The sequence below is a fragment of the Trichosurus vulpecula genome, chromosome 8 (genome assembly GCF_011100635.1).
Source record: "Trichosurus vulpecula isolate mTriVul1 chromosome 8, mTriVul1.pri, whole genome shotgun sequence".
NCBI lineage: Eukaryota > Metazoa > Chordata > Mammalia > Diprotodontia > Phalangeridae > Trichosurus > Trichosurus vulpecula.
The window spans coordinates 120,470,403-120,531,452 of NC_050580.1; the positions used below are offsets into that span (position 1 = coordinate 120,470,403).

Below are 61,050 nucleotides of genomic sequence, written 5' to 3' on the forward strand. Positions count from 1 at the left end.
CAAAAGGCTTTAACTGGTACCCCCTGCCCCCTAGCTGCTGGTGACTTACCCTCTGAGATTATCTTTCATCTACTCTGTATATATCCTATGTGTATCTAGTTAAGTTTTTTTGAAAGCAAGAAAAGTGTATTTGCTTGAGAACGAAGTGTCTTTCCTCCTCTTCTGAGATCAATATACTCAGAATATAAGCTGCCATTGATCCAGGCGTATTTCTGATTTTCAGAGAATTTAATTCAGCAAGTATTTATTAAGTACCAACTATCTGCTTATGAAACCAAATGGGATTAAATGGCAATTTGGTGAGAAAGATATAGAGCTATGTCCCCCAGTTTATACCTTGCTTAGGTTAAGAGTTAATCAGAGTACTCAATACCCTAAAAAGTACCTGTTTTTAAAGGGAACTTCCAAAATTAATAAAATCCTTTTAAGGAACCAACTACTTATAAGTGTTTGAGCCGAAAAAGTTAACAGGAAAATTGAAAACTATAAAATATATAAATGGCAAATGACTATATGATTTATTAAGTTTGTTAAGAAAAATGAAAAGAAAATAAAGGAATAAAATGTTTTTAATATTAATAACTCATGAACACAAGGTGTTATGGCCTGATGCTCACCTCTGAGCATATCTTCATTATGGATAAGGGATTGGCAGTAATTCATCCGATACAATTCAGATAGCTCTAGACTGGATGTGGCCGCAGAACCATAATCTACTCCTGCAATTGTGTGCCATGTCTGGATCCTAGGGGAGCATGAGTCATGCCCTGGGGCTACCAAAGCTCCCCCCAAATACCAACTCCCACTACCTACTCACAATGCAGACACAAAAAAGGAAAGATCTAGGCACTAACAGGACGGGTGCTACAGCTGAACTGCTCATGTCACTCCCTCTCAGAACACATTCTGCTTAATAATATACATGGGCTGTTTGATCCCTATTTGCATCATCTGGCTCCCGTAACCACCCAGCAGAAGTATCAGTGTAATGCTTGTGTTCCATTCAGTGGCTCCCCACAGCAGGGTAGTTGTACTCTGGGAGAGGAAATCTACTGTGTGCTGAGCAAGGCACCACAAGTATCCTCTTCTGCCTCAACATTTGGCAGTAAAATTTTCTTTTTATTACGCTCATACCAGGTTTTCAAGTACAAGGATGAATTATGGTAAAGCAAAGGTGCCACTGTATTTAAATGATGGCTTGAAACTTGGATACATAAAGAATAGTTCTTTTTTTTTAGATAGTGGTTAATAAAAGTAAAACCAATTACACCATTGGAAGATAGACTGGAATTCTTTTTATTTCATCTTTAGGTCAGATGTGAAACTTTTATAACACCAGAGATGCTGGGAGTACCTTTCCAGTGCACTGGCCAAATCCAACCCTGTAACCATTACCGAGGCAGTATCCTACAAAAGAAAAACAGAAAAGGCTCATTAATGAGACAACTAAATTTGCTATTGCAATCAACCACAAAGAAAGCTAGGAAGTAGTGAATAAGTAAACCAGAAGATGCAATCTGTGCAAAAGAGTGATAATTTATTTGAAACTGAGCATTTGAAGGAAATGGTAGAAAGAATACTGAACTAGAATTTGAGAGATTTGGGCAGAGTCCTGAATCCATCATAAACTGTATGACCTTAGGCTGAGTAACTTAGTATCCCAATACCAGTTTCCATCTGTTAAATGAAAAACTAAATTATTTGATCTGAGGGAGCTAAGGATCCTATGAACTCTTCAGATGAAAACTATTATTTAGATGCACAATGTATAACAAATATCATACAGCCGAAACTTGGGAGATGTTGAAAGAATATGAAGTAGTTTTCTGCCTTCTAAGTTCCCATAGTACTTACCACAAGCTTACTACAAGCTAACTGTTATTAGGGTTCTATAGTTTGTCCATGTCCTATCTCCTTCACTCAAATGGAATCTCTCTGAGAGAAGGGACTATGTTTTCTTCATCTTTGTATTTCTCCAGTATTTAATATAGTTCCTTATACATAGAAAGTGTTCAGTAAATGTTAATATATTGACCACTAACAGGAAGCCTTGCTTGTACACAATGAGTCTAACTCAGATGAGCTTCTGGGGCAGGAGTAGGAAACCTATGGCCTCAAGGCCACATGTGGCCCTCTAGGTCCTCAAGTACAGACCTTTGACTGAATCTAAACTTCACAGAACAAATCCCCTTAATAAAAGGATTTGTTCTGTAAAACTTGGACTCAGTCAAAAGGCCACATGTGGAACTCAAGGCCACAGATTTCCGACCCCTGCTACGATTTTAGAAAGGTGGGGATTTGTGGGAAGCTTCCTAACCAAGGTAGGTATTTCTATGTGGTTATCTCTGGATATATTAACCCTTGGGAAGGCAGCTGGAGGATCCATCTGAGTGTTTGCCTTTCTCTTGGGTATACTGTGGGCTATAACTATACTTGGTACCTCCTGTTGGGTAGGGGTTAGCCTTCCAGCATAGGTGAAAATCTGATGATAAGGCCTTCCTAACACAAGACTGCTTTTTGATCCTGTGATACGGCAACTTTCTGCAATTGGCTCTTTCAAGCCCAGAATGTTAGCAAGCCCCAGACCTAACACAAGGACAGGACAGTGGTATCAAGAACTGAAGTAAATGTTAGATACATATTCCACCCTCGCAATTTATAATCTAGTAGGAGAGTTAAGACCAATACACAAACAATTATACATGAAATAGGATGTGATGTGTCATAAGAGAAGAATTCATTGTGATGGGATTTAAGGGGAAGGAACTGTTTTTGGCTGGGGATGATGTGGGAATTAAGAAAGGCTCTTTGGAGGAATGGTAGCATTTGAGTGGAGCCACCGAGTGGTTGGGATATTCACAGAATCACAGAATTTCATAATTGTAAGAAACCTCTATACCTGCCATCTAGTCTGAGCCATGCCCTAATGGAAAAAGGTATCACCATACTTTTTCAGGTAAAGGGAAAAACTTGAAGGGAGAGGAAGTAGACTTAGGTTTCAAAGACTTAGACAGGATCATGCTAAATGAGCTCTTATAAACTCGGATCCTTTTTTCACAATTGACAGGAAGAGAAACAGTGACCTATAGTGGCTCACAGTGGAAATGGGCTGGTAGAATTGTTTTTTTCCATATCATTACAACCTTGAAGCTTGCTGTTAATTGAGTCCCACAACACTTACGTAAAATATTGCAAGTCAATTTCGGGAAGGTAGGAAAAAAATGAAAGTTTAAGAATAGTTGAGAACAAATCTGGAGGTAAAATAGAACAATAGGACTTGGAACTGGAACCTACTCCAGAGGCTAGGAAGTCCAGCCCTTTTATTTCACAGATAAGGAAATCACAGCATAGAGAAGTTAAGCAAATGGCCCAAAGCCACACAGTTAATAAGTAGGAGAATTAAGACTCAAATAAAGATTCTTGGACTCCAAATCCTGTGCTTTTTCCCATTCAAATCAGTCTAACATTCCAAAATGAGTCATCCAAGATAGACCTAAAGAGCTATCTTTTCTTCCTTCCTTTCTTTCTTCCTCTTTCTTTCTTCCTTTCCTTCCTTCTTTCTTTGTTTCTAAAAATAGTTACAAAAGAAACACAAAACCAGAGGCACAGAAGATCAGCCACTTGCTCATAATTTATCAGTTACCACTAAATTGGAAAAACTCCCTGAATGACCATCATTTGATCAGGCAGTGCGTTAAAAAAATAACAAATCACTTTTATGAAAATGAATTCTATACTCTCGCCTTTAAGTTATTTTTAAAGACATACTTTACCAGTAATATAAGAAGAATGCATCTAGGGTTAATTGGTGTAAACATTTTGGAAAGGAATATGGAATTATGCAAATAAAGTGACTAAAATGTCCATACCTTTTGACTCAGAGATTTTGCTGCTGGGCATATATCCCAAAGAGGTCACTGATAAAAAGAAAGTCCCTGCATACACCAAAATATTTATAGCACCACTTTTTATGGAGGCAAAGAACTGGAAATAAACTAGGTGCCACTGATCGGGGAATGGCCAAACAAATTGTGGTTCGTGGTTATAATGTAATATTACTGTGCTGTAAAAAAATAACAAATGATGAATATAGGAAAGTTCTACATGAACATACGCAAACTGAAGTAAACAAAGTCAGAAAAACCATGACCACAACAATGGAAATAGAAAGAACGACCACCAAAAAAATTGCTGAAACCTAATTTTGTAACATTAGCAAAACAAAACAAAACCAAAAAGATTGGCGCTAATAAAGAGATAAGAAAATGCTTCTTCCCCTCCCCATTGTCTCACCATGCTCCATGATGGTCCATGAGTGCGGAACACTACATATAACATCATATTTATTCAATGTGTTGATTGGTTTTACTGAAATTTTTTCTCTCTTCCTTCTTAAGAAAATGTCATAAGGGATAGGTCTATAGGACCAAGAAGCAGAAGGATACAAGCAGGAATGTAGGAGAGTTTAGAAACAAAAGATACCAGTAAAAATCTATTTTTAAAAGAATGCATGTAGCCCAGTGCTGAGGGCACACGGCTTTTAGGGTTTCCTGAACAAACCAGAAAGAGTAAGATAAAGAGATAAGGGGAGAGACAGCAAATGCCACTCAAGAGACCCAAGAAGTTTGAGGACCTAGGAATATATAATAGGATATATAATATATAATAAATAAACCTAGGATATATAATAGAATCACAAATACCAGAATCAAACATTTGGAAGGAGGCTCAGAAGTCATGTAGTCCAACTCCTAACTGACATACAAAACTCTACCACAACATTCCAGATAATTGGTGAACTAATTTCTGCTTGAATTCTTCCAATAATGAGGAATTCATCACCTAATGAGGCAGTCCATTTCGTTTTCAGACAGCTCTAATTTTTACAAAGTACTTTCTTATATTAAATCACAATCTTCTGCAATATAATTTATACACACTAGTCCTCTTCTTCTCTCTGAGGCTGAGTACAATAAGTCTTATATCCCTCTTCCGTGTGACAGTCCTTCAAATATTTGAGAATAGCTATTATATTTGTACCTTTTGCCCATCAAAGTCATCTTTTCTCTCATACATCCTCCACTTTTTCCAACCGTTCCTTGTATGGATACAGACCTTTTTACTATCCTAAATAATTCTCTCTGGATACCAATGAATGAACCAATTTAAAAGAATAAGAAGCATTTATGAAGCACTTACTATATACTAATCACTGGGGATATAAATACAAGGGCAAAACAGACCCTGTCCTCAAGGAGCATACATTCTAATGGAGGAGGAAGTAAGGATTAAGCACCAACTATGTGCCAGGTAGTTAGGTGGTGCAGTGGACAGAGTGCCGAGCCTGACGTCAGCAAGACTCTTCTTCCTGTCTGGTCTCAGACATCTACTAGCTGGGTAACGCAGCGCAGATCACTTTACCCTGCGTGCCTCAGTTTCCTTATCTGTAAAATGAGAAGAAAATGGCAAACAAATCCAGTATCTGCCAAGAAAATCCTAAATGGGGCCATGAAGAGTCGGACACTACTGACCAGTGACAACATGTGCCAGGTGCTATGCCAAATATTTCACAAATATTATCTCATTGGATCCTTATAACAATCCCATTATGTAAGTGCTGTTTTGCAGATGAGGAAACTGAGATAGGCAGAGGTTAAGTGACTTGCCTAGGATCACACAGTTAGAGAGCTTCGGAGGCAGATTTGAATTCAAGTCTTCCTGACTCTGGGCTCAGTGTTCTATTCACTGTGCCACCTGGCTGCCTCTAAGGAGGCAACACACATGAGGGTTAGGTAGCCAGGGAAGGGAGCTAAGCTGCAATTTAGCAAGTTCCCTCTTGTCACTCCCCAAATCAAATATAATATTCTAAATGAGATCTGACCAATACATAGTATAAGGGGACTGACTCTTCCTTTCCCCAGTTCCAGGTATTATATTCCTGTGAATGCACTCTAAATTTATACTAGTCTTGTTACCACATACTGTTTGTTGGCTCGTACTGTTTTTAGTCAAGTAATGCCTTAAAGTCTTTTGCAGAAAGTCCTCATGTATGTTTGACCCAAACCATCAACCTACCAAAAGGACCAACAGCATGATGTAATGTGAAAAGCACTGAACTTGAAGTCAGATGACCCGGACTTGACAACTTTTCTAGGCCTCAATTTCCCCATCTGAAATCCAGCACTAAACAATCTATGATCCTATGACTTTGAGCAAATAACCACTATACTCAAATAAAATTGGTAATTGGAAAGACTGCTTTTGGGCAACTTATTTTATCAAATAAACTATATAATAATATAAGTGGTATGACTGGAAAACCAATTAGAGAAAAATACATTAACTGCAATGTTTCTTTTTTAAAATATATTTTTATTTATTTCATTGAATATTTCCCAATTATATGTAAAAAATTTTAACATTCTTTTTTTTTCAGATTTCGAGTTCTAAATTCTCTCTCTCCCTTTCACCCCTCCCTCCTCTATGAGAAGGCAAGCAATTAGATATTAATTATACATGAATCACAATATCTCTTAATCACTAATGAGGTCCTGACACACTAGCTCAAATCAGAAGAAAATAATAAATCCTTTAAAGTTAGGAGAAATTCTACCCCAAGTTTAACAGTTCTCTGGGCTTTTTGAAGATGGGAACAGTATTGAGTAAACCAAGCTGGACAACATATCCTAGAATGATTTTCTTAAAAGACTATAATAGTCCACACCAGTGACTCTAATGCCTGGGCTCTATATCCCGGCCTATGGCAGTTTGCTACAACCAATGCAAACTGGACCGTTCGAGAGCCGTCTCTAAAACATACATTTTCTGTCACCAAAAACATTCATCTCCCTTTCAAAATCAATATCTCATCCTGATTCTCTATCTTCCCAGATCCTTCTTCGTTTCAGCCTGACACCAAGTTCTGGCATCTATCACTCTGGTTTAAATCAAATGCACCAAGACAACAGTTGTCAAGAGACAAAGTTCTTTCTTGTTCTCTTGTTCAGTTTCATTATTTTTATGTCAGTCATCTGTTGAATTACACTGCTCAGAAGACCCATTCCAGGGAAAATTCTATCAAGTAAAAGAGTTTTTTTGGTTTGTTTGAAACACATTAATAATCTATCAAAATTACTAACTCAGGACAGCAGTTTTTTCTGAGATAGGGAAGAATCCATAGCACATAAGAAAAACTTTTCTTTCAACACTTTATAAATCCTCCTGTAGGACAGGTAACTCCTGGACTGCTGAAATGGGTGTTTTGAGAACACACCGACCCCTTCAGATCATTAAGGCACTAGGAAGAAAATCATTAAACTGTGAAATACACAGATTGGAAAGATAACCCTACTTTTTGCAGGAGGACATGGAACACAGTGACAATAAAGTATATTTATCTTGAGTTTACTTAGAAAGTCAGCTGCAAGGCCAAATCTGTTGTCTCTTAATGACGTAGGAAAGGAGATAACAACCACACTGCTTCAGTGAGCTCGGCTCTTTTAACCAGCCAGCTGGCATAGCAGACAGAGTGCAGGAAGTAAAGACCTGAGCCCAAATCCCATATCAGGCTCTCACTTAACCTCTCTCAGCCTCCATTTCTCTATCTATAAAATGGGGATCATAACGTCACCCTACGTCCCGGGGTTGTTGGGAGGATTAAATGAGAACATATGTAAAATGATTCACAAAACTGACGTTTAAAACACCATACGAATGTTGTTGTTCGGTCATTTCAGTCATGCCCAATTCTCTGGGACCCCATTTGGGGTTTTCTTGCCAAAGATACTGGAGTAGTTTGCCATTTCCTTCTCCAGCTCATTTTACAGATGTGGAAACTGAGGCAAACAGTTCTAAGTGACTTGCCCAGGGTCTCACAGCTAGTTAGTATCGGAGGCTGGATTTGAACTCAGGAAGATACGAATATTAGCTATTACTATTATTATAAAAATAAAACTTAAAACTTCACTCTCTTGTTCTGGAATGCAATCACTTCTCCTCTGGCCAGGGGAAAAATGTTGATAGAGTCATTGACATAGATATTTGAAAAATTAAAAGAAACAACATCCATAAAACTTTTTTTTTTTTAAAGAAGACTATAGGGCTGCAAAGAACCTTGGAAATCATTTAATCCCACCCGTTCATTCTATAGGTGGGGAAACAGAGATTTCGAGGTTTAAGTTAGCTTGATGTCACACAGCTAGTTAGTTGCAGAGTTAAGACAAGAATGTGTTCTTGTGTAGTGTTTTGGGTTTTTCGGGGAGGGGAGGGGAAGGGGGAAATTGTTTTTTTTCCGTTATTATTCAAACAGCGCCATGACTCAGAAGCATGAAGTCTTCATGAAAAGGCATGGAAAGTCCCTTAAAAATAATAGGGCCAGCCTAGCCATTAAGGAGAAAAGTCCAAAGTTCATCTCTCTATATGGCCCCAGAGGCTGTATTCTCACCACTTGTTTCCTTGAGAAAGAATGTAAACTCGAGGGCAGTGACCATTTCCTCTTTTGTCTTTGTATTCCCAAGGCACAGTACAAAGTAGATACTTATTGAATAAGCCTGTCACAGCTTGGCTTACAAACAAATGAATCCCACTCAGCCTGGCAAAGGGGAGAAGCACTGAGCTGAGATTTGAGAGATGTGAGTTTTGATTTTGCCAGTGACATTAATTAGTTGTATGACCTTGAGTCAGTCACCTAGGAGGGTTTCAGTATCTGTAAAAGAAACGCCCTGAAATGAAATCTTTTCAAAGGTTACTTCTGGCTCGAATAAGCTACAAGGCAACAAACTAGTAATAAGATTGATATGTCACTGCTGTTAGTTCCCAGCCCACTCCTTCAGAGAGCTAATGAGTGGTGAAAGGCCCAAAGGCAGGCAACAAAGGGGAAAAACAAAATTAAAGGAAATGGAAAATCCCCGAACTGGATAATAAACTTCTGAATAGCCAAAGTTGATGGTAGTTATTTTGTAGAATCATAGAAACGCAGAGTTGGAGGGGACATAAACTATAATAAACATGTCAGAAACAAAAACACCATAATGCTGCTATGACATAGAAAAGAGAATTATAAAACTAATAGGATTTTAGACGCGCAAGAGGCATAAATTCATGCAGTTGAAGCTTCCTTTGAGGCCCTAAAATTTTGTGCTTTTGTGGTTCTGTCCTCTGTGTCAGACAATAAAATGAGCTCTTTATTTTTAGCCCACTAATTAGTTACTCTTACCTTGTCTACAAGTGAACCTCTTCCTGTGGGGACAGAAATGCTACAACATTGACAAACTACAGCAAAATTCCATTTTTTTTAAGAAAATCCCCTTTTAATAGAAATACTGGTTTTACAAAATGAAAAGGAATAGACAAGAGGGGTGCGATAAGCCAAAATCCCCTCCCTTCCACAACATGTTGGGTTAGTTTTCCCCTAAATGGTGATAAAGCTGTCCACAGGACTTGATTAACCAAGCCTCAAGTTGTATCTGTCTCAACACAGGTTTGTGGTAGCCTCTGTCCATAGCAATATGTGTTCTAAGGGAATAAAAAGGCCACCCATGCGGGGTCAAAGCCCTTTAGATTTGGCAAATGCCCCCCAAGATGGAATAAATCACTACACCCTGCCCTGCTAACCAGATTTCTTTCCATATAGAAATGAGGGGGCTGAGTCTACCAGAGCTAAGTGCTGGAGTATCCTTGTTGAATATCTTTCCTATGCTATGGCTAAGTAAATCTCCTTTCGTTCACTGCTGAATAACCTATGAGTGCTTCACGTCATTCTAACATCCATCTTGAACTAAGCGGGTACCAGCCCGAGACAAGGCCCACCCATAATGAGGGGCCTAATGAAAATCACAGGCCTCTTAGGTCATTAGTTCTGAATTTCTGGATAGTCTTATTATTAATAATGAAAAAGGAGAGAAACAGAAATTCTCAATACTTCAATTATTAAAATAGAATTGTTTAAGTAAAATTCTTAGTGTTATTTAGAAATAGTGTGATTCAGTAGATTAATAGCCTTGAACTCTAATCAACTGGCCACCTTAACCTTATCCCCTAAGAACCTTATCTTCCTTTTTAATATTCCATTAATTCATCTAAAGCCCTCTAAATTTAAGTTCTATGGGTTTATTTTCACTTACATATCATTTTGACAGAAAGGAATTAAAAGGGACCTTAGAGTAAAGGTCAGCAAACTACAGCCTGTGGGTCAAATCCAGCCTGCAGACTGTTCTTTTAAGAATGGTTTTGACCTTTTTACTTTAGAATATAATTTTTAATTCAATTTAAATGTAGTTTGCCAATCTCTGAATTAGAGATCATCTGATCTAACTCCCTCATGGAGCAAACGGATGAGGAAAATGAGACCTAGCAAAGAAAAGTTACTCGCATAAGGTCACAGTAAGTTAATGACAGAACAAAGACAGGGACCCAGGTCTCCTGATAGTGGGGTCAGCCGTCTTTCCATATTATGGCACACTGTGCTCTATATGAAAAACCAAGTGGGAAGGGACATTTCCAAACCATTCAAAACTGCTTATAAACATGAGGCAAATAATAGAAGGCATCCCTTTCCCACTCAAATGTTACTGCAGATGTTGTATCATTGTTATGATTATTTAAAAAACACTTTGTTCCTCAAGCACAGATAGCGTGGGAAAAAACCAAGTCTGCAAATCTACCTGCCTAGAAGAATAATGAATATTGGGTGGAGAACGGGAAAGGGTAGAACCTCTGCAGTGGTAAGAACGACTGTAATGGCATTAAAAGACACTTGTTGACTTGACTCGGCAACATGCGGAGGGATCAGGGTGTTCTCACCTGTTATGATGACTTCATCTCCATCGTGCAGAAATTTTCGGGTCTGTCCATTCCCAAGATCAATGACTTTAGTTCCCTGCCATGATAATTCCAACATGGACCCAAAGTTTTCAGGATTCTTAACAATGGAAATTGGAAAAATAGGAACAGAAACACCATTTATTAGGCAGAGTGACTTACACATAGAAAGGGTTTAATAAATACTGATAGAATTGAGCCCTTCTTTATTAATCATAATAGGTATGGTTCACACTCATGAGTCACTGGATTTCCTACCAATTGAAGTTGCTGATTTGCCCTAGAAGGGGTGCCCCACCTCAAGATGTCACAGAGAGTCAAAGACCCGACCACCGGCATTTTGTGTCAACTCATTCCTTAGGGATGGAGAAGTCAGTGCTCACACTGGGTGTTCTCTTATTTTTAGGAGACCTGCACATCACTAGCCAGTTTTCTCATAGGGCTGCTGAATAGAGTTCATGAAATAATGGACCTGGGAGCGCACTGGAACCTGAAAAGCATTATCTGGACCTTTCTTGCTCTTCTTCTTTGAAGTGGGACCCACAGAAGAAAAAGTCCAATTCTTTGAACTCAATCACAAGTAAGATCAACACTAATAAGAACTAACACTGACACAGCACTTAGTATGCTAATTACAATCATCATCTCATTTGACCTTCACAATAACTCTGGGAGGTCACGTGACTACTAAGTTTCTGAGGGCGAATTTGAACTCAGGTCTTCCTGAATACAGGACCAGTGCTCTATCCACTGTGCCCCCTCCATGCCCCGCATAAAAGCATTATAACCCCCATTTTACAGATGAGAAAACTGAGGCTGAGAAGTAAAGCAACTTGTCCAAGGAAGCAGGTAGCAAAGCTGGGATTAGAGCTAATGTGCTCCAGTTCCTAGTCTGGTATTTTTTCCTATTGTAGCATACCCTCTCCCATTACACTCCAGAGGCTGCAGTTAACCAAATACTTTCTGTTTAACACCCTCAACTTGCAACATGCCAGAGCGAATGCAGAAGACAGTGTGGCACAGGGTAGAGAGTCCCAAATTTGGAGTTGGAAGATCTGGATGCTATTCTCCTTTCTCCCCTGTGTGACCCTGTGATCTGAATAAGGACAAGTCACTCAAACTCTTTGAGCCTCAATTTCCTTATCTGTAAAATTAAAGTGTTGAATGAGATGACTTCTAAAATCTTTTTCAGTTCTAAATATATAACCTTTTATCAGTTAACCTTGTTAAACTTCTGTTTCTGCATTTGCCATGTGGTATCAGACAAGAAGGAAGGAAGGAAGGAAGAAGGAAAGGAAGAGAGAGAGAGAGAGAGAGAGAAAGAGAGAGAGAGAGAAAGAGAGAGAGTGACAAAGAGAGAGAAAGAAAGAGAGGAAGAAAGAGAGGAAGAAAGAGGAAGGAAGGAAGGAAGGAAGGAAGGAAGGAAGGAAGGAAGGAAGGAAGGAAGGAAGGAAGGAAGGAAGAAAAGAAAGAGCAGTTAGATGGCACAATGGATAGAATGCTAGGCCTGGAGTTGCAGAAACTCATCTTTTTGAGTTCAAATCTGGCCTCAGACACTGACTAGCAGTGTGACCCTTACTAAGTCACTTAACCCTGTTTGCGTCAGTTTCCTCATCTGTAAAATGATCTGGAGAAGGAAATGGCAAACCATTCCAGTATCTCTGCCAGGAAAACCCCAAATGGGGACATGGAGAGTCAGACACAACTGAAAACAACATTATACAAAAAGATTGCTAAGGTCACTTCTCGGTCTAATTTATATAATCCTGTTCAATAAAAGGATCTCATCTTGATGGGAGTGTACCCAAATACATGTGACATCAGATGCTAGCATTTTTAAGAGCCTGTGACTCTTTAGGTGGTTCAAAATTGGACCTACCAATGCATCCCTAATGATCCAGGGTTGTGTGATTTGTTAATGTCATCTTGTGTCATCCAACCTGTTGATGCAGGACTATTGGGCCCTTCCATTTACTTGGTATTTGGACCACCCTGTAAGTGCTACCTCCCCCAGTTAGAATGTGATCTCCTTGAAGGCAGAGGTTATCTTGCTTTTCTATTTGTATCTACATGGCTTGGCGCAATGTAAACTCCTAAATATGCTTTTCCATTTATTCACTCAAAGAGGCACATAGATAGAGAAGGAAGAAGGTCCATGGCAAGGATAGCATGGCATTCTTGCTCTGTTCCTTCCTACCTCATTTGGTGCAACCTGGGAGACAGTGGGACAAGAACATCACAGTAAAGATTCTATCATTGCCTTATGATACCTTTCCCCTGAACCACTAAATCCATCTTAAATCATCATGCAACCTTTTATTTTCCTTGTCATTTGGATATGCAACCATACCCTAGACTCAGAGGCGCACTGAAGCCAGTTCACATTGGCTCTAAGAGCCTATTGTTAAACTTTCAGTGTAAGCATTTACTCTCAGAAATCAGCCAATAATACAAATCAGGGCTTGATTTATTGTTTTGCTTATTGTCTAGATTTAAGAAGGGGATAGGGAAAATGTAAATGATGCAGAATATGCTTAAAAATGTGTCAGGCATACATTTCTTTTTCTGGAGAGCTAGTTGTTAAGTATTTACCAGTACATCTCTGCCTAGACTCCAAGTGTTTAACACACTTATTTATACTTGGGAATCCTTTGTATGTACATAATACTAGAACAAATATTAGAGCTAATAAAGCATAGAACCTTAGAGCTGGAAAGGATCTGAGAGGTTAAGTCACTTAATATCCTCATTGTTCAAATGAGAAAGCAGGAACCTAGAGAGGTTAAGAAGCCTCACACAGCTAGGAACAGGGCCAAGACTAGAACCCAGGTCCCAACTCCAGCTTAAGGCCTCTTTCCACTATCACTCTTGTTTACAGACCATGAGAAAGGAGGACTTAAGTAATCTGTAAAATGAGGGGACTGAACTAAATGACTCCCAAAGTCCTGTGCAGTTCTCCTCTATGATCCTGTGATTGGTGCATTGATCAGGTTTGAAATACAGGCTGCACTGCCCTAGTACGATGGAGAGGAGCCATCCATTTTAGGCATTATTGAGGTTCCACCACTCAATAAATACCCAGAGTGAGGGGCTCACGGAAGAGGGGAAAGGGGACCAATAAATCATGAAGCACACTGCAAGAGGGCAGTTGTTCATTATTAAGTACAGGTAAGCTAGACTCCAAGTAGTATAGAATAGGAACTCTCAATTTTATCTAAAATGAAAAGCAGGACTTAAGCCCTGGAATAATTCTATGAGCGTACAGATAAGTAGGCAAACCATTACAAATGGAATTGTTAGCCCAAAGTAATAGAGAGGCATCATGTACTTCTTGGACAAGATGGTGGATACGATTGAGAAGGAACTAAAACACACCCTGGATTCTGAGATTATAAAATCAAAGTAACTTTTCAGAGCACTCAGTCCCCACAAGAAAAGACTGTGCTTTGGGTCAAGGCTATCAAGATATGAACAACTGTCCAATGAAAATCTTCAAAAGAGTTCACAAAGATTAAAAGGTTGCATAATTTACTCTTCAAATCTCTGTTTACAAAGAGCAAATACAAAACATGACGAGTTTCCTCTAACTGGTCTGAATCCTTGGACTAACTAAGGGTCTGGCATCTTTACAGCAAACAGGGAAAAATGAACTATGTCAACATTCTTAAACACCCACTGGTGCCGTAAGGTCTCCTCCACCTCTAAGGCTGATGGACACAGGAGGCATGATCAACACTAAAGATAGCCTTATAAAGAACCAGCAAATATGTTCTCTAAATAAGCATGTTAGTGGCTCATCTCAGAATAACAACATTGGCATGACTCAACATTCTTTTCTTCTTGCCCGTCATCATCTAACAATCATCCCTCACATCTGCATAGCCTTTCATAATTTTCAAAGTATTCCAATACATATCATCTCATTTGGTCTTCACAATACTCTGTGACAGGAATATTAACTGCCCCCATTGCAAAGATGAAGAAACTTGGGCTCAAAGACATTAAGGAGTGCCCAGCAGAGCTGCCCATGGTACTCAGACTGCCCGACTTTTAATTCTATATTATACACTATCACTGATTTAAAGATGATGCCTAGGAACTGTTTCTTCTTCGCGGATTGTTTTAAAATTTTTATTATTTTATTATTGTCTTATTTAAGGTACAAAAAAAGAAAATTTTGTCGAGTTTGGTTTTTTCTTCCAATTTTCATATCAAATAGAATTCCATACTTATACCAGAAACAGAATAGAGATCACCAAGTCATGTACACTCCAAGGTTATTCAGGCCACAGAGGGAGAGAATCAAATGCAATAATAGATGTAAAGATAATGGATATAAAAAGATAAAAGCTTTGAAAACTTCAAAACCCTCTATGAATGTTAACTGTTATTATTATTAGATTTGAATCTAGAAGAAAACTGAAGAGAACCAATAACAAGGATCTGTAAGGAGATAAGGAACAGTAAAGGGTATAGAAGCATCATTTTGAGGATGAGTCCAAGACTAGCCAAATCTCTCAGGTGGACTTGATGGACAGCTGCCACAGCCACCTAATACTCACAGGCCCACTGATGGTCCCAGATGCCAAGAGATCCCCAGGTTGGAGGTTGCAGCCATTGACAGTGTGGTGAGCAAGCTGCTGCTTCATTGTCCAGTACATGTGCTGAAATGAAGAGGAAAGATGTGTAAGTCGGGAAGGGAACGCTCTTAAGACCGTGCTCTTCATCCAACATTTTCCTCAACAACACAAGCTTGATAAAGCTAAGCTGACCTGACCCGATCACGAGCTTTCAGAGTCTACGAGCAGTATGGTGGGGATAAAAACCGCAGTACAATCCAGGGGGCAAAGGGACACAAGCAGGAGGTAGTCCCCCAGTGGGTAATTCCCCAATCTGAGGCTTCATAGGCTTGTTTCTATTCAAACAGCCTCCTTTTTACAACTTCTCCAAGAAACTGACTGCCCACCCCATAATCTTATATACATCTTACTCACTCCCCTATCTGTGCCTTTGCAGATCCTAGTTCCCTCATTTAATCTGGAGCAGCTTTCCCAACAGGACCGCTACCAATTCAGATTGATCCTGTCCTTCAAAACATCACTCACAACTCACCTCCTGGAAGTTTTCAGGATTAACCTAGATGGGATAATGACAAAACTATAACAGGGAATTTTTGCACTGGGGACCAGCAGATGCTGGAAGTGCTAGATCACCTCCAGGATCAAATATATAACCTTGGTTTGGCATTCAAGGACCCCCACAACAACAACACCACCACACACCCACACGTACGTGCGCACGCACACGCACAAACACACATACACACACACACACACACACACACACACCCCTCTACTGTTCCCTGAAAAAGATACTTCATCTCCAGAGTGGGCATTTACTCTGCTGGCTGGTCTCCATTCCTAGAACACCCTTCATTCTCACTTCTGTCTCCTGGATTCTCCGGCATCCTTCAATTCGCAGCTTTAGCATCTAGGAGTGCCACTGGCCTCTTTTATCAAAATGCTAGCTTTTTTAACAAAATAACTAATTACCCAGGAATTATGTCTCTGAAGCTTTTTAAAGTCACACCATAATGCTTCCTGTTACTTCAAAGGAATGGGACACTGAAAGATGGGGAGGGCTTCGGTGAGACCGGACCAAAAACCACATGCCCAAGAAGACAAACTGATAAGAAGAAACCTTTCAGAGATGCACCACAAAAGGAACCCCATGCCAGGAACATAGGGCAGCACCCAACCAGAAGGAAAAGAGATAGAAAATGTGTTGGTTCCCTAGAGAGGAACAATGTCAGAACACTGCCCCTTCCCAAAGACAGTATCACTCCTTGAGATGGCAGTGATAATCCAGGCTTTAAATGAAATACCTAACCAGGGATTCACAACCTGGAGTCTGTGAGCTTTTTAAAGTATTTTGGTAACTCTTTCAGTGGAATTGGTTTTCTTTCGGATCCGATGTATTTTATTCTTTATATTTAAAATTATTTTGAGAAGGGTTCCATATGCATCACCAGGCTGCCAGAGGGACCCATAACACAAAAAAGGTTAAACAACCCTGCCCTGAGGGTGCACTCTCTGGAGGAAAGATGTAATATATTCCAGAGTCCTACAGTCATTGAGTATGATTTACACTAACCATTTACTTTCCTTGGGAAAAAAAAATCAATGAAACTATATTCATGCAATACACACTCCTCCAGCAGCAGCAAAAAGAGAAAAGTCACTTTAAGAGCTGGAGGGCAAGTCAGCCCTTTCTGTGAAGAGCCTAGGGCAGAGTCTAAGCATGAAACAGAGGCAGGTCTACACACACCTAGACACTCCAGCTCTAACACATTTGCCTGAAGGGTTTGTGGATCTAATTCAGATGCCGACACAACTTTTGGGCTGCTTTTAGGCGGGAAAGCAAAAGCCTCTTCTTCCGGCGGATGCCGGTAAACCATAACCCCAGTCCACAACTTAGTGCCTCTATCTTTTCAGCCTTTTGAGGTTATCTCATGATTCCCTTCCTGACATATGACTGAGTTACATGCCATGCATGCTTTCTGCTTTCCTGGCCTTCCCTCACATCGTTCCCTCTTCTCCTTGACCCCTACAACTCCTTCCCCATAACCTCTGTGTATCAAAATGCTGCCCATCTTTAAATACCCAGGTCACATGCCACCTTCTCCAGGAAGTCTTTCTTGTTCTCCTAGTCAGAATTGATCTCCTCCCCCTTCTGTATCATAAAGCATTTTGAAACTATCTTGGCCTCTTGCTATATACCATTCCATAATATAGTTATTGTTTAGTTTTTACTAAATCGTGTATTTGTCTGTTGTTAGATTTCATGTAAGATGAGGGCAGGGAATGTTTTCTAATTGCTTCTGTATCCCACTCAGGGCTTAAAGACCCATTGCTTTGCACAGTCTTAATAACTGCTATTGCTTTGCATAGTTTTTTATAAATATCTATTGATGGAATGAGTCGACAACATAGAAACAGGGTATGATCCAAAACCTTACCTTAAAATTAGATCTGCATATTGTAGCTGGTTGGTTCATTCCTTCCCCTATTTAAAAGAACAAAAGAATATCATTGGCACACTATCATACTGCACATAGCTCTGGTCCTGGAGTTAGGAAGACTCATCTTCCTGAGTTCAAATCTGGCCTCAGACATTCACTAGCAGGGTGATCCTGGGCAAGCCATTTAAACCTGTATACCTGAGTTTCCTCATGTGTAAAAATGAATTGGAGAAGGAAATGGCAAATCGCTCCACTATCTTTGTCAAGAAAACCCCAAATGGGGTCATGAAGGGTTGGATACAACTGAACATACATGGTAAGAAATTGGTTTGCTTTCACAAACAGTGGTTGTGGTGTGTGTATATATATTTCATTCACCATATCACTGGTCCTCTTAGAACAAAGCATCCTTTTTGGATCAATGGAAAATCTTAGGCAAGCTGATTAACCTTTCAGAGAGAGCATCATGGCACAGCAGAAAGAATACTGGTTTTGGAAGCAATGGCCCTGAAATTTAAACCCTAATTCTGACACTCTTTGAGTGTCCTTGGACTGAATCTCTACAGACTTCAGTTTTCTCATTCTTAAAATGAGAGGTTAGGACTAGATGCCCTCTAAGGTGCCTTCTGGCTCTGAAGCTATGATCACTTTCCTCAACTTTAAAGTGAGCTGATTGGACTAGAAGGTTTCTGTGGACCCTTGTCTCCCTTCTCCATCCCATCTTCCATAAAGCTGCCAGAGTGATAATCTTAAAGCATAGGTCTGATCATGATATTCCCCTGCTCAATTAACTCCACTGGTTCCCTACTACCTTTAGAATCAAATACAAACTTCTCTGTTTGGCATTTGAAGCTCTTCACAACCTAATTTTCTAGTTATATATGCAGATACAGATATATAGATAGATGTATATATATATATATGTATATAGATTATATATTAATATATACATATTATACCCTTTCACATGCTCTTTAGCCAAAGCTAACTGGCCTTCTCGCTGTTCCTCACATAGGACATTCCATCTTGGCTCTATGCCTTTGCGCAGAGAGGCTGCCTTTCTCTCTCATCTTTGCCTCTCTGAATCTCTACTTTCCTTAAAAGTGCAATTCAAGCACCATCTCCTACACGAGCTCCTTCCTGGTGGTGCCTCCCCTCCAAAGGACCTTGTGCTTATTTTGCATATAATTACCTGTGTACAGGTTGTCTGCCTTGATAGAATTCAAACTCCCTGAGGACAGGAATTCTTTCACTTTTTGTCTCTGTATCCCCAATGCCTAGCACAGAGTCTAACACATAAAAGATGCTTGATAAATGGTTCCTGATTGATTTTCTCTCTAAAAATAAGTGGCTGATTAAATAACATTCTTCCAGCCGACAACGCAACATGGTATGGAGGAAAGTCTGCTACTGAAATGATCATGCAGTGTTCTGATGGTAAAATTCAATTACTTCATGTGTAAAAATTAGAATTACATGAGTTCAGGAAAGTGGGGGTGGAGTGTTAGCAAAGGGATGGTGCGACGAGCAGGATGCAGCTGCAAATGACAGTAGGTTCAATAGTTGGTCCTGATTCTGCTATAGTGACCTATTATAGAAGGGCTAAGGACTGCCAGTAAGCCACTGAGCTGATCCTAGCACAGTGCCACACACTGAGACACTTTTTAATATATACATTGAGCTGAATTTAATTGAATCCATGGGCAATTTTAATTTCAGAGGGAGGCCAGAGCAGTAATTCCATATTCAAATGACCTCCCAAAGTTAGCTTTTCACTGTGGAGTTGAATCAGCTACCCCTTACTTGGTTTAATGGGCATATCTGGGGGCATCTTCTCCTACCAACAGCTTTGTACTTGGGAAGAGGCCAATACCTTTGAACTGAGAACCACAAGGGACAAAAGGAGGTGGGAAAGAACAAAAATACAGGCAGTGTGCAAAGTACAAAAGACAGGGTAGCCAGGAAAACAAGGTAATGATGCAAGAGAGAGGAGAAAATGAGAGAGGAAGGAATGCCGACTTGGCATTGAAAATGGCAGTAGACTTTTTATTTATAGGCTCTCTACTAAACAAACACCTTAAATTTAAGCAGCAGGAAGCTCTAAGCTGCACTGCCTCCCCTGGCCCAATCCCAAAGCATTCCCAGTGGAGAAGAAGAGAGAAAGCACAAGGCACAGCAGAAAAAGCACTAAACTTCAAACCACAAGACCTGAGTTCAAATCTCAGATCTTCAACTTACTATCTATATGACCCCGGACAAGTCCATTAACTTCTCTGGGCCTCAGTTTCCCCATTTATTAAATAAAGGGGTTATAGAATAAGATAAACTCAGCTCTAGATCTATGATAGGAGAATACATGGGTCACACATTATAATAGGTAGGGTAAAGGGGCGGAGACTGTCTATACTTTAAATTTCTGTCTATTATAGATTAGCTGGGCCACGTCCCTCTGTCACTGCCACAGCTTCCACCATTTGGGGGCAGACAACTTAACTCTCCCTGCCATACTTCGTCCCATTGGTGGAAGCAGCCTGTGAGCAGGCGGCTTGTCCCATCTCCTCTGTGCCACAGAGGAGATCAACACTCCCATGACTTGGCTTCCAACCCAGCACAAGTACACGCAGTACCTTTCAAGGCAACAAAGAGGTTGATGTCAAAGGTATAGGGCTCTTCATGACAGAGGTAAGGCAGAGGCTTAGGATCCTGGAAGGGAAGAAAACATGTAATGTAAGTTTTAGGTCATGACAAATGTCTCATTCCCATCATCATCATGGCTAGCATTCACGCAGCGCTTGAAGGTTCGCAAAGCACTTTACAAATATTATCTTAACTCACTTTATCCTCACATGTCCCCTGGAAAGTAAGTGCTACGATCACCCCCATTTTTTATAGATGAGGAAATGAGGCAGAGGTGAAATGGCTGGCTCAAGGCGACACAACTAGGAAGTGTCTCAAGGCAGATTTGAACTCAAGTCTTATGACTCCAGGTCCAGCATTCTATCCCCTGAGTTGCCTCTAATTCAATCATTAAGTGTCCATACTGTATACAAGGCACAGGGCCAGGAACTGAGGATATAAAGACAAAAATCGAGATGGTCCCTGCCCTCAAACAGCTTACATTCTACAAAGATTACAACTTTCCCCAAGATCATGCCTGGGGACATCCTTAGCCCTAGAAAATTATCAGGAAACGATCATCAGTAACAAACACTTATCCAGGATTTGTGGCACCCAGGACATGGGGCTAGGTACTGAGAAGACGAAGAAATAAAATAAGGCAAGTTCTCCACTCTCTGAGGATTTACAATACAGCACATCCCAAAAGTCTTAGTGTGGTTTTAAGCCTTCACAGCTTTAAACTGCACTAAGACTTTTGGGACATGCTGTAGAGTTCAATAAATATTTATTTAAAACCTTACATATACAAAGCACTATACTAGGTGTACTCACTACAGGAGATAAAAGGTAAAGATGAGACACCATCTCTGTGCTCATTACTTTGAAATCTGCTATAGGGAAGGGACACATCCAAAGATAATGACAGAAAGCTCCACTATGTATACATGAGGGGTGTTATGCAAGGTCCTGGGAGTTGGTGGGGACAGAAATAGTTTGCTATTATTTGGGTGGAGGGAAAAGGGAGAAGATCAGAGTGGGATTCATGGAAGAGGAAATATTTTAGTTATGGCCTAAATCAGTGCTTCTTAAACTGTGAAAAATTTGGCAACAGTAAGAGGTTTCTGAGCACTCAACCACCAAAAATTAATTTAAAATCAAATGTGTAATGAATCCTAGGTGTTTCTGGAAGCACTTGCCCGTATTGCATTGAGCATCTTCACTGGAGCCTTGGTTCGAAACACAAAGCATGTGCATTTTGCACTGAGCATGCCCGTCATTCCCACACAGTGCCAACTAATGCTGCCGAAACTTAAAAAGGGATCAAGAGTGGAAAAAGCTAAAGAAGGCTTGCTCTAAATGATGGACGTCTATAGATGATGGATGATGCTCTAAATAAATGGATCAGAATTTAAGAATGGGAAGTTATTGTAGAAATTTGGTATAGCCCAAGAAAAGAAACAGAGATGATAAAGCACAAAGTGCGTGTGGCATATGTGTATGTGCATGTGTGTATGTATATAATAGGATAAGGCATTCTCCCTGAAGCACAGTGTACATGGCAGAGAGTTGTATGAAACAAGGCTGAAAAGGTAGGCTGGTATCAGACTGTAGAGAGACTTGAATGCAAGGTTAAGAAAGCCTGAACTTTACACAGAAGGCAATAGGGAATCAGTGTTATATGGTGTAGAAGACCTAGGTTCAAATCCCTGCTCTAACACTTACAGTAATCCCTCAGTCTCAGTTTTTCCATCCATAAAATAGGGATGATAATCAATTTCCTATCTCACCAGGTTGCTGTGGGAAAAGCAGTCTGTAAACCTACATACTACATAAAAGCGAGCTATTATGGTTATGGAGAAGAAGCACTGTATAGCGAATAGAAGACTGAGGTTGTAATCCCACCTCTCACACGTAGTAGCTGTGTGACTCTAGGTAAGTCACTTAACTTCTCAGTGACCCCAGAGAAGGTGCCAATCTGCACTAATAGAGGAAGTGTGTTACCAGAAGCTCCCTACCTCAATAAATTAATACAGGTCCAGTGTTTAAAGAAAAAAGGGGAAAAAAGGAAGAGAGGCGTTACTAGCGATATGCATGTGGAAGATTAGTCTGACAGCAGTATGAAGGACAGATTAGAGGGTGGAGAAGAGAGGAGGCTGAAAGACCCCTTAGGAAGGTGTTGCAATAGTCCAAATGGATGTTAATGAGGGCTCTTAGCAGGATGGTGGTAGGAACTGGGGAAAATGTCGATGGGGATGAGAGTGTCTCTCAATGATGTCAGATGCTACAGACAAGTCAAGATAAATGAGGAGGAGGTCATTTGTGATTTTTAAGAGAATAATTTTAGTAAACTGGTAGGGACAAAAACAAGATTATAAGGTGGCTGAGTAGGTGGTTAAGAAGGGGAAGTCAATGGGGTAGAATACTCTGGGACTGGGAACAGGAAGCTGCCTTCTCTAATAATAGCCAGAGTGGGATTTTTCCTCTCATAATTCTAGAGGATGACTAAGTTTCCACTTACAAATGACTGTTTTGTTTTGTTCTCTCTAGGAGGTTCTCCAGTTATTAATTGAAACTACAGGACAAAACAACACTTGTCCACAGTGAGATAACCAGTGGACCAAGCTAACAAATGCTTTTCAAAAAATTATTCAGAAAATCATAGATTCCAGCTGCCTGTGGATTCAGTGCTTCCTCTAGAAATGTTATTGAAATGAAGATGGCCTTAGATTTGTTTCCCTTTCTTTGCTTCCCAGCCCTTAAAGAGGGACCAAATTGCTGCTATCGCCACACAAGTTTCTGAGTTGCTTAAACTGCTGAGTGTGTCCTGCGTTTGGGACAGCAGTAAGATCTGCCAGACAAAGCTAAGCCCATAGAGCAAGGCTTATCAAAGGCAAAGAATTTAATTCTCAACTTCTGTGGAGAGGCAAAACTCTCGTTAAGAGGTCTCAGCATTTTGCCTGGCTCTGTCTAGGGTCACTGAGTGGTGCAATGGCTAGAGAGCTGGGAAAGACCCGAGTTCAAATTCAGCCTCCTCGGACACACGCTAGTTAAGGGATTCTGAGCAAGTCACTAAACTTCTATTTGCTCCCCATTGTAAAAGGGGGATAATAATAGCATCTACCTCCCAGGGTTGTTGTAAGGACCAAGTGAGATAATATCTGTAAAATTCTTAGCACAATGCCCACCACACAGTAGGTGCTATACAAATGGTGTCACTATTATTACTGTTATTATGACTTGTGGCAATGTTGTGAGGATCAAACATGTTAATATATGTCAAGTGCTTATCACAGTGCCTAGCACATAGTAGGTGGTATTATTTATTATTGTTATTATGACTTGTGGCAATGACGTGAGAGTCAAACGTGTTAATATTTGTCAAGTGCTTAGCACAGTGCCTAGCACATAGTAGGTGCTGTATAAATGGTATTATTATTTACTATTGTTATTATGACTTGGGGCAATGTCATGAGGACCAAACATGTTAATATTTGTCAAGTGCTTATCACAGTGCCTAGCGCATAGTAGGTGCTATATAAATGGTATTATTATTTATTATTGTTATTATGACTTGTGGCAATGTTGTGAGGACCAAACATGTTAATATTTGTCAAGTGCTTAGCACAGTGCCTAGCGCATAGTAGGTGCTATATAAATGGTATTACTATTTATTATTGTTATTATGACTTGGGGCAATGTCGTGAGGACCAAACGTGTTAATATTTGTCAAGTGCTTAGCACAGTGCCTAGCACATAGTAGAGGCTTAATAAATGCCAATTACCTTCATTTCACATAAGTAAGTCAAGAAGAATTTTCAAGATCTCACTATGTGTGAGGGATTATGCTATTTATTCAGTAAAATATTTATTGAGTATTTATCTACTGAGTAGATGGATTACTGGTGATAAGTTACTCTGAAACCCACAACCCAACTGAATAGAGAAGTTGAAAAAGCACTTTGTAAGCCTTAACGATCTACATAAATGGGAGCTATTCTTGTTATTTGGAGGGAGTATGAATCAAATGCTGTTCTGAAAGTCTAGCAGACCTGGGTTCAAGTCTTACCACTGAAGCATACTAGCGGCATGACCCAAGGCAAGTCACTCAACTGCTTGGTTCCAAGGCAAACTCTCTAAGACTCTAATAGCAGAAAAGGCCAGTCTCTTACATTTATCTTCTCCTTAACTCACAGGAGTAAAATGCTCCCCCACCTCTTTATCCAGTTTTCTTTTACTGTGGACCTGGGCTACAACTCTTTTCCCCATAGCCAAAGTTAAGATCTATAAATGTGGGGTTCATTCCTCCCTCAAGTCTTCCTCTGATACCTTGCTGTGGCGTACAGGTGACTCCCAGTTTTTGAAGGTTGTGTCAGGAAAACTCAGGCTTTGGCAGATCCTACCAAGCTATAAAGGATTCGTGTACATCTCCTGTGATGACCTATGTGCCTACCTAGCTAAATTCTGAAAAGTCCATCACCCAATTTGGGGATGAATTTTTCAGCCATGGCAATAAGAAAATTTGCCTTCTAAGGCAAAGAAGGGTTGCAATCCACATTAATGGAGAGGATGCCCACACTGACGAAATATGGAAATATAAGTGAAATTTATTAGACTTTATAGTATCTTTACTGAGAGGTAGCAGGGATGTAGTGACTAGAGAACCAACCTTGGCATCAAGAAAAGATGGGTTCAAATCCCACCTCTGACACATACTAACTGATCCTGGGAAAATCCTTCACACTCTCAGTGCTTTTAGGCAACTCTCTAAGATTAAATAGTTGTCAACCTGCATCAGTAGAGGAAGTTCATTCTGGGAATTTCCCACACCACTGAAACCAAGACCCAGGTCCAAAATAAAAAAAGTTCGTACCGAATAAACACTTAGGAGGCTCCAGATACATGCATTCTTGGAGGGAGGAAAAAGGGAAGAGGCAAGCTGATGAGTAAAAAGAAGCTTTTAGAGAAATTGGATATGACAGCAAGATAGTTTCACATTCAAAGGGGCTTCTGGCACTAAAAAGGCTAGAATACAAAAGAGAAAATGGAGCAGTGCCCAGGTGCTAGCCACAGGCTGTGTGCCCGGGAAAGAATTAGAAGAGGTCAGAGAGATGTGTGTGCGTGTGTGTGCGTGTGTGTGTGTGTGTGTGTGTGTGTGTGAGAGAGAGAGAGAGAGAGAGAGAGAGAAGGAAAGTATTATAATTTAGAATGCCAATGGGTTGGAGTTTTATCTAGGTTGAATTTGAAGGTAGAAAGAACCTTGTTTCTTCAGTGTCAGAAAAAGATCAGACAAAGGTCAACAGGATCTATTAGGAGTAAGGGCTTAACATTCCACCCCAGTCCCCCCTCTGCCTCTTTCCCCCTCCCCTCCATGCACACACAGAAAGGACAAAGGAAGAGACCTACAGAGTAAAAGTGGAAATGACTCCTTAAACCTACCTGATGTGTTAACCTGTGTTCAACCTTTAATACACTGTTTGGGGCCAAAGAACACTGGAATGTCAGAAAAGGGTGTTCCCCTCAGAAAAAGGATCCCTACTGTTTTGTCATTGATCGCTTTCTGCAGCCAGCACTCAAGAGTTTGGTTATTTCTTCTGCAAATACTTTAACCTTGGAACTGAAAATTTCATTCCCCACATCTTTAAAAGGCTGCCATATGGAGTTTATATATATTTTAAACATTTTAAAAACAGTCCCTGTCCTTACACACCAGATGAGTAAAACTTGTTATGATCCCACCATGCCACATGTTCCAAAGCAAAAGGATATATATAAATTAAAAATATCCTTTTTATTTCTGGATAGTCTTCAATGGATTTGTTTTTGCATGCCAGCATTCAATTACACGCTGCACCTCTATATAAAGCAGTCCCTAACAGGGGTGGAAAAAAAGGTTTTTCCCCATTGGAACATACCGACGAGAAGAGTCCCTTTCACCCGGTGCTCACCTGAACTGGATTTGGCAATGTGAAGGGCATGAGTGCTTCCATGGGCACCACCCATGGAGAGATGGTTGTGCCAAAGCTCTTCCCCAGGAATGGCCCTAGAGGAATGTATTCCCACTTCTGGATATCCCGAGCTGTAGTGGGGAAAACGAGATACTTGTGGTTCACGCTAAAACTTCCTCCAAGGCAAGGTTAAAAAAAATAAAAGATTTATTGCTATTTGAAAGGGAAATTCATAGATACTAAATAGTATCATTAATCATCATTAATGCCTTAAATATTTCAATTTCACTGGACCCTGATAATAAGACAATGATAACAAATGAAAATACTCTACTACAATGTTCCTAACTCTAAACAATGACGACAGTCCCTAATGATTCTATAGAGAGGGGGACACTGGCTCTCTCACAGTTGTTTGAACATTTAGGTGTATTACCGCTCCAGTCGTTCATGAGGACCATTCCAAAAATATGCTCATGGGCTTTGTTAATGGGAATTGGCTCTCCAAGTTTGTTTCCAGGGCCTACAAAGAATGCCTGATGTAGAAGGAGAAAATATCAGTCAGTATTGAGAAGCTGTGGTTTGAATATCACTAACAGGCTATGGCAGTAAGGAGGGTACATGTTGGTTAGTTCTAATCCAGTGTCAGTAAAGTGAGCCACAATATAAACTGTAGAAAAATCTAGAAAACCATCAACATTTCAAGTGATTAAAATCCACTGATCTGACACATTATAAAACGTTTTCAGAATCAAATCATCAATCCAAAGAGATGTTTTCAGACTGAATAAATATGAAAAATGTCAAGGTGCCTACCACCAGGGGTAAAACACCACTGGGATTCTTGGAAGGGTCTTTTCTCCAGAGAAATAAAGGTCTTTTTACATAAGCAGCCATCACAAATTGCACATATATCTTACCATTTCCAATTCAAAGTCCAAAAGTTTGGAAGCACCATGTACCGGAGGTTTGGCTGGAAAATTAAAAGACAAGTAAAAGAGATTGCTATTATTCACACAGTCCTCTTGGAAAGAATCATCGTACTTCATGGAATCCACATGGGTGTGCCACTGGCAAATCTATTCAGAGGAACTTACTTTCATCAGGGCGCAACTGTCCCACAGGTCTTCGGATTGGTGTTCCTGATACCACAACAGAGGAAGCTCGGCCGTGATAAGCCACCGGCAAGTGCAGCCTGTTTCAAATGATAGGTGGGAAGCAACACTTGTTAGTAATAATCAGTATTTCACATTAGAAGGCGGGTCAAGTCAGAAACATACTGTTTGGGGCCAAATTGGAGTTGGGTTTTGATCTAGTTTTCCCTCGTTAAAAGGAAAGATTCTACAGTGTTTGAGGAAGGCAGCATATTGGGAGATTATTTTGGTGTTTAAAAAAAGACATAACCTCCTTCCTTTGTTTGCAGAAGAGTGAGATTACTGGCATGGCACTACACCTATACGGCTAGGATCATTTGATGTATCGGTCAATTTTCAGAACTGCTAACCGTGCATGGAACCCCAAGGGTCTGTCCTACGCCCTCTTCACTTTTCTTTCTCTAGTCTACATTCTTTCACTGGTGACATCATCAGTTCCCATGGACTCAGTGATCATCTTTATGTAGATAACTCCTAGACCTACATCTCCAGCCTCTGCACCTTTGAGCTGGTTGCCTTCCAGGCTTTAGAGTCCCTAGTTTCTCTAAGACTCAGCAAGAGGTCTTTTCTCATTCTCCAAGCTGCTCATGCTTCCCCTCTCAGGTTACCTGCATCTGGAACATACTTAGGTACTGTACCTTTATATTGTCTCTATCATTAGAATATAAACTCCTTGAGGGAAGGAACTGTATTTACTTTTTCTTTATGTCCCCAATACTTACCATGGTGTCCTGCACTAAGAAAGTTTTTAATAAGTGCTTGTTGATTGATCATAGATTCTGCTGAACTGCTGTTTTATTTTTTATTTTTCTCATTTATTCTTTGTTATGTGGGAATGGCTGGGGGTGGGGGTAGAATAAGAAGAGAAATGAAGGTGATATAAAAACCAAAAAAGATACAAGATATTTAAAATAAAAAATAAAAAGCGTAAGGATTATTCATTTAAAAAAAAAGGTTGATATAGGTAAAATGGACTAGAAAGATCAAAACAGAACAGAATTACAGCGAAACCAAGAGGAAATAAGGGGATTGGACAAGAAGGCCTCTGAAGACCCTGCTGGCTCTAGATTCATGATCTTACGATTAAGGACAAATTATCCGGGCTTCTTCTGTAAAGCCTGGTGAGTCAGTTGTACATCTCTCCTTAAAGGTCCCCAGGGAAGGAAATTCCACAATCTCCCCTTGGCTCAGACTTTCAAATATGCCTATTTGTTCTTCTACCCAGAAGAGACAGGGAACAGATGGTCATAATTCTCACACAATAATGTCTCATATGGTTAACACTTGATTTTTTTTTTTGAGGCTGGTAATCAAGCCTGCATATATATAATCCAGGCTCTTCCTTTGCCTTTTCCTCCTCACTACTGTCTGCGAATGTAAGGTTCATTAAGTCCTAAGGAGTCAGGAAGCTGGGGGTGGGGAAATGGGGGAGATCACCCTTGAGTCAACCCTGACAAGTATACTCTGAAGAAGCCAACGTGGAAATCTGTTTTGCTTGACTACGCCAATTTGTTACAAGAGCTCTGTTTTGATTTTTCAACTGAAATTGGGGTGGAGAGAGATGTGGGAGAGAAAGAAAATAGATTTTTTTAATTGAAAAAAATTCACTTTAAAAGAAAAAGAAGGCCCCTGGTGGTTGGAGGGGGGAGGACGAGGATAACAGAGTCACAATTATAAGTCAGTTCAAACTCTGAGGAACCACAGCCAATACTCAAGATCCAGCAGTGGCTAGCTTTACTTACACACACACACACACACACACACCCTACCACCAAAAAAAAAACCAAGCAGAGACAAGATTCTTTTGCATCACTATGGCTAGAACACTTCACGGTATCCAAGCCTGGAGGATTGCTTTCTCAGGTGGTTCTATTGTACCAGGTAAGACCAGAAAAGAACCCCGGTCCAGGAGTTAAAAAATAGGTGAAGGTCTGACATGACAGATGTATGTGACCATAGGTGTGAATGACATATTCCATTAGTGTGGCAATCAGGAAATTTTATTTTATGCTTTCTTTTCAAGGTGAACATTTATTGAATATTCAACCACAAAGGACATTTTAAAGAAACTGAAACAATTTAATTTTTAAAAAGTAAACTTCGCTTTTAAAAAAAAACTTTAAAAACGAGACAACAAATGCCAAATATTTTTAAGGCTTTATGCCGGCCTACATGCATGACCCTGGACAAGTCACTTAAAGTTCTCTGGACCTTAGCTTCAACATCAATAAAATAAAGAAGTCAGACTAGATAGCTTCTAAGCTCTCTAACAGGCAACGTATTACTAGAAGATGTGAGTTCAAATCTTGGCTCTACCATTTGCTTCCGGGATGACCTTGGGCAAGTAACTTTACCTTTCTTGGCCTCAGTTTCCTCAACTGTAAAAGGAAGAGATTGGACTAAATGACTTCTAAGGTTTCTTCCAGCTCTAAATCTACAATCCCAATTTGTCCCTTCCAGCTCTAACATTCCTTGATTCCTTCCTCTCTTTGTCTTGATTGCTGATCCCTAACCCTTCCCCATTTCTGTACTGAATGATCTGAAATATTTTCACTGGGAGTCACTGGATTTAGAGTTTAAAAGGATCTCAGAGGTCATCTACAGCAGTGGTGTCAAACTCAAGTAGAAACGGGAGCCAGTAAATCATACATAAGGATCCCCATAGGAGCCTTGGCTTAGAAAACCATGTGTTAACATTATCTATGTTCTATTGTATTATTATTTATTTTGTTACATAATAAATATATGTGTATATATATGTGTGTGTATATATATATATATATATACACAGATATATATAAAATTATATTTTAATCTGATTACTCTGGAGTAAGGCAGCCAATGCTGCCTGGGCCACCCGTTCAATATCTCTGATCTATAGTTTTACAGATGAAGTAACTGAGCACAGGAGAGGTGAAGGACCTTCTCAACAGGAGAGCCTGGGGGAAGGGTCACATGGCCTGGGTTCCCATTCCAGCTCCACTGACATCAACTGTGACCTTGGGAAAGTTTTGAGCCTTCCAACTGATCACCTGTAAGATAAAGGCCATTGTCTGTGCCCTTTCCACCTACTTCAAAGGGCTGTTGCAGAGACCAAAGGAGATCATGTTTGGGAGAGCACTTTGAAAAGAATGAACCACCATATATATGCAAGGGATTATTTCTAATTTGGAAATTCTAAATATGAAATATTGACAAATCCTGCCTTCAGAATTGAAGTGTAACTCCCACTTCCTCAAAGTACTTTATTTTCTCAAACTTAAAAAAAATCATAATTCACTATGGAGCTTTTAAAATTTCTCTCTCTTTTTGATTCTTAAGGGCATTTTTAGCCCCTTTGAGGGAAGCATCACTAAAAACAGAAAGGTTATTATATGATTATAAAAGAAAAAACTAAGAACTAAGGACAATACAAACCAGTTAGGCATCAAAGCATTTTCTTTCCCTCTGAACATGATTCCACAATTGGTAGCATGTTGTCGAGAAGAATAAAAGTCGGTGTAGTCTCCTAGAGAAGGGAGAGAAAAAAAATCCCAATCAATGATAAAGCATTACAATTGCTAGCACACCTCTCCAGGGACTAGTGGGAGAAGTCATGGGAAAAGACATACAGAATTTCATTTTTAAAAGAGGAGCTACTTATTCAATAACACAAACCTAGTAAGAACCAATAGTCAACACTTTCAAAGAAACAGAGGCCAGTCAACAACAAAATGCTTAGCTGATTTTGTGAAGTTTACAGTTTTAGGCAAATATCCTTTGTAAATTTACCAAGTTGGCAGCTCATTTCAGCATTTGCCTAAGTACAGACTAGGGGAAAACACACTGGCTCCTGAGTCAGAGGACATGGGGCCAAATCTGGTCTCTGAAATTTACTACCTCGGTGACAGTGGTCAAGTCACTTAACCTCCCTGGGCCTCGGTTTCCTCATCTGTAAAATGAGAGGGCAGGTCTAGATAGCCTTCAAGGCTCCTTCCAGTTCTAGAACCAGAATCCTATGATCTAGCTCTTCTTGGGGCAAGTTCTCAACTCCTGGCAAGTTCTGAATCTGTTCAGACAATTTCTCTGCTGCCCTCTTGTGTTTCTTCAGAAAAAAGCAGATTGGGTAAAATCATAAGAAATTGACATTGGTGAGGGCGTTCCCCACCCCTGGAAATGATCAAGCAGAGACTTGTGATGGCTCACCTTCCAGGTGTATCATACAGGGAATTCCTATACTACGTGGGACCCTAAGGTCCCTCCTAACCTGAAAGTCTTCTTTGCTGATCTGAAAAGCCAAGAGAGATAACACCTGATAGATTAGTTTAATAGTCGAGGAGTCTATTAGGGCTTAAATGATGTTGAACTGCCCCATCTTTGAAACTGTACATGTAAAGTGATATATGTGTGAGTGATATACAAACATACATATACATACATACATCATCTCATCTTTTCTTTTGCACACTTTAAGTGTACACACTTAGCACAGGCTGTTTTAGATGTGGTACAAAGTTAAAATAAACAAAGGTACTCAATGATCTACAAGTAGGGGAAAAAAACCTCAATTTTAAAAAGGAAAAAAAATGGATGTAGGAATAGAGTTAGCAGATTGGTTGTGAGAATGAGAAGAGCACAAGCTTTTTCTAAAATTTGATCCTGGAGTGAAAGCGATTCCCAAAGCTTAAGCTGCCTTCCTTGAAAATATCTTATTTTTACAGAATCCTTAAATTATAGATCTCAAAAATAAGAAAGACCTCCTGCCCCCTGCATTTAGGAAGATAAAGTAAGGCCACTTTCATTTAAGAGATGAGACAATTCATGCCCCCAAACAACTCAAGATAAGGGACTTACCGGATGTCACATGGCTAGCAAATGAAAAGGTATCAAAGGAAAAGGGAAAAAAGTGAAAACATTTCAGATCAGTCAGTATAGAAATGGGGAAGGGGTACGGATAAAAAGGCCTCCCAAGAGGGAGGAAATGGGTGCTGATTTTGTGTTCCTAGGCAAGATGACTACTCTACATACTCTCTCCAGTTCAGAGAGAGGAGAAACTAATTAGGAGACTGTAATTTGGCCACCTTGGGTCAGCGATAGCCTTTTTTCTATTCAATTTCCTGCTGTTTCTACACAGGAAAGGCGCAATATATTAAGTGACACAAGCCTGGAAAATCCAGGGTCTGCTTCAGAGTCATGGGGATTGGCTTTTTGGACAAAAATAAGCCAATTCCCTTGATAGTGAGTCCTTGCTTTGCCAGCAGTGTGCTACAAAGATAACAAAACAAAATCAAATCTCTGTATGCCATTTGTAATCTGGAAACATTCCCTTCAACAACATTTGCCTGAAATAATGTTTGCACACTTTGCAAAAAAAAAAAAAGTGCAGGCTGAGATGGACTCCCATCTACTACTACAGAATTACAGGTTGCAAATTCGCATCAAGATTAAGTTAGAAATAAGGTGGCGCAGTGGATAGAGCACAGAGCCTGGAGTCAGGAAGATCCGAGTTCAAATCTGGCCTCAAGACACTTACTGGCTGTGCGACCCTAGGCAAGTCACTTAATCTTGTTTGCCCCACTTTCCTCCTCTGTAAAGTGAGCTGGAGAAGGCAAACCACTCCAGTGTCTTTGCTAACAAAACCCCAGTTGGACACAGCTGAAACAACTAAGCAACAAAGTTAGAAATAAGAATTCACACCCACAGTACAACTCAAGGCTGCACAGTTCAAAAGCTAACCACACGTGTGTGGGAACCTACCTACCACATATAAATCTGAAAGTTTAATTTGTGGTTCGTTTGCTTTTTTGGAGGGGGGAAGGCAGTGCAGTTGGGGTTAAGTGACTTGCCCAAGGTCACACACCTAATAAGTGTGTCAAGTGTCTGAGGCCACATTTGAACTCAGGTCCTCCTGACTCCGGGGCCGGTGCTCTACTCACTGCGTCACCTAGCTGCCCCAAGTTTAATTTGTTTAAGGCTGCACTAAGTAGACCTATATGAAAAGCAGCCTGGTAGAGGTAAGGGTCAGAAACATGACCTTGCAAATTCTTTACAATTTCATATAAAAGTAAAGAGGGATATGCAGCAAAAAGTTCCTAGGGACAAAATAGGAGAATCTGAGAGCAAAACTGCCTGGAGTGGAACAAAAGTGATGTAAATAGGGCTTTACGTGGTTTGTATTGAGGGAATAGAACGTTATGCCTGAAGAACAGCAAGTAAATAAGCAGCTAATATGTAAAAGTTCATAAAGGGGAGTAAGGTGTAATAAGTTTGGAAAGGTAGATTGGGAGCCTTCATAATCTTGTGAAGGGTTTAAAATAACAAACAGGGGAATCTGTACTTTACATGGAAGGCAAGAAGAAGCCAATGGAGATTTTAGAGTAGAAGAGTGACCTTGTCAGATCTGGGAGGGACTTCGAGCAGGGAGACCAATAAGGGTGTCTCTAAGGCAAAAATGCATGAAGAAATGGAAAAGGAGATAAGATGATTTGATACAGGTCAAAGTGCTTTGGGGACAACCAGGAAAGTAAAATGTTAACTAACCAAATGCAAGTCTTCTAGAAAAGATCTGAAAATGGAGAACACTAGTAATAGATGAGGGGATGAAGACATAGTTTATCTAGATCTTAGCAAAGCTTTTGATATGACATCTCATAATATTCCTGTGGAAAAAAAATGGAAATCTATGGATTAGTGGATAATACAATCAGATGAATTCAGTAAGAGTTAGATGTTGCTGTTTAGGCAATTAGTTGTCTCCAACTTTTTGTGACCCCATATATCATTAAGGCAGAATTCATGACTTCAAAGATAACCATGAATATGCCTTAATGGTCCAGAATCGCAGGATATAAGGAATTCTCTAAGTAGAAGGCAGAGAAGTTAAAGCATTTATTGAAACTCAAAAGTAGCAGACCCACAGACCAGTGTCCCCAATTCGACATCCTGGCAAGAACCTTCCAAAACCAGTATGCCCATCTCACAGTAGCAATCAGGAGGCCACAGAAAAACATTATGGCAGTAAGCCAAGCCATACTGGTGCTTCCCCCCCACCCCAATGCCAGGGCCCTCCAGAAAGAAGACCACCCACTGGCCTCAAGCCCCTGCTCAGCACTCTCCGGTCTCCACAAGGGTCAGTCCTGCTTTTTTGTAGCGCTTGCCGCCATCGCCACCACTTCTGCCACAATCTCCAAGCTGTGTTCCAGCTAGCTGACTGCTTTCTCTCTCCTTCAGCTCTTCACTGCTCTCACCAACTGCCTCTTAGCTCTGCTCCAGCTGTTCAGCAAGCTCTTCCCAACACAGGCTTCATGTCATCACGTGGACCTGAACTCAGGCACCTACCATTGGCTCCAGTCCTAGCCACTCCCTCCAGGACCCTGACAGCCCTGCCCCCGAAGCACACTCAAATGGGCAGGGAAGATCTTCCCATTCACTGATTGCCTTTACACCCCATTTGATGTTTTCTTGGCAAAGATACGAGAGTAGTTTGCCATTTCCTTCTCCAGTTCATTTTACAGATAAGGAAACTGAGGTAAACAGGGTAAAGTGACTCACCCAAGGTCACACAGCTAGTAAGTGTCTGAGGCCAGATTTGAACTCACAAAGATGAGTCTTTCTAAGTCCAGGCCCAGCACTCTATCCACTGTGCCATCTGGCTGGGTTAGATGGTCTGACTCCAAAAGGTTAAATGTTAAATGTCAAGTCTCCAGTACAGTAGCTCTAAGATTTGGGCTTAGCCTGTGTGATTCAGCAATTTTATCAATAATTTAGATAATGTACAGATAGTGTGCTCATCAAATCTGCAGATGGTACCAACCTAAGAAAGATAGTTAACCCAATGGGTGAGTCAGGATCCAAAAGGATCTTAACAGGCTGAAGCATTGTGCTAAATATAATAAAATGAAATTCATGGGATACATGTAAAGTCGTGCATTTGGGTATAAAAAAAAGGTCAATTTCCCAGCTATAAGATGGGGAAGGCATAGACAGCAGTTCAGAAAAAAAAGATTTGGGGGGTTTAATGGACAAGATCAATGAGTTAGCAGTGTGATGTGGATTTCTTCTGCATGTGGGTGGGAAACTGGGCTTGGGGAGCTACCTGACTATGCCTTTAAACCTAAATCACTCTGGCTGTCACTGACTGACCAATAATAGGCCCAGCCCAGGTCTCACTTGCTCATAGTTTGGGTTTTGATGGCTCAGAGTGAGTATCAAAAGCAATCCTTTCTGTTCTGGCCAGAGATTCTGAGGGTCCTCACCTCCCTGATGGACCCTTTTGTGAAGGCAAAGTGGGCCATTTTTTTACCTCAATTCTTACCTACTCTTTAACTACTGAATGGGTATTGCCTCAGACAAACTGAGACCTGGGAAAGACCTTTGGTCACTTGGATGAATGGATAGTGAGATGACCTGGAGGCAGGAGGACCCAGGTTCAAGAGCTATCTCTCACACATGCTGGCTGTGTGACCCTGGACAAGTCACTTAGGTAACTTGTGACAAAGAACGTGCCAACCTGCAACAGAAGAAGGAGCTTCCTCACTCTAGAGTTCCTGAAACCAATGAAATCACAGGTATAGTCCCCACCCCCTGCTTTCTATACGTCTTCTCAGTTCTCAACATTAACTTGAGTTATACTCTCTTACTTGAAAACTTTGGCTTTCTGGATGATGACATCACCAAGACTAAAGAATATTATTTTCAATATTTGTAAACATGATGTGGTGACAGTAGGAAGTCCTTCACTGAAGAGTTACTCCAGTGTCTCAGAGGGGTTACAAGATGGATAAAACTGGGTTTTCAAAAACTAATCCAATTTCCAGACAAACCCCCAGCTCAACCACAGACTGGTCATACACAAGATCAGCCTACAAGGCTCAGTGTCCAAAGGCAGCAAGTACTGAGGGTTTCCCCAAGAAATCCCAAGGGTGATCAGAAAGTCCCAAGGTGATCACAATCTCCCAGGGAGGGCTTTGGAAGCCCCAAAGAGCAAAGGAGAGAGTGCCACCTGGACCACACAAGTACTAAAGGTCTCCTAGAAACCTAGCACTATGTCCTGAGACCACACAGAGAGCCTGAAGACTTAGTACTCTGAATCTCAAAGATCTACAGGGACCTAACACCCAAGAAGTGAAGGCCAGCACCAAAATCCAGGTAACCCAGGGGTAGACTAAGTAGCGCTGACCACAAGGGCAGCAAAGGCTGGAGCCAGGTCCTGGTAAAATGTACCCATTCAGGAACTAAATCTAAAGGGAGAAATAAACCAAAGGTGGCCTCACCAGTCTAAAAATTATTATAGCTATAAATGTGCCCCAATTTCCAGTTGAGAGGAAGAAAGTAACATAATAACTTCCAGTAGAGCCTCAAAAGCAACAGTGATATCAAAAAAAGAAGCAGAGAGCATTTTTCTTTAATAAAAGAAAAAGAGACCAGAAGGAAGTTCAGAATCAAGCACAGAAAAGCAGGTCAGTTTTGAAAGTGAGATACAGAACAGATTACATCTGTTTTTAAAAAAAATCAAGTATTATGAAATGGAGATGGACAGTTTCAAATATAACTTTCTTTTTGTGTTGTGCTGTGTATACGGAAATGAAGGGTTTTTTGGTGTTTATATTCAGAATAAAAAATAAAATTAAGTTTATAAAAAAAATCTATGTCAACAGAACTCAAGGTCATACAGGATGAGTATAGGGTGACTGCGTGTCTGTCATCTTAGAACTGGTCTAACTAAATGCAAAGAGCCTTGCCATTAAAAGGTTGGTAACTAGATGATGGCTTTTTTGGCCACAGCGACTCTCAAAATGCATGGAGAGGATGCTGTGTGTTGGTGAAAGGAGTACACACAATGATACAATCATACGCCTTCTGAAGTAGAAGAAAAAGAATGTGAAGTAACAAGAAGAGAGGAAAAGGATTCCTACAATCTCTCATTTTCATTTTCTCTAGCCACCCAAACTCATATTCCCAGAAAACCATGGGCTGATGAGGATGGCTCTTCGGCTGGCCAGTGACTTCTTTACTATTGATACATGAAACAATATCTCTTCGTAAAGAAGGTCAGTACTTACCAATGGTGGCTGGCAAGTGCATTGTGGCAGAGGCCTGGGGTGTGAATGCACTGAAATACAGAATCAAAAGGTTCAGGCATCAAGTCTAATTGAATCCCCCTCATTAGATGGAGCCTTCAAGCTCAGCCTGGATCATCCTGTTCCCACTCAGAACACTATACAGAAGCAGCTACCTGCTGAACCAGGGGACGAGACCAAGCTTTGGCTGAAATGAAGCCAAGTCTGAGACTAGATCCTGTGGTACTCTCCAGGGAAATGTAATCTTTTGCCTCCATTCCTCAGTTCCTTCATCTCTGAAACAGGTCAAGATCTGCTTGCCCTCTGTCTAGAGGTATTGATGAATATTGAATGGCCTACTCCTGTCCAATGATGTGAGTGGCACAGGAGGGCCGAGGATCAGTCTGAGTGATAGCAGCACTCTTCTGCATTCACAGTTCTTTGCTTGCCAGTGGAGTCCCAGCAAGTAAGGGAAAGAAGACTTGGATAACTTTACAAGATTAAGCTGGCTCCTCTAGGGTCTCCAACCAGGATGCCATCCATCCCCTCCTCTGCCTGAATACCTTCCCCTAGAGCACACCTCACCGTTTCCGTAGAGTAGCATCATCTCTCAAAGTTGCTTTCGCAGATGAAAGCAGGTTCTGCAGGTACATTCTTGCTTCCTTCCAAGCAGCATAACCCAAGCCCATGAATCTATTAAGAGTTGGCTAAAATCAAAATACGGAGAAAGTAATGTACATGAAAATCTAGAAGGCTTTTATACTGTTAATGGGGGTTCTAACATACTTGAGGAAGCAATAGTTATTTAACAAACATCTACTGAGACCTTATATTGATTTCTAGCGATGAGAGAGAAAGAAAAAGAAAGGGGGAGGAAAGAAAGGAAGAAAGAAAGAATGAATGAAAGAAAGAAAGAAAGGAAGAAAGGAAGGAAGGGAGGAAGGAAGGAATGAAGGAAGGAAGGAAGGAGGGAGGGAGGGAAGGAAGGAAGGGAGGGAGGTAGGGAAGGAAGCAAGGAAGGAAGGGAGGAAAGAAGGGAGGGAGGGAGGGAGGGAGGGAAGGAGGGAAGAAAGGAAGCAAGGAAGGAAGGAAGGAAGGAAGGGAGGAAGAAAGGAAGAAGAGTCCTAATTAAAAATGGAACTAGAGAATAACACTGACATGGAACTAGTGAAATGTCAAGTAATCTATGAACCACATATTAACCATGATAATATAGATAAATAACAGAAACATAAAAATGCTAAAGGAATGCAGAGCAGAGGAGGGATCTGCTAGGGAGTGGAGAAAAGTTTCTTGGAGAATGTTTGATCAGTCTCTAACACCATAATGTCCATGAATTGGTTAAGAGCAGACTGGATATGAGGATTAATGGCATGAACCGAGGCAGAGAGATGAGAGTTGCAAGTCATGGGGTGTGGGAAAAACAGAAAGGAAGGAAAGGGGAGGGGAGAGAGAGAAAAGAAGAAGAAGAAGAAGAAGAAGAAGAAGAAGAAGAAGAAGAAGAAGAAGAAGAAGAAGAAGAAGAAGAAGAAGAAGAAGAAGAAGAAGAAGAAGAAGAAGAAGAAGAAAGAGAGAGAGAGAGAGAGAGAGAGAGAGAGAGAGAGAGAGAGAGAAAGGAATGGGTAGGGAGAAAGAGAGGAAGGAAGAAAAGAGGGAGGGAGAGAGAGAGAGAGAGAGAGAGAGAGAGAGAGAGAGAGAGAATATATTTATCAAGCCCTTACTATATGCCAGGCTCTGTGCTAAGTGCTAGGGATACAAATAAAAGTAAGCAAGACAGTCCCTACTTTGCCTTCAAAGAATTTACATTCTAGTGGGGTAAGAAAACATATTGCGAATAGGAATGAGACTACAGAATGGTTTGGAGCTGGTGGCTGGGAAATATGGTGAAGGCTTTGTTCTAAGCAAGATAAGGCAAGAGTTCCTCTATTAGAGCCCATAAACAGCAGGCAGGTTGGTTTGGTTAGAGCCAAGGGACCAAGTGAAGCAAAAAGAATGAGGTTGCAAAAATGAAGAGTAGAGATGGGGATGTGATACAGGCCCTTAAGCAGATTTAGAATTGATAGCAACTATAGACTGTCAATCAGTTAAGTTGATATGATGAAATCGGTAACCAAAAGAGTGTCTTCTGCAGTGGCCATGAGAAGGATAAACTGAAGCAAGCAGAGATTAGAGTCAGGGAGAACAGCACATTTTGGAGGAAGCAGAGAGTTATCAAAGATGAAGTTGAATTCATTCATAGCTAGATGTTCAAAACCATCTAACCATTATACCAAGACGACTTAAGACTGGATTTCCTCCACCTAAGTATGTCTTCATGGTTACTAATTTATGAGCAGTAGTTAATTACTCCAAGTTCGTCTTGGCAATCAAAAGTGAATTCATTGTGATGGAAATGAAATGGGTACATACTCCAGATGATAGACTTAGGCTCTAGAAAAGACCTAGGTCTTTCCTAGCACTGAAATAGCCATTATCCATATAGTTAGAACTCATTCAAGAAGGATGAACAGGACAATTTATCAGTTCTCAAGAATGACTTTTCATGATGACAATGCTAGATGTAAGTTTCTTGCTCTTTTCAAAGTATCTGAAACTTTTAGGACTGGAAGATATTTTGGAGATCATTTGGTCTGATTTTCTCATTTGAGAGATGAGGACATTGAGACACAGAAATGAAGTACTTAATTTGTTCAAGGTCATACAGCAAGTAGTGACAAAGTTGAAACAAGAATTTGTATCTTGTGATTCCCATTTCAATGTCCTTTCCACTACAAGAAGCTCCCTTCTTTCCCTCTTGGAATAATGATGTATTTTGGTATTTGTTATATGAAGAAGGACTCTTTTATTTATCCTAAATTTATGGGGTGCTCCTTGAGCTAGTATTTTTTGATTTGGTAGAAACTTGTATACTCATCTTATCTACGTCATGAACACAAGAATCTAATATGCCTTTCAATGCTTACCAGGTATCTACAGACCTAGCACTAGTAGGCACTTAATAAATACTTGTTGAATGACTGATTTACCTGGACTTGTTTACCTTGTAAATAGATCCTAAGATAAAAAATTTGGGGTCCTCTAGTAATTGCTTATGTCAATTTCTGCCAGCTTAATTGGTCCCAAGTTAATCACATCACATCCTACTCAGAAAATTCAAATTTCCACAGAAATACTGTCTATGGAAAATACTTCCAATGTCTTGGCTGTCCAGGCCACTAAAAACAGTGGGGGAAAGTAATGCTGTCCAAAAGGCAGACAGGCCTACCTGCTCAAAGACATCCTGGTGACTGGAAAGGACAGGTCCAGTGAAGAGGTGCTTAATCACACTGAGATCCAATATCTGGTCTCCAATTGCCACACCAATTCTTTGTCTTGGCTAAAACAGGAAAATGCAGTTTATTTTTACGTAAAGTCCTGGGGAGATATTAGAAGCCAAATCTAGCACCTGGAGAAAAAAAAACCTAAAGATTATAGTCATCTCAAGAATAAGCTGTCTCTCCTAAAACTGCTTCTCTCTAAAGGACGGTGAAATGGATTTTGTTTTCTCTTCTCTACACAAACTCATTTGCCTCCAGCTGTGCTATAAACCCAAATATGTTCTGAACGACAAGATATACTATATTGTAAGTCGCAGCTCATAGGTAAAAAAATTTCATATCTTTTTAAAGGGCAAGAAGGAAGGGGAGGAAAAAGATATTGTACCTGTGAAGTCGGAAATGAACCCTAGGTGGTAAGAGAGTCAGAATTTTTGAGCTTGTTCAAGTTTGGAAGTCTAGCCTCCCACCCATGGCAGGAATCATTTCTACAACATCCCTTATCCCTGCGATCAATCATACAGATTCTCCTTGAAGAGCTCAAAGTCATGAGGAGCTCACCACTTCGCAGAGTAGTTCATTACACTGCTGGGTCCAGCTGTCAAGGTAGACAGATGTCAGTGGCTACAGGGCTGGACCTGGAGTTAGTGAAGACCTGGGTTTAAATCCTGCCTTAGAGATTTACTGTTTGTGCAACTCTGGGAGAGTCACTCAACTCTCTCAGCCTCAGTTTCCTCACTTGTAAAACTGGGATAATACCACCTACTTTACACAGTTGTAAGGAAGATTGAATAAGGTAACATATACAAATTGCTTTGCAAGCCTTAAAGCACTATAAAAATGCTAGCTATCAGTGCTGGGTACTTCAGACAGTCATGCAAACATAGAACTGAAGCGCTGGAAAGGTTAGAATTTGGGGATTGTCCAAATTCAATCTCTTCATTTTAAAGATAAACTGAAATCCCAAAGAGATTAAAGTGACTTGCCCAAGGCCCTCTAATTACATCATTATGGTAGATTAGAAAGACCAATGGACTGGATTGGCTTGGGTTCTAATCCCAGCTCCATCTTTATCTCCCTGGCTAATCTTGGCAAGTCACAACTTCTGTGGACCTCACTGTTCTCAGCCATAAAATGTGGAAGATGATCCTAAGGTCTCTTTCTCCTGGCTCTGGGATCTTTTTTCCCCATGTTAAGTATTATTTGTGAAAATATGACGGGTGACAGATTCAATATGGTCCTTCTACTACTCCTTTGTTGTTACTCAGTTGTTTCAATTGTGTCCAACTCTTCGAGACCCCATTTGGGACTTTCTTGGCAGAGATACTGGAGTGGTTTGTCATTTCCTTCTCCAGCTCATTTTACAGATGAGGAAACTGAGGTAAACAGGGTTAAGTGTCTTGCCCATTGTCGCACAGCTAGTAAATGTCTGAGGCTGGATTTGAACTCAGGCATTTCTGACTCCAGGCCTGGCACTCTATACACTGCACCACCTAGCTGCTCCTACTACTTCTTTGAATCAGATATACTGCAATCTAAATCATATTTATAAATACTGTTATTGTTCAAGCTGATTAAAAAACTAAGGTCCAACAAAAACACATTACCATTAATAAGTGTTTGGCCATCTGAACTTTTCCCTGGATATAATTCAACTAATGCATTAATTAATTTAATAATAAGCTGTTCTTACACCTTTTGGATGTACACTGCAGTCAGACACACACCCCTCCCTTGTAGCAAAGAAAAACAGTTAAGCAAAACCACGAGACAAAGAGAGTGCAACATTTCATGGATGTAAAATATCTACAATGTAATCTGAATATTCTTTTCTGTATCATAAAAGCCCATAATGGTCTTTGGCTGTTAAAAATGTGGTAGCAAATGCTCTGAAAAACACTGGAATTTGTTTCCAATGACTTAATAATCCATAGTCTTCAAAGCAAGAAACCCCAGATCATGTTTGCCCAAATGACTCTGCAATATTCTCCATAGCCTGGCTTCCAAGTAAGGTATTCCAATCACCTTTTAAGTGACATTTCTGGACTTGTTGTTATTATTAACTGACAATTCTCTAAGGCAGCTCTCTAGGACTACAGGTTACACATCAGGTGCTGATCTGCATTGGTGACAGGGTTACCTCAGTGAGGAGGCGGTCAGTCAGAACAATAAGCATTTCTAAATTCTCATATGCCCAGCTTTGGGAATACAAAGAAAGGGGTGGGGGGGAACCCACCCAGTTCCTGCCCTCAAGGCGCATACATTCTAAAAGGAGAAACAACATGCAAATATCTAGGTACATACAAGCTATCTACAGAGTACATGAAGGCATTCTGAAAGGTGAAGGAAGGCACAAGCAACTGTTGGGGGTAGAGGGAGAGACCAGGAAAGGTCTCCTGCAGGTTGAAATCACAGGTTCATTTAAAACAACAAAAACAACAGCCACAAAACCACCACCCAAATGGAAAGCTGGTAGGCTTTTGGTAGGCAATTAATAAATGGTTTTTTGAATTGATTTCAATTTCTACCAGGTGAGTCTTACACACTAAAACTTCAAGCAATAACAATGATACCTGTTCTAAAATGTTTATAGCAACTCTCTTTGTGGTGGTAAAGAATCAGATGTTGAAGGGACGCTCATCAAATTGGGAATGGCTAAACAAGCTGTGGTATATGATTGTGATGGTAAGAAACGATGAGCTACATCTCAGCAATACAATGACCTGAGACAATTCCAGGGGATTCGTGATGGAAGGCACTATCCACATCCAGAAAAAGAACTATGGTGTCTGAATGCAGACTGAAGCACGCTATTTTCTCTCTTTTTTCTTTCTCGTGGTTTTTCCCTTTTGTTCTGATTCTTCTTTCACAGCATGAATAATGTTTAATATGATTGTACATGTATAGCCTATATCAGATTGCACGATGTCTTGGGGAGGGGGGGTGGAATTTAGAACTCAAAATCTTATAAAAGTGAATGCTGAAAACTAAAAATAATTAATTATTCCCCCCCCCCAAAAAAATTATGAGCTCATTGATTATAGAAAAACACGTAGGGGCGGAGCTAAGATGGTGCTGGAAAGCAGGGACTTGCATGAGCTCCCCCCCCAGGTCCCTTCAAACACCTACAAAAAATGGCTCTCATCAAATTCTAGAACTGCAGAACCCACAGAATAATAGAAGAAAGCAGGGCTCCAGCCCAGGATGGCCTGGATGGTCGCGGGGTAAGGTCTACCGCATGGAACTGGGAGTGGAGCAGAGCAGAGCCCAGTGTGGGCCGTGCCTGGACCAACCAGACCAGGAGCCTGGCGGAACAGGCCCCAGCACCCTGAATCAGTGAGCCATGGCAGTTACTAGACTTCTCAACCCACAAACACCAAAGACAACAGAGAAGGTTAGTGGAAAAAGCTGCTGGGACAGAGTGAAAGGAGTTCGTGGTTCGGCCACCACCCCAGGGGCAGCAGAGGTGGTGCAGCTCTGAGGTACAGAACTACAGCTGCAGTTGCTTCTGGCCCCAAGCCCACCTGGTGGGAGGAATTAAGTGGCAGATCAGAGTGGGAGTGCAGAGTTACCTCAGATCTGAGTTGCAGTCTGGGTTGGCGGTTCTTGGGGTAGGAGGAGCACTGGTGTGACAAAGCTTGCTACGTAGAAATAGCTCTGAAAACAACAGAGCAGCCCCTCAAGCTTGGGACAAAGTACTCTATACTCTATAAGCAGTCAGACCCCAATGAAAAACTCAAGGGTCAAGTAAGTTGGCTGGGAACATGGCCAGGCAGCAAAAACAGAATCAGATTCAGACTCAGACTTTGGAATCGTTCTTTGGTGACAAAGAAGACTAAAACATACAGCCAGAAGAAGTCAACAAAGTCAAAGAGCCTACCTCAAAAGCCTCCAAGAAAAACATGAACTGGTCTCAGGCCATGGAAGAGCTCAAAAAGGATTTGGAAAAGCAAGTTAGAGAAGTAGAGGAAAAATTGGGAAGAGAAATGAGAGTGATGTGAGAAAACCATGAAAAACAAGTCAATGCCTTGCTAAAGGAGACCCAAAAAAAACTGAAAAATATACTGAAGAAAACAACACCTTAAAAAATAGACTAACTCAAATGGCAAAAGAGTTCCAAAAAGCCAATGAGGAGAAGAATGCCTTGAAAGGCAGAATTAGCCAAATGGAAAAGGAGGTCCAAAAGACCACTGAAGAAAATACTACCTTAAAAATTAGACTGGAGCAAGTGGAAGCTAGTGACTTTATGAGAAATCAAGATATTATAAAACAGAACCAAAGGAATGAAAAAATGGAAGACAATGTGAAATATCTCATTGGAAAAACCACTGACCTGGAAAATAGATCCAGGAGAGATAATTTAAAAATTATTGGATTACCTGAAAGCCATGATCAAAAAAAGAGCCTAGATATCATCTTTCAAGAAATTATTAAGGAGAACTGCCCTGATATTCTAGAGCCAGAGGGTAAAATAGAAATTGAAAGAAAAGGGATCTTTCTTATATAGGAGCATTAAATTGCCTTTCTTGGCTGAGGGGTAGGTGGCATAGTGTCAGATTTCAGACCATTTCATCTGTATTTATTTGTGCGGGGGACAACAGGATCACCCAATCACTTCAAGAGATCTGCCTGCATTCAGGGGAAAGACATTCCATTAAGTGGGAGCTACGAGTAAAATGGAATTTCTCTGGGGTTGGACAACATTGCTCCAAGTCTGGAAATTTTGGCTTTACTTATCCAGTTAAAAACAAAAGAAAACAAAACAAAAAAATAAAACAACTCTATCCAGAAAGATAATATTCATCAGTGATACCAGAAACAGAATAGATCTGCACAGGTAAAGAGAGAATCCTCACCTAGCGGTTCTCTGTACTGATGAAATCATAGGTCCAGTTGATTTCCTTTTTACCTATTGGAAGGCTAATCCCCCAGTGTGCTGGGGAGGAGGAAATCTTCAAGGGTAGTCACTTAAAAAATTCTTTTTCTGACTCCATATTGGATGTTTTTATAATACTTGGCTACACAACAAATTAGTATTCTTTAAATAATATTTTACCTATGTTCCATAGCACTATTTTCCAATCATGTCTTAAAGGTCACTCTTTTCCCCTAATAGTTACCTAATGCTGTTTGTCAAAAAAAAAAAATCACATTTTCTACTGTCATTGCCAAAAAAACTAGTTTTTGTTTGGGGATGGGTAAATAAAGGAGGCCATGGAACCAGATAGAGAAGGAATCATATTTATAACTGTTAATCACACTAAGAAGTGACTAATAATCCCAAGGACCCTCAGGAAGTCCATTTCAAAATTTTGAATTAACTAGAATACAGGTGGTTGTTTTGGTTTTTTAAAAATCTTTTCTTAAAAGAAGGTGAAGTAGACTTCCTCTCTCACAGGGCTTCCCTTCAGTTGCTGTTTCAGCACATTTCTACACCTAAATATCAGAGGATTGTGATGATATCAAACCCCATCCTAAGAGATGTTCCAGTTCTGTTCTGGACAAACGAAGGCATTTATACAACAGAATTTTATCTCATAAAGTCTAGCTTGACTCCTACTTTACCTACTCCAAAGGGTTTTCCTGCAGTTGATTCATGCTTGTTGCTTAGAGTTAATATTAGGTCCCATTAGGATCATAGATCTCAAGCTGGAAGGGACCTGAGGACATCTAGTGCTCTCTTCTACACCCAATTCTATATATGAGGAAACTGAGACCCAGAGAAGTTAAAGGAGTTACCCAAAATCAAACAGGTAGTATCAGTGGTAAGATTTGAACTTAGATTCTTTGATTTCTGAGCCAGTGGTCACTGTACTTATGCCACTTGCTTAGATAAAAGTTAGAAAGATACTGTCAGGGTTCATAATTAGAAGGGTCATCTTGGAAAGCCTGGCTAACATAAGTTAAATTTTAACTGGGTGGTCTATTTGAGTTGCGCTGTCAGATTTAGGTTTAACTTCTTGTCACATTACAACATCCCAAGGACCTCTGGGTGTTGGGAAATCACAGTAATAGGAAAGCTCATATCTTTGAAAAGCCCTAATGGTAAATCACTCAAAAATATAAACTTTATAATATTGCATACAATGTGCATATGTGTTCAACATTAGGATCAGAAATCCAACCAAGAATGACCACAAACTAGGGTGCAGTGGTAACACAACTGTTAGCCTAACCCCTTCCTGGATGGCTTTTCCCTTTTCTAATATATTTTTATTGCCGTAATAGAATAGTCCAGGCACTTTAACAAGTCTCTATTCACTAAGGTCCTGCTCAGGACAACTTGGGTGCTCACTCAATTAGCCCTGATGTTGGGTATAGGACTAAAGAAAATACATTCTGATTACTCCCATTCATTCTAATTCTTCTATACAACATGACTTGTGTGAAAATATATTTAATAGGAATGTATATGTAGGGCCTGTAACAGATTGCATGCCATCTTGGGGAGGGGGAGGAGAAAGAGGGGGAGAAAATTTAAAGCTCATGTAAGTGAATGTTGAAAACTAAAAATAAGTAAATAAATTTATTTTAGGAAATTAAAACAATGGAAAGGAAAGAAAAAAAAAAGAAAGTACTTGCCATTCAATTCCTTGGAGATTGGTGGTGAAGCATGAGGCTACTTTTCCAAATGGGCAGTGACACCTTCCCATACATCAGGCAAGACTAGCTACCCTTGATACACCTTTGATATCATGGATACAAACCGAATTTTAGAGCAGCAGAAAGAATATTGGCCTGGAATCCAGGAAACCTGGGCTCCAGCCCTACCTCTGCAAACAGCCTACTGTGTGAGCTTGTTCCTAGACCTCTCTGAACCGTATTTTCTTTACCAATAAAGGAGGGAGTTTGATTAGATGATCTCTAAGGTTTCTTTTGGTTCCCAGAAGCTCTGACTCCACGGGTCAAACACCAAGAACACTGAGACAATGAACAGATGCAGAGAAAGCACAATCAAGAGAAGAAGAATGAAGAATGAACAATGGAAAGTGAGACCCCTAAAATGAGGTTGAATTTGGATGAATTTAAAAACCACGGTTTCTTAAATCAGATAAAACATACCTCCCTCCTCACAGCATTGATAGAATGTTGTACAGACTGTCAGATACTACACTGGGTATCTTTGCTAAACTGTTACTCCTTAAAGGCCTGCCATGCTATGGTCCACGAGGTCGGGAAGAACTGGACGCAATTGAATGACTGAACGACAGCAAGCACAAGGGAGGACTGGAGTAGGATGTGACAAGAGGATTGCTTTTTCCCCACAGAAATGAGTGTGATATCAAGGGAAAATACATACATACACACACATATAAATGTATATGTATAGGGATGGTGGGCCCCACACCAGTACACCAATGCATGTGCTCTCTCTCAACGTATATAATATGCATTATACTCTCTATATAATATATAATACATGCTCTTTATCTCTAATATATACATTCTTTATATATAATCTATTATGTAATAATCAATAATATATCACCAATAATTTATAATATATAGTTAATAATGTTTATATATGCATGTGTATTATATATATGTATATGGAGAGAGAGAGAGAGAGAGAGAGAGAGAGAGAGAGAACACGCATTGGTGTATTGGTATGGGACCCACAGCTCTATACTGTTTTATCAGTAAGTTATACCTCAGTTTTCCCATATGTAAAGCAGAGAGAATAGTAATATAAGGCTTGGGTTTTGTTGGTTTTTTACTTGTGAACTCCCAAGTAATAAATGTTTTTTACATACAAATGGCTGGCTCATAACACACCAGAACTGGACCCTGTCCCCAGGGAAGCAAAAGCTTTTCTTTTTTCTTTATACTGCTGGATTCCACCAGTCTGTGGCTGTGGCAGATGGATGAAGAAGGCGAAAGAAGGGCACTTGTCATCTGGTTGTCAAGTGGGCCAGGCTTAGGACACAAAGAGTTAAGAGAGGAGACGGCATACATGCTCCTGATTTCACCATGGTTCATTCAGGGGTCAGGGATGAGTGCTAAAGGAAGGCAGTGTAGTATAGAGGGACAAGGACTAGATGTCAATAATTCTATTTAATTAAATATTTACTAAGTGCCTACTACATGCAAGGAACTGTGCTAAGTGCTGGGGATACAAAGATGAATACAAAATAGTCCTTGGCCTGAAGGGGCATATATCTTATGGGGCTGGGGTATAAAATGTACAGATACAAAAGTATTAGATAATTTGTAGAGGGATGGAGCATTGACAGCTGGGGAGGGGATATCAGAAAATGTTTCGCATAGAACTTGATATATGGAAAAGGCAAAAATAAGGGAATACATTACCCTGTCCCCATCCAACCAGAAGGATCAGGAAGGTAGATAAGGTCTAGCAGCTTTGGCCTTTCCCCTGAAAAACCACCCCATGGAAACTGGGAGCACTACAATTCGTCTGCTATACACTGCTAACAAACTCCCACCACCTTCCACTCTTCCTGTTGTTGTTCAGTTGTTTGAGCCATTTTGGACTCCTCATAATCCCATTCTGGGGTTTTCTTGGCAAAGATACTGGAGTGGTTTGCCATGTCCTTTTCCAGCTCATTTTATAGATGAGAAAACTGAGACAAACAGGGTTAAGTGACTTGTCCAGGGTCACACAGCTAGTTAAGTGTCTGAGGTCAGAAAGCGGTATCTTCTAACTCTGAGCCTGGCACTCCATCCACTGTGCCACCTAGCTGCCCTCACTCTTTCTAGCCCTGTACTAAGCACCAGCTGCCTAGGAGTAAAAGATCCCCAACCTCCACCTCTCAATCTCATTATCATCCTCCTCTTCAACCCCACTCACGTCCCACTTTAAACTATGCCCACTTCTTCTATACCATGTTCTCTAGAATTCATTTCCATAATGAACAACCTTTCCCTCGTCCTGAACCTTTCCCACATTGGCTGTACCATTGTTTCTCATACTCCCAGCACTCTGTTCTTAGAGAGGAAGTCAAAATGCTTACTCCCTACTAGACTCTTCCTTTGCCTCCATCAATCAATCAGCAATCTCTCTCATGGTGGCTCATTCTTCCTTTCTCAGAGTGCAGCACCTAATTTGCTATCTTCTTCTTTTCTCAATCTCTATCATTAGATTAAAAACTTCAACATTCATGTTGATGCTCCCTTAGATTCCCTAAAGTCCTGGTTCCTCAAACTGCTTTCATCCTACGACTGGCTCCCTTACTCTGTCTCTACCATACACAGGGACAGTTAACACTGTGAACCTCACCCTCACTCATAAGTGTTCCACTTCTTTGACTCAATGCTCTGACATTCCTCTATCTGACCACAACCTCTTACCATTCTATCTCTCTCTCTGTTTTATATAGGTAACCAATTCAACTCCACACTCAGGTCTACTCTCAAATCCCTAGCTCCCTTACCAAATTCCATCCCTGGATCACCACCGCTCTCTGCCTCCTCGGCTCCTACTCACACGCCATTGACACAGTTGGATGCTGAGACCAAAGACAGAGGGCATGGTTTCAAAGTCTTCCTCCATGTAGATATAGTCACTGAAACTTTTGGAGAGTTAAAAGTAATCTAACATGGTACAACGGGAAAAAAGAGCAATGAATTCTCAGGGCGAAAGCCTGGGTTTTTCATCCTGGCTCTGCCATTGACCCTGTGACACTGGGAAAGTCACTGCCTCTCTGAACCTCATTTTCTTCAACTATTGGACTAGATGATCTCTAGGTTCCCTGACTACTTTAAGTCAATGATCCTAAGAGCTTCTGTAAACAAGGGAACTATTATCACAGAAACTAGCATAACAACAATCGTCTTGTCTTCATTCATTCATTCGTTCATCAAGCATTTCTCAAAGCTAGGTGGCACAGTGGATGAAGTGCCAGTTATAGAATAAGGAAGACCTGAGTTAAAATCCACTCTCAGAAACTTGCTAGCTATGTGACCTTGTGCAAGTCATGTTATAACCTCTGTCTGCTTCAGTTTTCTCATAATAATAACAGCTACTCACTAGGGTTGTAAGGATCAAATGAGATAATGTTTCTAGAGTGCTTTGCAAATCTTAAGGCGCTGGCCATTAACATCTGTCTAGGATACAGTCTGACTATGTGGGAAGTGAATGAAATTCTTCCTCCGAATACAGATGGGGACTGAGTGTAGAATGTTGCATATACCAGCTGGTGTGTTTGCTTTACCAGTCTATTTGGCTTAACTGTTCTTCTGTTATAAGGAAGGATTCAATGTGGTGGTTTGGAAGGGAAGAGCATATCAGGATATGACTGCAAAAACAAGACATCAAAAAAATTATTTTTTAAAATAGTATTTAAATAAAGATGTAAGAGCAATAAGACAAAGTGAAATTACCTGACTGGCTGGAAGCTCTCTTCATTTTTGTGATCTGGCATTGCAGAAGATAAAAGGACTGGGAGAAAAAGATATGTCTCGTCCTAGTTTTGCTACTAACTAGCTATGTGATTTGGGGCAAGAAACCTCACCTTTACATGAAATCACCAGATTTCTCTTCTATAGAATGTGATGGGCCTGTAGAGTGGTCTTCCAGTTCTAACATTTTATAGGTTTAAAAGATGAACCCGGTTCAGAGCCTATTCAAGGTATTTGTGAGTCCGGGTCAAGGTTTGAAAATTTTGCTGCTGCCTGTCCACATGGAACTTTGACCCTTCATTGTTATTCATGTGTTATTACATAACACATGTGGTTTGGCTTATCACAGAAAAATATTAATATGATCCCAGAGAAACTTTCTACAATAAAATTATGTGCATTTATAAAAAGTAATGTTAAAAAGCATCCCCACTCTAGACTCACTTAAAAACATTGTAGAGAGGTACCAGTGCTTAACTTGGGATTCTGAAGAGACTGGATTTGAACCTTGTTTCCTAAATTAATAGCTCTGTAACCACGGGTAAATCACTTAATCTCTCTGTCCTTGTTTCCTGGTCTATCAGATGAGGGTGATAAATGGCCTGTAGTACCTATCTCCTAGAGTGGCTGAAAAAAATCAAATGAGACAATGAATGTAAATTTAAGGGGTGTGTGTGCGGGGGGTGGGGGGGGTGTATGTGTATCTCAGATATTATTATGATTAGATAAGTTTACCTTGAACATGGTTGTTGTTGATTCATTCCATAACCCCATTTGAGCTTTTCTTGGTGAAGATGCCTTTGTGGTTTGTCATTTCCATCTCGTTTTACAGATGAGAAAACTAAGGCAAACAGGGTGAAGTGACTTGCCCAGGGACACCCAGCTAGTAAGCATCTGAGGCCAAATTTGAACTTAGGTTCTCTTGACTGCAGGGCCTGGTTATTCTATTCACTGTGCCAGCTAGGTGGTGCAGGGGCAGAAACACTTATCTTCCTGAGTTCAAATCTGACCTCAGACACTTAGGTGGGTGACCCTGGGCAAGTCACTTCACCCTGTTTACCTCAGTTTCCTCATCTGTAAAATGAGACAGAGAAGGAAATGGCAAACCACTCCAGTATCTTTGACAAGAAAACCCAAAGTGGCGTCACAGACAGTCACTTGCAAATAAAAACGAGAGGTGGAGGAGAAAATAGGTAAAAGCTAGGTTTTTAAAGCAATAGTTTCAAAGGAAAAAAAATTGAGCCCATTATTTTAAAAAGCCACCTTTTTAAAAGGGAATCAGTTCACAATCCCTGGTTGCTCTGAGTTTAGTCTTACACCTAGAAATATTTTCACCTTCTGTTCCACGGCCCACAAGCTCTATGCTCCAGTTACCCACCACTGCCAACAGGTGAGTCATGCCATCCACTGTCTCCAGCGTCGGCCTCCAGGCGCGGAATGAAAACATAAGAACCAGGTAAATCGGCTTAGGTGTCCAAAAACATCCTCCCTCCGGCCCCTCAAAGCAGGAGAGCCGAGAAGCTAAGCTTAAGTGCACGGACTCGGGCTCACATAGTAAGAAAACAGAAGAGACTTGGCCTGTTCCCTGCGAGATTAACACACCAGAAATTAACGGTTGCCTCTTGCCCGGAGCTTTTGCCGGACGGTGCGCTGTGATCAGAGGCACAGGCGCTCAGCTCCGTGAGGGCTGAAGCTGGGGACCCTGCAGCGGAGCAGATTTGGGGCAGGGATCGGGGCAGGATGGCACGGAGAAAAGGCCTGCGACTCCCCTGCTCCAGCCCAAGCGACCCTTTCAGATCCCAATCCCACCCCTCCACCCGACAAAGCAGAGAGGTCTGGGCCTCAGTTTCCCCACCTGTAAAAGTAAGAGTTTGGAAGGCTCGGTCTCCAAGCTCCTCCTCCAGCTCTCAGTCCTACGTTACTCACGTTCTCGGGGGTGGAGAAGACTCCGTAGGGCAGGTTCTGAATGGGGAAGTCCGAGTTCTCGGCCACGGGGATAAAGGACATGCTTGCACTGGACCGGATCGGGTTGCCTCCGTTCAGGGCTCAATAGCAGCTTCCACCTCGGCCGCGCTGTGCCTTGCGCAATCCTTGCTCCGTGCTCTCCAGGGCTCCTCGCGGGTCCCGCAGCTGTGACCCTAAAGCTGGCCGCGGGCCGGCTCCTCCCTTCCCGCCCGGCCCCTAATAGGCAGCCAGTAGGCTCCCCATCTGCGCAGCCTGGTCCCGCCTGCTCTAGGGCAGTCCCAGTCCCTTTCCCACCCGCTCCTCCCTCAACCCACCCCTACTTCCCGCCCCTCTGGCCTCCAGCCCTGCACCCCTCCAGGGCTTCCTTAATGCAACCGTAATCCAGGTCCTGGTATGACTCAGCTAAACGGGGAAACCGTGACTTTCAACGGGTCAGGTTTGCGGAGCCCACTCCAGCCGTCATAAAAACCCCCCCAGTCGCCTGCACCCAGATCTTCTCCCCTTCACACCCCACTGAACACCCCGCCTTCCTTTTGTGAGACTCGCGCAGGCACACTTAGAAGGCTGGCTCTGTGGGGCAAATGTCACGAACCCAAGTTAGAGGGTGCACAGCTGGAGGCGCCCACAGACTTTTGTGCAAACCGGGGGTCGGATCCCTCGAGGGGCAGCACTAGATTTAAAGGTAGAATATTTAGAGTATAATAATCCTGCCTGCAACGTTTACCAGATGGATTTTCCTGGGCAAGTCTCTTTGCCTTTCTAAGTCTCAAATGCCTCACTTAAAAAACGAGAAAGGGCTAGACATGATCTCCAAAGCCCCTTCCAGTCTTCCAGTTCAAAAACATTATGATCCTATTTAAATAGGCAGTGGTTTGGGGTGCTTTGTTTGGAGGTGTTACAAGAAAAGTAATAAACATGCTCCTTGGATTATAGGTTGTAGATTTAGAGGCAGAAAAGTTCTTAAAGTAAGATCAAGAGATGAAATGTCTTACCCGAGACTACTGAATTAGTAAACAGGAGAAGTAGGCCTCCAGCCGAGGTCCTCCGATCCAGATCGGCACCTGGCTGCTTTTGAGTTTATAATTTAATTTTAGAGACAGGAGGTGACCTCCCCCCTCCAAAAAAAAAAATCAGAGAACAATCCAAAACATGCTAACATTGTTAAATTGTGTGACCTTTATGTGTAGCTTATGATAATCAATCAATGCTCCTGATCGTGGGCTCTTAAAAGCTGGTTAAACCTTCGCACTCACCTTCCCCTCACTTCCACGTAATAAGACTTCTCTCTTCTGTAAAGACCCAACTCAACCATCTTCTGTAGGAAGTGATTCTCCCTAAATTAGTTTGTATTTGTGTCGTGCTTATTTACAGATTTACTCTGCATTTATGTACTAATATGTGTATGTATATATATATATATATGCACATATGTACATATATATATGATTTCTACGTATTGTCCTCAGTAGAAGGCGAGTACCTTCAGAAGAGGGACTGTTCCATTAAAAAAAAATCCTTAATTTCTTTTTCAACTGGCAAGTATTTATTTTCTCTCCCACCCACTACCCTCAATCAGTAGGACAAAAAGAAGAAAAGCTTGTAAGAAATATGCATAGTCACTTCTCAGATCAGCCACATGCAAAAAGGTGTCTCACTTTATATCTTGAGTCCCTTACTTCACTCTCTGCAGGTGAGTTGCATGCTTCATCATGAGTCTTCTGGAATTGTAGTTTGATTACTGCATTGGTCCAGTTCTTAAGTCTCTCAAGAAGTTATTTGTCTCTACAACATTGTTGTATGAATTGTTCTACTGGTTCCGCTCTCTTCATTCTGCATCAATTCATACAAGTCTTGCCAGGTTTCTGTAAAACCATGCCTTACTTCATTTCTGAGTGCAATGATATTCCACTGTGTGCATATAGCATAATTTATTCAGCCATTCCCCTAAGGGATGGGCACCCATTAGTTTCATTTTGTTGATACTACAAAAAAAGAGCTGTTGCCAATATTTTTGGGTTCTCTTTTTCACTTTCTTTGGAATATAGACCTAGAAGCAGTATTGCTGGGTTAAAATTTAGTGATTCTGTGGGGCAGAGTTCCAAACCGCTTTCCAGAATGGGTGGATCAATTCATAGGTCCATCAACGGTGATCATAGGTCAATCAACGGTTTCCCCATAGCTGCTCCAGCGTTTGTCATTTTTCTTTTTCTGTTATTTTTCCAATCTGATGGGTACAAGGTGGAACCTCAGAGCTACTTTAACTTGTATTTCTCTATTACTTTCGGGAGCATTTTTTCAAAGGGCTATCGATGGCTTGATTTCTTCTTCTGAAACTGTTCATACCCTTTGATCCCCATCACCTAGCATGGTTCCTAGCAAATAACAGACACTTGGTAAATTCCTGTTGATTGAACGTTTGATTGATAGATTGAACTCAAGTCTAAGTTCAGGGAAGACAGAACTCATTAGCACTGTGGTGTAGGAAGGTAAAGGAACATTATGGTGCCAGCTAAAACCACAAATGAAGAATTCAGAGAAATAAAACTAGTCCTGGTAGATAGAGAGCTGGCTCCTTGAAGCAGGCTTAGCTCAAATCCCACTTCAGATAGGAGCTGGTTGTGAGATCCTGGGTGAGGCCCTCAACTCATCGAGGCAGCTTTCCAAGACTGTGTGTTACAGAGAAGGTGCCAACCTAGTGAGGAAGGACTGATATTAACCCCTTGTCCCATGCAAGTTAGGCTACTTTTCCCTAAATGGTATTGAAAACATCCTCAAGACTTGGTTGTCTTGGGAGACTAAGCGCTCAGGCTGTTGACATCACTTCTTGGTCACCTGAACAACCACAGGAGCTCAAAGTGTCCTCTCTCATGCTTCCCTGATAGAAAATGACGGGCAACTCAGGCAAGGGAGATTCAATTTGAATATCTTTTTCCTGCTATGGCTAAGTAAGTCTCTTCTTGCTAATTGCCGAATCATTTGCCACTGTCTCATATTGTTTCAATGTCAAACCTTGGCTAACTTGTGTAAGGTTAGAACATAATCAGTTTATTGAAGAGGGGGACCAACAGTGGCAGCAGAATGTGAACCAGTATAGGCTGCTTGCGGAGATCCTTTTAAGAATGGCTCTAGAGATGGGGGCTGCTAACTAGGAGGACCCACCTTTCCACCCCCAACTCCTAAGAGATCAATGAGTAAACCACCTATGGCTATCCAGCAAAGAGAGACCAACAGTGAGAATCTCTGTGTCGTGAAGAACTATACCTTGAAGATAATTGCTTTAGGCCCTCTAGCTAAGACTTCTGAGGACCCTGGGTGGTGCTGGGGATAGAAGTCTGGACCTGGAGTCAGGAAGTTCTGAGTTCAAATGTGACCTCACATACTTATTAGTTGTGTGCCCCTGGGCAAGTCACTTAATCTGTTTCCTCAGAATGCCCAATGTATGCTTGCCAAAAAAGACTTCCCCTGCCACTCTCTGGAGACGACCACACCTGAAGTTCTCTGATGACACCCCCATTTTTATCTCCTTCCAGTCCTCCTCCAAACCAATTCAAAGATGTTAATTCCAGCCCCAATGTGTATGTGAGCAGTCTAATGGAGATGTGGCCCCTGTCCTAATTTGGCAGATAAAGGTGGAACTTCCCTGGTTGCCCCTAAGTCCCTGTCTTGGGTGCTTCTGGTTAAACAATCTGGCCTTCAATTGGCTGAGGAGTACATTGCTCAGAGGTAGCATGCCATAGCGGAGAGCTGGCCTCGGGGTCAGGAAAACCTGAGTCTGCTTCTGACACAATGGCTACATGACCCTGGAAAGGGAGCTAATCTCTCAGGGATCTAGGCAGTTCTCTAGGACTATGGCTGAAAAGTAGCTGACCCCCCCCCACCCCCACCCCGGGAGCTCCCTGTGCCAGTGGAGTCAGAGCTCTGGTCCCTATGCCCTACTGCTTTTAGCGCAGACTGGATTCCTAGGTCTTCTATGAAACCACTTCAAGTCCCAGCAGTGAACCCCAATAGTCTTTGAAGGTCTTGGCAACTGATATTCAGGTGAATGCCCTAGGAAATTCATCTGGGTTACTTAGCCTATTATGGGGTCTCAAATGGGGAAAAAGCCTTAATATACAGAAAGAAGAGAAAAGCCATTAACTTAAAATCTAGGCAAGGCTGGAAGCCCAGCCATGGTGACCTGTTAAAAATTATAACTTAGATACAAAATCATAACTTAAGAGACACTGAGCCATAATTTAGATATTATGACCAATGAAAGTCATAACAAGAATATGACGGCCTGTTTGTGACCATTTTGTGTCCTGTACACAATCTTGTGTTTGGGCATTAACCCCTCAACATTCGCTTAATGCCCAAGCTTGGAAATGAGCTCATTACTAAGCAGAAATCCAAAATATCCACCAATAAGTAGTGATACACTCCCTAGCTTCTCCTCTCTTTGTTTTCTATAATTACCACTGGGATTTTTGGGGTTCTTTTGCAGGGATCCGCTGAACTGTCCAGCAACTGCCCCAGACTGCCCATTTTGTAAGTAATTATAACGACTGATTGAACTCCTATTTAATCTAGAGCTCCTTGGCCTCTTCCTTTGGTATTAAGAATACCCCGCAGTTACGGGAGAGGTATATGGCTCCCCAGCCAGAGGAGTTCCAGACCTTGCACTTATCTATCAATCTGGTTTGGAGTAAGGTATTGATTGGCCAGATGTCCCTGCCCTAATCACCTACCCATTCCAGAGTCATGTTTGAAGGTGCTGGACAAGTCTGGACTGGTCAAGCTCAGGGCTTTGGGAAGAGAAAGTACTCGATAATTATTCATTGAACTTAACTGAAGCCCAAGCTGAGTGGGTTACGGGGTTCTCCAGAAGTCTGGATGGATATCAGAAGAAACTGGGAGAACCACTCTCCTAGCAGTCTGTCAGATTCCTGGACAGTCCTGGAAAGGTTAAGAAGCTAAAGATACATACAATCTGTAGTATGGCATAGTGCCTCACAACCCAAAAATATAACAAGAATGATGCTAACCATAACATATATGTATGTATACACACGTACATACATGGTCTCATTGTATGATTTTATTAGTATGGGAAGAAATGAGCGTATTTCAAGCACCTACTATGTGCCAGCCACTAGGTCAAGCACTTTACAAATGTCGTTTCATTTGATCCTCACAACAATTCTAGTAGGTAGGTGCTGTTGTTATACCCTTTAGAACTGAGGAAACTGAGGCAGCGGTTAAGTGACTTGCTCGGGGTCATGATGGCAGCTAGCATCCACACAGCGCCTACTATTGGTCAGATCAGGCACTGTGCTAAGCACTTCCCGAGTACCTCATCAGAGCCTCACAACAGCCCTCTGAAGTAGGTACTATTATTCTTCTCATTTTACAGTTTTGGAAACTGAGGCACACAGAGGTTGAGTGACTTGTCTAGGGTCTAGCTAGTAAATGCCTGAGCCTAGATGTGAACTTATGTTTTACTGACTCTAGGCCCAGCACTCTATCCACTGTGCCACCTGTCCATGGGGAACTCCAAGGGGAGGAAACTCCCCCCACCGGTGAAGGTTGGCATGTTGTTGCTGTTTTGTTGTTTCAGTTGCTTCCCACTCTTTACAATCCCATTTGGGGTTCTCTTGGCAAAGATGCTGGAGTGGTTTGCTATTTCTTTCACCAGCTCACTTACGGATGAGGGACTGAGGCACACAGGGTTCGGTGACAGGGTCACACAGCTAGTAACTGTCTGAGGCCGGATTGGAACTCAGGAAGACTCCAAGCCCAGGGCTCTAGCCACTGTGCTACCTTGATGCCCTCAAAGGTTGACATCTTCTCTGCAAAGTGGAGTTGTTTAGAACGCTGAAAGCTTAGGGGATTTGCCCAGGGTGACACACACAGTGTATGTTAGAAGTGGGACTTCAAGTTTTGGCTCCAAAGCGAGCTCTCTATTTACTACAAAAACAAAACAAGGGAACAGCTAGGTGGCTCAGTGGATAGAGCACTGGCCCTGGAGTAAGAAGGACCTGAGTTCAAATCTAGCCTCAGGCATTTGCTAGCTATGTGACCCTGGGCAAGTCACCTATCTCCAGCTGCTACCCCCAAAACCCCCAAGAACAGTGGATCTCAGTCAATAAACATTTATTAAGTGCCTGTGCTAAGCTCTCATGACATTTAGGTGCTTTACCTTCATGATCTCTTTCGAGATGATTCTGAGGGTCTGCGTACTGTGAAGAAGGCACCAAGAGAGTAATTATGCTTATGTTACAGATAAGGAAACATATGCTCAGAAAGCTTGTGAATTGTCCACAGTCACAGAGCTAACAAGTGTCAATGGCTGAAGGTCTTTATGGCTCCAGTCCAGCACTCCACGTATTATGATGCGGAGGGGACACAGGCATGTATGGCAATGATTAGTACACCATAAGCCTAACCCAAAAGACTTGTTCTCTCATCAGAGACAGTAACGTCTAAAAGCCTGTGTGCCCACTGTGAAGACAGACAACTTCAACGACAGTCAGTAGGATAACATAGTTGCATAATACCCAAGTTAACAGTCCAGATAACTTCGGGGCAGTGGTATTTGCCAAAATTAGGCAAGGACCTGTTAGGAGTAAATGAGCGTTACTATTACCCTTGCCAAAGAGAAAGTGGCTTCTCTGGTTTCCTTCAAGACCTGGCTCAGCTCTCCCTTCTGCTACAGGCCTCTGCTCACGTCTTCCCTCTAGGATTGCCTTCCCTGGCCTAGCTCTTCATTGTCGAGATCGCGTATGTAATTTTTTTTTTCAGTTTGTTTCTTCCATTAATCTATTAGCTCTTTGACAGCAAGGACTATGGGGTTTTTTGTTTGTTGGAGGTTTTTTTGGCCTTTCTTTCTACCTCCAGTGCTTAGCACAGTGCCAGGACTGCTATTATTAAGTGATTAATAAATGTCTGTTGATCAAGAAGAAACTTTATGGGTTTGTGCCAATTATATACGAAGACAGTGCTGAAAAATCCTCTTCTTTCACAAGCATTTTATCCCCTTTCATCACAAGCATATTACATCATTTTTTTATCACAAGAATTGTGCACTTACTACATACAAGGCGCTATCAACTAGGTGCTGAAGAACCACCTAGATTTGATAATATCCAGCTCCAAAGGTGTTTATAATCTAATGAAGGTGGGGAAAGCAGAGCAAATAGACAAAAAAGGGATGATGATGACGATGATGATGGAGATGATGGTAATGATGATGATAAGGGGAAGTGTTATTAGGGTACAGGAGAGATCTGGGCAAAGTGAAATGAAAAATTTAAAGAGGCAGAGATTGCTTTCAGCTTGGAAGGAGATAGCATGTAGGTGGTGCAGTGGATAGAGCTTTGGACCTAGAATCAGGATGACCTGAATTCTGGCCTCAGACACTGTAGCTGTGTGGTCCTTGGTAAGTCACTTAACCACTATCCACCTAAGCTTCCTCATCTGTACACAATGGGATTAATGGCACCTCCTTCCCAGCATTGTGATCATAAAATTTTACGTTTGTAAGTGCTTACCAAATCTTAAAGTGCTATATAATTGCTAGCTGCTGTTGTCTTATCTGAACCAGTTCTTGGAGGAAGAGGCTTACCAAATCTTAAAGTGCTGTATAATTGCTAGCTGCTGTTGTCTTATCTGAACCAGTTCTTGGAGGAAGAGGCAACGAGAGAGGTTATAGGGGGGTGTGTTCTAGGAGGGGAGAGTGGTGGCAATGTGAGATTTCTTTCTGTCCCTTGCAGTCTCGTGCACAGCACAGAGAAGGTGAATAAGTGAAATGAATGGAAAAAAGCCCTGATTAAGTGATTG

General features: G+C 41.1%; 1 protein-coding gene across 1 annotated transcript; it reads right to left on the reverse strand.

Annotated features, from left to right (window-relative positions):
• Window positions 1–1,272: 1,272 nt before the first annotated feature.
• Window positions 1,273–53,416, reverse strand: FAH (fumarylacetoacetate hydrolase). Its single transcript, XM_036734565.1, has 14 exons — window positions 53,194–53,416; window positions 40,860–40,970; window positions 38,180–38,301; window positions 37,598–37,647; window positions 30,975–31,065; window positions 27,501–27,598; window positions 27,324–27,376; window positions 26,840–26,939; window positions 26,404–26,534; window positions 20,467–20,542; window positions 17,837–17,883; window positions 15,381–15,482; window positions 10,801–10,918; window positions 1,273–1,407 (listed from the first exon to the last, which is right to left on the reverse strand). The coding sequence occupies exons 1-14, from the start codon at window positions 53,272–53,274 to the stop codon at window positions 1,328–1,330; spliced, it is 1,260 nt and encodes a 419-aa protein (XP_036590460.1). The 5' UTR covers window positions 53,275–53,416; the 3' UTR covers window positions 1,273–1,327.
• Window positions 53,417–61,050: the final 7,634 nt, after the last annotated feature.

What these genes read in the sequence shown, in the direction of transcription:
- FAH (XM_036734565.1), bottom strand. Translation starts at nt 53,274, where the DNA reads ATGTCCTTTATCCCCGTGGCCGAGAACTCGGACTTCCCCATTCAGAAC. An exon ending in ACCAGGATGTCTTTGAGCAG is followed by an intron (nt 38,302 to 40,859) that starts GTAGGCCTGTCT and finishes TTTTGATTTTAG; the next exon opens with CCAACTCTTAATAGATTCAT. An exon ending in CCTCATGAACGACTGGAGCG is followed by an intron (nt 26,535 to 26,839) that starts GTAATACACCTA and finishes TCCCCACTACAG; the next exon opens with CTCGGGATATCCAGAAGTGG.